A 65,819-nucleotide genomic window follows, 5' to 3' on the forward strand; every position below is an offset into this window, starting at 1 on the left:
CTTTTTATTTCAGTATAACGTGCGCGGGTTTCCTTCTCAATTGAAAAGGGTGCGCGTGCCATTCCTCCAGTCCGTTGAGGTGGCTGCCAACTACTACTTCAAACACAACAACAACAACAACAACAACAACAACTACTACTACTACTACTACTACTACTACTACTACTACTACTGCTACTACTACTACTACTACTACTTCTACTAGTACTACTACTACTACTACTACTACTACTACTACTACAAACATTGCGGACGCATGACCCACGGCAGAGGGAACTTCGCCCCCAAAAAGTGCTGTGATACGGCTATACGGCTAAATTGAACTCGCTCGATTTTCTGGCCAATTGCAAGTTAATGCACTTTGTCAGATTTGGTGAACAGATGGGACTGGTCTCGGTCACACACACACACACACACACACACACACACACACACACACACACATATATATATATATATATATATATATATATATATATATATATATATATATATATATATATATATATATATATATATATATATATATATATATATATATATATATATATATATATATATATATAAAGGAGATTTATTAAGCAGAAAGGTTGAGGCTTGGAAGGCTTGGAAGGCGATGCACCAGCCGCAATTTCCGAGCCCGAGCCGCTGCTGCACACTCGATGCTGCTGCCTCTGCGCCGGAGTACTTCCTCTTCTTTAAAATGGCCCCACGGAGAAAAAAGGAGCCATTCTGGCGGCTTAGTCCTGGGCAGGCGGCGTTGAACCGTGGTATTGCTTGAGCCTCTGGACGTGTACAACCTCGCGGTTGCGACGTCGCAAGTCTGATGGTGGCGTAAGAGGCTCAATGAGGTAGTTTACTGGCGAAGTTTGTTCGACAATACGATATGGCCCATCGTACTTTGGCAGAAGTTTAGAAGAGAGCCCAGGTGTGCGATGCGGCACTGACAGCCATACAAAAGAACCCGGAAGAAAAACGGGAGTTGAGGTCTGGGCATCATGAATTGCTTTTTGCCTGTTTTGGTCATCGCAGGTAAAGCTACGAGCTAACTGGCGGCATTCTTCTGCGTGTCTGGCGGCGTCCAAGATCGGTAGGCACTCGGACGCGTCTGGTCAATAGGGCAAAATGGTGTCAATTGTGTGAGAGGGGTGACGGCCGTAGAGGAGGTAAAAAGGGGAGAAGCCTGTTGTCGCTTGCGTTGCCGTATTATAGGCGTATGTAATGAATGGGAGAACTAAGTCCCAGTTAGAGTGGTCAGGCGTCACATACATAGATAGCATGTCACCAAGAGTACGATTAAAGCGCTCGGTAGCCCCATTGGTTTGTGGGTGGTAAGCGGTACATGTGCGATGTACAATAGCACACTCAGCGAGCAATTTTTGAATGACCTCGGACAAGAAGGCGCGGCCGCGGTCACTGAAAAGTTCTTGAGGGCCTCCATGACGCAACACAAAATGACGCAGTAGGAAAGTGGCAACCTCCTGTGCTGTAGCCGTTTTAAGAGCAGCGGTCTCAGCATAGCGCGTTAGGTGGTTGATAGCAACTATTATCCACCTGTTGCCAGTTGGAGTCAATGGAAGTGGCCCATAAATATCTATTCCAACCCATTCGAAGGGTCGGGAAGGGCATGGTAAAGGCTGCAGTTCACCGGCGGAGGCGTGTGGTGGAGATTTTCGGCGCTGACATTCGGCACAAGAGTGGACGAAGTTGCGGACGAATGTATACATGCCACGCCAGTAGTAGCGATGTCGAAGCCTTTCGTAGGTCTTGAAGACTCCTGCGTGGCCACATTGTGGGTCAGCGTGAAAAGAGGAACAAATCTGCGACCTCAGGGTTCGTGGAACGACGAGCAGCCACTTGCGTCCCTCTGGTGCGTAGTTACGTCGATAGAGAAGCGTGTCACGTATCGAGAAGTGTGGAACTTGGCGCCGAAGCGTTCGCGTCTTTGGGAGTTCAGAAGTGTCGGAGAGATGATTGAGGAGAGACGCAGTCCACGGGTCATTGCGTTGTTCGATAGCAATGGTGTCAAAGTCAAGCGATGACAATGTGGAATTGCAAGCGGAGTCAGCTGTGGCATTTTGGGACAGGGGGAAACGGGAAAGGGCGTCGGCGTCAGCATGCTTCCGTCCTGACCTATAAACCACGCGTATGTCGTAATCTCCAATTTTCAACGCCCAGCGAGCGAGGCGGCCAGATGGGTCTTTTAACGTCGAAAGCCAGCACAGCGCGTGGTGGTCGGTCACGACGTCAAAAGAACGACCATATAGATATGGGTGAAACTTTCCAAGGGCCCACAAAATGGCCAAGCACTCCTTTTCTGTGACGCTGTAGTTGCTCTCAGCCTTGGTAAGTGTGCGACTAGCGTATGCCACGACGTATTACTGATGTTCCGGTTTACGCTGTGCGAGCACAGCACCCAGGCCTACACCACTGGCGTCGGTGTGGATTTCAGTTGGAGCTTCAGGATCGAAATGGCGTAGAATGGGTGGCGTCGTAAGAAGCCGTCGCAGGGTGGTGAAAGCTTCGTCGCAGGCAGGGGACCACGATAAGAGGTCTTGACAGCTGCTGAGAAGTTGCGTGAGAGGTGATATAATAGACGCGAAGTTTCGGAAGAATCACCGGAAATACGAACACAAGCCGATGAAACTTCGAAGTTCTTTGATGGTGGCAGGTTTAAAACGCCGTAACAGCTCGCAATTTCTCGTGATCCGGGAGGATGCCTTCCTTGGAAACAACGTGGCCCAAAATGTTCAGTTGACGCATGACAAATCGACATTTTTTGAGGTTTAATTGTAAACCGGCGTTAGTTAAGCAAGGAAGGACGTGCTGAAGGCGACGTAAGTGTGTGTCAAAGTTAGGGGCGAAGACCACGATCTCATCGAGGTAACACAAGCATATCTTCCTTTTTAGTCCACGCAGGATGTTGTCCATTAATCGTTCGAACGTTGCAGGTGCATTGCAAAGTCCGAAGGGCATGACGGTGAATTCATATAAGCCGTCTGGCGTGACAAAAGCGGCTTTGGGGCGATCGGCCTCCGCCATAGGCACCTGCCAGTAGCCTGACCGCAAGTCTAACGAGGAAAAGAACTCGGCACCCTGCAAACTGTCCAAAGCATCGTCAATGCGCGGAAGTGGATAGACATCCTTCAGCGTGATCTTGTTCAATCGCCGGAAATCGACACAGAAACGAATAGAACCGTCTTTCTTTTTGACGAGAACCACCGGAGACGCCCACGGGCTCTGTGAAGGTCGAATGACGCCTCTGCGAAGCATGTCGTCTACTTGATCAGCAATGACGCGGCGTTCTGTAGCGGACACGCGATATGGTCGTTGTCGCAGCGGTGAGTGGGACCCAGTGTCGATGTGGTGTTCTACTGCTAAGGCACGGCCGAGAGATGTTTGTTCAACGTCGAAAGAGTGGCGGTAGCTCTCAAGAATGGTGAGGAGTTGTGAACGCTGCGAAGATGTCAAATCTGCAGCGATGAATGGTTGAAATATGTTTGCCGACGTTGAGTCAGGCGCTGAGACGACAGCCAGTTCACAGACGGAGGTAGAAGGCACCTCATCGGGGACGGATATAATTCTGGAAGAACTGATTGTCTCGACGTGGCCAAGGCACTCGTTACAAAGTAGGGATAAAAACGACGACTCATGATTATAAATTGGCATTGTGGTTGACCCTTCTACAAGATCGAGAGCAGCAAAAGGCAGGGGGAAGGCTCTTCGGGCGACGAATATTGGAGATGGTGTGAAGAAGACCGTGCCGTCGGATATGGCGCTGCATGAAACTGGCACGAACGCAAAAGAGCATGGAGGGATGTAGGTGTCATCGTTAACGACAAGTTTAGCGGCAAACTGGGTGTCGATGGACGCTTGGTCATCCAGTGAGCGAAATTCGACCTCAGCCCTAGCACAGTCGATTACGGCGTTATGACGCGACAAAAAGTCCCATCCCAAAATAATATTATGAGAGCATGATGAAAGAACCACGAACTCTATCGTATACAGAACGTCCTGAATTGTCACGCGGGCTGTACATACTGCGGTCGGTTGAACAGGTTGAGCACTGGCTGTGCGAAGCGATAATCCGGAGAAAGGCGTCGTAACCTTACGCATTGAGCGACAAAATCCAGCATCTATAACCGAAACAGCTGCACCGGTATCTACAAGAGCGACAGTAAGGATATTTTCGACGAACACATCAATAACATTGGTAGGTGACAAATGAGGACTTGGGCAAACCGAAACTTGCGCAGTTCTTGCCTCAGGAACTGCGTCGTCTAGTTTTCCTCCTCGTTAGGTGCGGGCCGTCGACGCATAGGAGAAGGCGAGCGGCGGCGTGGAGAGGGCGAGCGAAGACGTCCCGGCCGAGGGTGGTGGTCGTCCTGGTAGCGGGCTGGCATTGGAGTGGAGGAACCGTATCGCGCGTTGGAGTGAAGCGGGAAGAAAGGCTCACGGTGGTTTTCATTGGTGATATGCGTCCAGCGGCGGCAATACCTTGCGACGTGTCCGGGGTATCGACAAGCGTAACATATCGGGCGATTATCGAGGGTGCGCCACGGGTTGGCGGTGTTAGTGCTGGTCCAGTGAACTGGAGCTGGGGGATAGCTCGCGCGAGGCTGGAACGGAGGCGCAGGCGCCTTGCGAGTTGGCATGGCTGCAGCCGCGGCGTAGGTGAGAGGAGCAGCCACAAGATTAGGCTCGCGAGCAGCTGGTAAGGCCTCGGCGACCTCTCCTTGAATGACGTCACGTAGAGACAATGGGAAAGTTGTGGTAGCTTCTGGTGTGAAAGGCACCAAGGAAAGCTGTCGTGCAACTTCTTCGCGGACAAATGCTTTTATTTCGGCTATTAGTGACGCGTGGTCATGACCACTGATCACACCAGACAGCGATGCCAAATCGTGTGCTGGAGGACGTCTTGTCAGAGCTCGCTGCTTCCGCAATTCATCGTAGCTTTGGCAGAGGCTAATTACTTCGTTAACAGTGGTCGGGCTTTTCGCCAAGAGCCTTTGAAAAGCGTCGTCGTCAATCCCTTTGAGGATGTGCTTACATTTTTCAGCTTCCGTCATTTCGGCGTTCACGCGTCTGCACAAATCGACAACGTCCTCTATGTAACTTGGGAAGGTTTCACCCGTTTCTTGTGCGCGTGTGCGTAAACGTTGCTCGGCACGAAGTTTTCGGACGGCAGGTCGATCGAAGACTGCTACAATTGATGTTTTAAATTGCGGCCACGTTCGGACGTCTGCCTGGTGGTTTCTAAGCCAAAGGCTGGCTACACCCGCGAGATAGAACGAAACGCGTGTCAACTTGTCCGCGTCCGTTCATCTGTTTAAAGCGCTCACCCGTTCGAAAGTCGAGAGCCACTCTTCAACGTCGTTGTCATCTGTTCCACTGAAGATTGGAGGCTCCCGCTGAGGAACACTGCCTGGACAGGTGGCCGGAAGAGATGGAAGCGTCTGCTGATCGGCGTCCGGCATAGCAGAAAGTAGCCGTTGAGAACGGAGTTCCAGGATGGTAGCGGGAAGGTGTAAGGGACGGTACCCAGCACCTCCACCAATTATAAAGGAGATTTATTAAGCAGAAAGGTTGAGGCTTGGAAGGCTTGGAAGGCGATGCACCAGCCGCAATTTCCGAGCCCGAGCCGCTGCTGCACACTCGATGCTGCTGCCTCTGCGCCGGAGTACTTCCTCTTCTTTACAAGCCGATGAAACTTCGAAGTTCTTTGATGGTGGCAGGTTTAGGAAACGCCGTAACAGCTCGCAATTTCTCGGGATCCGGGAGGATGCCTTTCTTGGAAACAACGTGGCCCAAAATGTTCAGTTGACGCATGGCAAATCGACGTTTTTTGAGGTTTAATTGCAAACCGGCGTTAGTTAAGCAAGTAACGACGTGCTGAAGGCGACGTAAGCGTGTGTCAAAGTTAGGGGCGAAGACCACGATATCATCGAGGTAACACAAGCATATCTTTCATTTTAGTCCACGCAGGATGTTGTCCATCATTCGTTCGAACGTTGCAGGTGCATTGCAAAGTCCGAAGGGCTTGACGGTGAATTCATATAAGTCGTCTGGCGTGACAAAAGCGGCTTTGGGGCGATCGGCCTCCGCCATAGGCACCTGCGAGTAGCCTGACCGCAAGTCTAACGAGGAAAAGAACTCGACACCCAGCAAACTGTCCAAAGCATCGTCAATGCGCGGTAGTGGATAGACATCCTTCAGCGTGATCTTGTTCAATCGCTGGAAATTGACACAGAAACGAATAAAACCGTCTTTCTTTTTGACGAGACCCACCGGGGACGCCCATGGGCTCTGTGAAGGTCGAATGACGCCTCTGCGAAGCATGTCGTCTACTTGGTCAGCGATGACGCGGCGTTCTGTAGCGGACTCGCGATATGGTCGTTGTCGCAGCGGTGAGTGGGACCCAGTGTCGATGTGGTGTTCTACTGCTAAGGCACGGCCGAGAGATGTTTGTTCAACGTCGAAAGAGTGGCGGTAGCTCTCAAGAATGGTGAGGAGTTGTGAACGCTGCGAAGATGTCAAATCTGCAGCGATGAATGGTTGAAATATGTTTGCCGACGTTGAGTCAGGCGCTGAGACGACAGCCAGTTCACAGACGGAGGTAGAAGGCACCTCATCGGGGACGGATATAATTCTGGAAGAACTGATTGTCTCGACGTGGCCAAGGCACTCGTTACAAAGTAGGGATAAAGACGACGACTCATGATTATAAATTGGCATTGTGGTTGACCCTTCTACAAGATCGAGAGCAGCAAAAGGCAGGGGGAAGGCTCTTCGGGCGACGAATATTGGAGATGGTGTGAAGAAGACCGTGCCGTCGGATATGGCGCTGCGTGAAACTGGCACGAACGCAAAAGAGCATGGAGGGATGTAGGTGTCATCGTTAACGACAAGTTTAGCGGCAAACTGGGTGTCGATGGAAGCTTGGTCATCCAGTGAGCAAAATTCGACCTCAGCCCTAGCACAGTCGATTACGGCGTTATGACGCGACAAAAAGTCCCATCCCAAAATAATATTATGGGAACATGATGAAAGAACCACGAACTCTATCATATACAGAACGTCCTGAATTGTCACGCGGGCTGTACATACTGCGGTCGGTTGAACAGGTTGAGCACTGGCTGTGCGAAGCGATAATCCGGAGAAAGGCGTCGTAACCTTACGAATTGAGCGACAAAATCCAGCATCTATAACCGAAACAGCTGCACCGGTATCTACAAGAGCGACAGTAAGGATATTTTCGACGAACACATCAATAACATTGGTAGGTGACAAATGAGGACTTGGGCAAACCGAAACTTGCGATGTTCTTGCCTCCAGAACTGCGTCGTCTAGTTTTCCTCCTCGTTAGGTGCGGGCCGTCGACGCATAGGAGAAGGCGAGCGGCGGCGTGGAGAGGGTGAGCGAAGACGTCCCGGCCGAGGGCGGTGGTCGTCCTGGTAGCGGGCTGGCATTGGAGTGGAGGAACCGTATCGCGCGTTGGAGTGAAGCGGGAAGAAAGGCTCACGGTGGTTTTCATTGGTGATATGCGTCCAGCGGCGGCAATACCTTGCGACGTGTCCGGGGTATCGACAAGCGTAACATATCGGGCGATTATCGAGGGTGCGCCACGGGTTGGCGGTGTTAGTGCTGGTCCAGTGAACTGGAGCTGTGGGATAGCTCGCGCGAGGCTGGAACGGAGGCGCAGGCGCCTTGCGAGTTGGCATGGCTGCAGCCGCGGCGTAGGTGAGAGGAGCAGCCACAAGATTAGGCTCGCGAGCAGCTGGTAAGGCCTCGGCGACCTCTCCTTGAATAACGTCACGTAGAGACGATGGTAAAGTTGTGGTAGCTTCTGGTGTGAAAGGCACCAAGGAAAGCTGTCGTGCAACTTCTTCGCGGACAAATGCTTTTATTTCGGCTATTAGTGACGCGTGGTCATGACCACTGATCACACAAGACAGCGATGCCAAATCGTGTGCTGGAGGACGTCTTGTCAGAGCTCGCTGCTTCCGCAATTCATCGTAGCTTTGGCAGAGGCTAATTACGTCGTTACCAGTAGTCGGGCTTTTCGCCAAGAGCATTTGAAAAGCGTCGTCGTCAATCCCTTTGAGGATGTGCTTACATTTTTCAGCTTCCGTCATTTCGGCGTATCGACGACGTCCTCTATGTAACTTGTGAAGGTTTCACCCGTTTCTTGTGCGCGTGTGCGTAAACGTTGCTCGGCACGAAGTTTTCGGACGGCAGGTCGATCGAAGAATGCTACAATCGATGTTTTAAATCGCGGCCACGTTCGGACGTCTGCCTGGTGGTTTCTAAGCCAAAGGCTGGCTACACCCGCGAGATAGAATGAAACGCGTGTCAACTTGTCCGCGTCCGTTCATCTGTTTAAAGCGCTCACCCGTTCGAAAGTCGAGAGCCACTCTTCAACGTCATTGTCATCTGTTCCACTGAAGATTGGAGGCTCACGCTGAAGAACACTGCCTGGACAGGTGGCCGGAAGAGATGGAAGCGTCTGCTGATCGGCGTCCGGCATAGCAGAAGGTAGCCGTCGAGAACGGAGTTCCAGGATGGTAGCGGGAAGGTGTAAGGGACGGTACCCAGCACCTCCACCAATTATAAAGGAGATTTATTAAGCAGAAAGGTTGAGGCTTGGAAGGCTTGGAAGGCGATGCACCAGCCGCAATTTCCGAGCCCGAGCCGCTTCTGCACACTCGATGCTGCTGCCTCTGCGCCGGAGTACTTCCTCTTCTTTACAATATATATATATATATATATATATATATATATATATATATATATATATATATATATATATATATATATATATATATATATATATATATATATATATATATATATATATATATATATACATATATATGTATATATATATATTTATATATATATATATATATATATATATATATATATATATATATATATATGAATAAAAAAATATATATATATATATTTACCATAAGGCACTCCTTGCGGTATTATCTTGAGTTTGATGGTTCGACGTTCCACTCCTCCCTGTTCCTTCATAGTTAGTTCAGCCAAGCTGCTGCCATACAGCCACGTTTGCAGCAACAGCTAACGCATGTACGAATCAGCCACGACCGCGGTCAGGACACCATGACACCGTCGACGCAGTGAACTTGAATGAGACCAAACTCTCGGGCGTTCAAGCACTACAACGTATCCAGGACGCTTATTCACCTGCGCGTCTCGCTATCTCTTTTCCCTCCGTTGTCCATGATCTCACTCTGTGCAGTTAACAGTGACCTCGCTTTGAGTAGCTTCGCGTGTTCCTGACGTACACGATTGATTGATTTGTGGGGTTTAACGTCCCAAAACCACCATATGATTATGAGAGACGCCGTAGTGGAGGACTCCGGAAATTTTGACCACCAGGGGATCTTTAACGTGCACCCAAATCTGAGCACACGGGCCTACGACATTTCCGTCTCCATCGGAAATGCAGCCGCCGCAGCCGGGATTTGAACCCGAGACCTGCGGGTCAGCAGCCGAGTACCTTAGCCACTAGACCACCGCGGCGGGGCCTGACGTACACGAGCTTCTTCCTGAACCTCTTCTGCGTGTTATAACAGCGGCTGATAGGAGTGAGCATGCAAATGCGGTTGCGCTTCTGCTAATGACAATGACGCCCTTAGACTTTCACCATGACGTTGCATCGCTTGCACTCTGGGCGAGTGGAAACCACTCAAAATGCCGCAAGATTCTTTGCATTGTTGCTGTGCTGCAGCTTAGATGGTCAAACAGTGTCGAACGCCTGTTAATACAAGAGCTGTAATAGGAGACTTCGTTATGTATTGTATCGGATGACTACGCCGTATAAGACATCGCGTGTTCGAGCGAATACGTTCCTGAATATTAACACTTAATTATTTGATGCCCGAGTTGCCAGGGTAGTGGAGCGACAGTGGTTATCGGGTGCCGACCCAAATAGTTCAATTTCGAAACAACTCGTTGCGGGTTACTTGGATTCTGGTCATTTTAACGAATCCCGGGCGGGAAAATTTTCTGGAACACCGCATGGCGGTGCGCTTCGTTATAGTGTAATAGCGTTAGCTATAGAAAAATGCCGGATAGTATTAACGTTATTATTTATTTTCTAGGCTTGTGGCCGCTTCATAGTTTGCCGGGCTTTTTTGTGCTGACACTACTATTCTTAACGGAACACAACATCCCACACTGGGTGTTTTGCACGGCAGCAACAATTGAAAACGCGCAAGACTTTTTCGGGACTTGTGCAGCACGTAGTGGCTATGTTCCGAATGCTGAATGAATGGCATGCGTCAAAATTTCGAATGCATAGTGTGGTACGTTTCTCTAAACATTTAACTATTAAGATAGGTAAACCCTCCAAGGAAGTGCTGCATTGCGAGTGTATAACTTTATCTGCTGTAGAGCAAATACCTGTCTCAATGATTTCCCTTTTAGCCTACTCTATGCAGGCTGATTCATTTTTAAGGCTGCCAATATTTTAAAAATCATCCTTCATTCTTGATTTATACTGATGTTCAAGAAATTGACATAATACTTTGAATCATGTAGCCACCGCAGTTGTGGCTACGTGGTTAGAACACATGACACTTCAGCGAGCATGAGAATGATTGGTTGTACACATATTTGACTAGTCTTCGTACTTTCGATTTCGTTCGGCTTCGCTTGGCTAGGAGCAGCAAATGTTCAGCAGTTGCACATAAGCACCTGAACCTTTGAGCCTCACCAATTCAAATCTTTTCGCGAAGTCAAAAAATTAGCTAAAATTGACTACGTAAATGGCCTGGTACCGAAAGTATTCTATAAATAAGGCTTCGTGTTATCCCACGACGCAATGCATTATATTTGAGCCGTGAACGCGAATGAAGGCTGCGACACCGAATGCAAGAAGAAGATTTAGTCGCGGACAGGTGCCAGTACAGAAAAATAATAGTAAGATACAGCAGTAATTTTTTCCTTAAACATAGAAAATCACAATTCACGAAGCGCATAAGAAAGCACTGCGCTTTGAAAGCATAGCTCTGAACACCATTTCGCTGCGCAAGCTGACTCCTTGACGTAGATGTAAATAACTACCAGGTATGAAAGTGTACCGTGTATATTGTTCTGGAAATTTACTGCGTATAATACGTTCCAGGACCAGCGGTTGCGTAGAGCGAAGAAAAAATGTTTGCCTAACAAAGGTTACTGCAGCCTACTGTAGAAGGCAGCATCTATTAAGAATGGCTTCGTTTCTTCTAAAAAGATCGACATCTACGAGAAGAATGTACAGCCAAAGTGACGAGTAGACAGAGATCACCTTGGAATTCATATAAATTCAGGACATGTCACTTTCTCTGATCTTGTGTGGCTGGGTTCACATGACTCACAGCCAATCGGCATTAGCCCACTACATGAGATGCGCTAAGTGTGAAGCTGCGACGCAGTGCTGTTTCTTCTGTACTTCACTCTTAATCTTGGCGCATTTTCCATGTAATAAATAAACGAAGAAATGGAAAGAAAGCGGATAAAAAAAAACGAAGGTAGCATTTCTGAACCGTCCCCACCAGCTTTGGATGAACGGTCGGGATCACCGCCAACTGAGCCGTCACGGCTCTGCAGGCAGGTTGGTTCTGCACTGGCCTACTCTCACCAAATGGAGTTAGGATAGGACTCCATTTGGAAAGATGACAACCTGGCAATGCATACCACCGGTGGCTCTGCTCCCACAGCCACCTACCAAGCCGATGACAGGCACTATGGGCTCTTGATCACGGCTTTGGTGGTAATGGCGGTGCTTCGGGACCCTAAGTAGTTGTCAGTGTTGGACCATGACCTCTTCACGCAAAAGAAGACAATGAAGTGCGTGTTTGAAGCTGATTTTACTGAAAATTGTGTGTTGGTCTCGGCGCTTTTTTGATTATTAGTGAAAAAGCAGTATTTTTCTGAGCGAAAATTCGAGACAGAAGTAACTATAAAAATTGAAGCCGCAGGGCGACTGCACTTTCGCTTTTGTTGAAGTCCATTGTAGGTCTCCTTTGAGAAGTGAAGGTAGGCTAGCTATTGGAAAGGCCATAGTGTGAGTGTATGTGAATCCGCGCGTGTCATCTCTATCAATTTGATTTTTCCAAACTCGATGACGAATCGCATTCCGAATCTATACATCGGATATAGAAAGGGCGCTCTTTCATATGGTGAAGTGGCACGTAATGGAAGTTCTCTCATCTCCCCCCCCCCCCCTCACTCTGACTATCTGCCCTATCCCCACTGTTGTGAGACTAAATTTCGCGACTGAGACACGCTAGCTGACGTGAGTTTGAGATGCCTTTATGCTGGGTGAAGTCGTCCGCTTGAGCCGTTATGCTTTAACGAGGAGCTGCGTTGAAGCATTGCCGCCCTGCACGGCACACCGCAGAGGTGTAGTGTGCCTTTTCAAGGTTGAAATTTTGCGCAATAAGTACCTGCAAGGTAGAGGTGGCACCATATTATACACTTTCAGAATTAGAAGCTTATCTTCAAGTTGTGCAAACGATGGTTACTTCTAAGGGTACAAACAAGTGCCACTCATCAATTTCGGCGTGTTTTCATGAGGCGTTTGCTTCCCGTAAATATCGATAACGGTTGCGCTAGGAAAAGCGGTTTGATGGAAAGGTTCGACATCTGTGGCGCTTTACGTCACCACTTTCTGGATGTGGAAGTGAAGTAGCATTTTGAAGCATTTCTTAGGGAGCTAAAGACACTTTGGCCACGCGTTTCTATTTATCTATCCATCTATCCATCCATCCATCCATCTATCTATCTATCTATCTATCTATCTATCTATCTATCTATCTATCTATCTATCTATCTATCTATCTATCTATCTATCTATCTATCTATCTATCTATCTATCTATCTATCTATCTATCTATCTATCTATCTATCTATCTATCTATCTATCTATCTATCTATCTATCTATCTATCTATCTATCTATCTATCTATCTATCTATCTATCTATCTGTCTATCTGTCTGTCTGTCTGTCTGTCTGTCTGTCTGTCTGTCTGTCTGTCTGTCTGACCATCCGTCCATCTTTCCATGCGTCCGCCCACCCACCCGCCCATCCGTCCGTCCGTCCATGCGTCCGTCCGTCCGTCCGTCCGTCCGTCTGTCTGTCTGTCTGTCTGTCTGTCTGTCTGTCTGTCTGTCTGTCTGTCTGTCTGTCTGTCTGTCTGTCTGTCTGTCTGTTTGTCTGTCTGCCTGTCTGTCTGTCTGTCTGTCTGTCTGTGGGAGAGTTAAGTGGTTCGACAAATACCACGGTCTTGTCATGACTTCAATAACATGAAACTCTCGTCGCGTACATTGTAAAAGACTAACATACCCCTACCACGGGCCGTGGCATGCGCGTATGCGCCACAGGAGATTGAAAATCTCTGTATACCCAGAAGGATCGAAACAAGCATTGGTAATTTAAACGCCAGAGCGTTAAGAAGAAGAAAACTGGCATCGGGAGCGTTGACCTGAGAAATTTAATGTATAAATATCAAGCTCTCTGCAAGAATCCAACGCCTGAATTATGTGTGGCAAAGAAGTTTTCTATACCACGGAACCATGCCAGGTCTCGAAACTGCTTTGAAATATACAACCTATGCAGGAGTAATAATGGTGAAACGTCAATTGTAGTCGTTGTGCTGGTTGTGTAATTTTATAACCATTACGCATTTACCGTGACAAAACGGTTGTCACGTCGGCCAAACATCAATTGTGTGCTTATTCGGCATCCACCGAAGGTGCTGTACGTAGCACTAACCAGAGCGACAATCCTTGCAGGCGCAAACAATACATCGGCTTAACACTTCCGGTTTGGTAGCCATGAAACTGATGACATCGTGACTCAAGCACCAACAACTGGTTATACAAATAATATGAAACTGTTCAGCATATTTCGGTGCTTAAGCATTTTTAGATATATTAAGCGTCAATTCGCAACGTTTCGCTCAATAAAAAAAGTAAAACTTACACCACAGTAACCTTTGCTCTCATGCTTCGCATGATGTATATTCCCAGGGTACGTTGCACCTAGTGAAATTTTTCGAATACTTCCAGGATAAATAAAGTGTGTTTTTGATTGCTAACTTGAAGGAAGTTGAACGCAATTGATGCACAATGCGGCGAAGTTAACTTAGTACAATAGCAGGAGTGTCATTGGAAATGTCCCGCTTGCTCCACGCTTGCTCATACAAGCTGTGTAATTTATCTCCCATTCTTCACAGAAGACAAAGGAATCTTTGCCTCGGTAATACCTACGGAGCTATTGACCCAGATCCAGGTCGACAGCAGGTCAACATGGTTTGCTGCCTTCCTGCGTTTATTTTTCAGCCACATATAATATGACAAAACTACCGCAAGTTTCGGGGACGCGTACGCTGAAACGACTGGACTCCTCTTTTATGGTCGTTGCGTGCACTGCTGTGGTGATAGCCTTGTGTTGAATTACGCATGGGAGAAATATATGATTCCTGGAACTGCCATGAGCAGCCGATGAGAGAAGAGATCAATTATTGTCTGTCATATAGGAGGTCAGCGCAAGTTCTTCCGTGTGGACAGCCCAAATTGTGAACGCTGCCAAGTGCGCGAAACGATAGCTCACATATTTTGTGACTGTGCATTAATACGTGGCACAAAGAGAAATGCTAACTGCAACGTTGGCAAGCATTGGACGAACACCATTAAGTGAAAGCCACATATTGTCAGCAATGAGCGACCAAACAGTGTCAAAAACTGCTACAAAGGCTGTTCTAGACTTTATAAATAGCAATGGACTAGAAACTAGACTGTAGGGTACTATACTAAGTGGCTACTGTACATACGCACCACCTCTTCTTGTCCCCATCATCACCCTTCATCCCTCTTTCTTTCCCCTTTCCCTTATCCCCTGTGTAGAGTAGCAGGCTAGAGCGAACTAGCTCAGGCCGACTTCTCTGCCTTCTAATAAATTCTCACTCACTAAAACTCTTCAGCTCCCATAAAAAAAGAAGCAAAATCTAGCTTCATCACAAAACATTTTAAGAAGTTAATCAAATGATAGCTTAGTCTTTCTTGCTTTCGTGAAAAAATGTATCTGTTTCTTTGTCAAGATTTTACTGTATCTTTTGTATATGGTACATTGTATACTGTATATTATATGCCGTATACGGCATATTCTGATCTTGAGCCTCATGATTTGACGTCTAGTTCAGAGGTGCCTAGTGCCAAGTTCAGCCAAGCGGCTGCTATACAGCCACTTTTGCAGCAGATGCTACCAGAGTTATTCAATCATACTAGTTGAGAAACTTGACCCGGACACGCAATTGGCCGATTTCGCGGGAATTAGTAGACTGTCGGGCCATCTGGGAGCTGCGAGGCGAAACATAAAACCAGTGTTTATTAGCTGGTGTGCTGATAAACAGGTGGCGCGACAATCTGCACCCTCGCGACATCTAGGCCAAAGGCGTGTCCGGATTTCCACACGTGGAGCCTGAGGATGGTATCACAATTCTTATGATTCAATAACTCAGGCTGCTACAACATCTACAAATCAGTCACAAGAACACACACGCACCCTCCGCGGCGTCGTCGACGCAGTGAACTGGGATGCAGCAAGGACATCTGGTGGTGGAAGACTGGTAGACCCGCCTTGAACTCATTCTGAACAAACATGCCACGCTGGCGTGTCTTTGAGGCCCTTTGGCAGACGTTGCGACGACGCACGAAGTGCATAGAACGAAGGAATCAAAGCGCTCATACTCTTGAGAAACGACGTGGGGAAGTCTGTATGGAAGAATGCTATAAGCGTCCCCATACACGCGTGCCACCAAGCACGACAAAAGAAACAAAAACGTTTATTTTGCCTTTTTGTGGTGGCATACTGACTTGTCTACTTCGATTGAAGTCAATGTCAGTATAAAAACAACAACATGGAAAAACACGGCTGACCCTTCTGTCTAAGAATCGGTATAACACGAAAGAGAAATGTGTCTACACAGAGCCAGTTGAACGTTTATTGTGCTTTGTTTCGTCAAGAGGGCAAAAAAACTAATGTTACAGCAACAAACAATGACATCGCGCGAATAATGGCACTCAGCTTGAAACTTGCAGCGTGCTCATCAAGCGAAAAGCACGCACAAAATGAGTGTACACAAGGCGGCGAGCACGTACTAGCAACTGTCACAGCTGGACTCCTTACTTCTTCGTGCGAAAACAAAGCAACACTGCTTTTGTAATCACGGCCGTGGCCATGAAGACAGTGACGTTCGGTCTTTTTTAACCCTAGTAACTTCAAGCAAGCTGGCGGTGGAAGCGCAAGACGTACATGATTCTTGAATACCGAAACAACCATGTGCGCGCTAGCGACCACGCCTTGTGGTCGCGCGAGACACTAACCTTTAGAGCATGCCCAACGCGCGCCCTTTGCGCTGTCTCGCTACTGATGACCAAAACGCACTAAAATTGCTGAGCTCTGAGTACTGCCAATGGTACATTGTGGATCTAAATAGCTTGCCTGTTAAACAGCTGGACAACATACGTTTCCTGGCTCAGTGGTGTCGTGCCGCGCGCTGCGGAGCAGGAGGTCACACGTTCGACGCCCAGTTATAAACCGTCTTTTTTTTCAATTTTGTTTCTTTGCAAATTCTTAGTACACATTTTACGACATGATATCTGTAACGTAAATACGCCAGCGGATCCATGGTAGACTCTCTGCATAAGGCAATTGCATGTATAAAAAATTCGCAGCCCAACTCTCGGCTCCTCAACAGAATGTTCTTATTGTCCTAATTATTTTTATTTCTTCTTTCTAGTTTTGAGCCACCAGTACTCTATCTGTTTTTTATTGATATCGCGGGCATGATTCATTGTTTTTCCTAAAAGCAAAGGCTTCATGTAAGCTCTTTCTCAAATGTACACCAAGGTGGATGATCGGTTGTACATTCAGGTACCTTGGCTGAGCTACAGAGTCAGGTTTACGGAACGAGCTGTTTTCGCGGTTTGAAGCCTAAATGTAGAGCTATCATTCTAAAAAGAGCCCACGGAAGACTTGCGCCATATTTACATATTTAAAAATACTTTTGAAAGGTCACACGTTGACTCTAATGGAAACTCGCAGTGCATTTTTCAGCCTTGCGTTGTCTTTACTCTTACGTGATGTCGCTCAGCATTGAGGAGTAACTTAGTGGGTGCAAGAATACCTTGAGTGATAGTTTTTAGGTGAGAATCTCAACCACAGGACACTTACCGGTAGACTCAATACAAATGCGAGCTTTTCGCCTACTTGCTGAAGAGATTCAACGAAACGATGTTTCCTAAGTGATTTTTAAGACGTTTACGGGAACACCAGCCCATAAAGAAAATGGTGGAATGGTACCATCAACCCTAAAAATGATCTAACTTTCTAATAAGTTTTCGTTTTATTGAACACATGAGTCTACTATTTTGGCCGGTCATTAAGTTTGCATCTGTTGTAGCTTACAGCGGGAGCGCCCACTTCCCTTATGTAGTGCAAAGGTGAATTACGTGAATAATCGGCCGAACAAATCGACGTACGAAGTGGTCAGGTGTTGCAGTGACTCAAGTCAAACATGTAAGAGTAGTGGCAGAAAATGTGCAGGGTGGGTTTTTTTCTTTTTGTAATGCGCGAAATGCGTATTGAATGATCATAGGTTCGACAACTGCCCTTAAGTCTCGTTCAACAATAGCTTTTTCGTATTTTATTTCACTAATTTCTTTTCTTGTAACAATGAATGGCCGGTTAGAATGTTTGCTCAAGGGGACAACTCAGCTTTCCTGCTGCAACCAACATTTCTTTTTAGGTAGCGTTTAAGGGACAGATGCCATGTAGGAACGCTTATCGTCAAGCACTTAGTGACGCGTGAGCAATGTCTCTCAAGTGCTCGCCAATGTTGTTCTCCAACATTGTTATTGCAGCAGATTATCAATCTGAACTCAGACTCCCTTTAATGGCATGGTTGATTCACACCATCATTATTTCCAACCGATTTGCAGCTGTGCTTTTCTTTTCCCTGCCGGTTTCAGCGACGCACCCACGCCTCTCGTTCACCTACGCGTCCCGCTATCTCTCTTCCCTCTGTTTTCTGTGATCTCCCTCTGTGCAGTTAACAGTAACCTCCATTTGCGTAGCTGCAAGTGTTTGAGGCTTACGCACACAGTCCTCTTTATTATACTCTTCCGCACTTTCAACAGCGACTGATAAGAGTGAGCATACAAATGCGTTCACGCTTCTATTGTCAACGATAACGTCCCTGGACATTCGCCATGTCGTCGCAGCGCTCGTCCTCCGGATGGGCGGATACCACTCGAAATGTTGCGAGCTATCTTGTATTGGTGCAATGCCGTGACTGAGTTATCTCATTGACGCTAATCAAACGGTGTCGAAGGCATGTTTTCGCAAGGCCTGTGGCAGAGATCTCGGTTGCACATTTTATTGGTTGAATACGCTGTGCAGAGATCACGTGTTCACGCGAATACGTACTCAGGTACGTAGCCAGGACGTAGCACACCAGCCCCATGCTCCCCCCCCCCCACCTTGAAATTTTTTCGTTTTGGCATAAGGAGCGAAATGAGGACCATTTTAAGAGGCTGCCCTCCACCCGAAAAAATTTCTGGCTACGCACCTGTAAATCCTTCTATATTAGCGTGCGATTATCTAAGGCTCGCACCACCACGGTAGTACAGTTACTGCGAAGCTTCAGTGCTGTCTCAAACGGCTCGGACCAGGCCACTGCGGCCGCATTTACAAGGAGGCGAAAGGCTCTAGAGGCCTGTCTACTTAGATGGAGGTTACTCTAAAGAGCCCCGCGTAGGCTAACTTTCTGGAGCCATGAGCAACGGCGCGATTCATAATCCTATATAATAGTGTTAGCTAGTAAAACGCCGGGTAATAATAATAATAATAATAATAATAATAATAATAATAATAATAATAATAATAATAATAATAATAATTATTATTATTATTATTCTTTCTTCTTAAGGTCGGTGTTTCGCATGCCAGAAATATTTCAAAACGCACCAGACATTTTCACGACTTATGCAGCACCCAGTGGTTACGTTGCGAAGGCTGAATAAGTGGCACCGTCCGCGTGTCGAACGTTTATTGTACTAACGCGATAGCGCTAGACAGCTCGTGTCGCAGAAATTCCACCATCGGCGTCGGCACCGTTGGTTGTGAGCGGAAAATCGTCCGTGAGCGAAAAATAAAAAAAACAAATAAAATAAAGAATACAACTTTTGGTCCCACTGAGGATCAAAGCCGTGCCGTTCGCGTAGCAAGCGGGTGCCCTGCCACAGAGCCACGATGCTACTTGCAGCTGCTTCGGGGAAAAACACTACGTGAATGCCATGTTGTGGAAGAAGTCTCGTGGACGTATTTTGTTTAACAGGTGTCACGACGAAAACGAGTCCATTCGTGATTTGTAGACGCATTTTGGAGGCCATCAAACTACTTCAAAAAAAGGCCAGGATAGTGCAGCCATCGCCACTAAAACATTCAGGAACTTTCAAACAGCTCTAAAAAATGGACAACTATGTTCATCTAGCGGAAAACTTATCATGCCTTTCCAGATGCATGACGATAGTTATAGCGCGAGAACAAAAAGACGACACAGAGACAAGACAAGCGCTCGTGTCCTTCGTGTCCTTCTTGTCTCTGTGTCATCGTTTTGTTCTCGCGCTGTAACTACCGTCATGCCATACCAACTAGCCCAAGCTGCCACATTTCCTGAGGCGTTGATCAAGCAAACAGCAAATGCTAGATTATGTGCTGCCATCTGTGAGGTTATGAGACTCGTTATGACCTCCAAGATTGCAAGCGCATGGCGTGTATCTTGGAGGCCATGCGACTTGCTTTAGATAAAAACCTGTATGTACCATTCGCGTGCGCGCGCTCGTACAATCTGCTGTGCGTGTGTGCGTGTGCGTGTGTGTGTGTGTTTGTAACGAAACATATTATGAGGAAGAGCTTTATTCGAGACGATCTCGAGCTGGCACACAATAATGATGGTATCTACAGATGAGGAAACTACACAAATGGTGATGACATGTCCAATTGATAAAGAAGAGTCGGTGACTGCGCTCACACTAATGCCCCATCACTCTGGAAGCGGCCTCCTGGCCGCGCGAGAGACAATATTGAGAGTTGCGTCGGGTATACAGCTTCAGTCGAGAAACGTGCACAATTTCTGTCCCATGGCAACGACGGTCGGAGGGAGCGTTAAGTGGTGAGTTACGGTAATTAACGAGGGACGTTTGTTCAATGGTCATATAAGGTGCTATAAAACGATTGAGGAATTTTTCACATAAGCCGGGCACACGCACGGGAGTCCAGAGAAGAACTTCGTCTACTGGAGAAAACGTGACAGCATGGTGAGCTGCGTCGTAGTGAGACTTGCAAGCTTCCTGAGCGATGCCGGTGTTGATTCGGGCCAGATGACGACAGTGCTCGAGGCGAGACAAAAAATGTGCAGATAAAGGGCCGGTGGAGGTAGCAGAAGTCGAAAGGAAGGAGACGTCCAAAGTTATACTTGGAGAGCGGCCATGAACCAGAAAACAGGGAGAAAAGACGATGGTGCGTTGCGTAGCCGTATTGTGGGCGAACGTTACGAATGGCCAAATGGCATCCTAGTTCGTGTGGTCAGGGTTGACGTTCATGGCAATCATGTCCGAGAGGGTACGATGGAAGCGTTCCGTCAAGCCATTTGTTTGTGGATGATAAGTAGAAGTTGTCTTGTGGATGGTGTAGGCGGCGCGTAGAACCTGAGCTACAATAGAGGAAAGAAAGACCTTGCTGTGGTCGCTGAGCAGAACACGTGGAGCTCCATGGCGTAAAAGTACGTTACGCAAAGAAAAATCAGCTACTTCCGTGGCTGTACCAGCATGCTGCGAGGCTGTTTCTGTGTAAAGAGTGAGGTGGTCAACAAACATCACAATCCAACATTTTCCATTAAAGGTCACGGGAAGGGGCCGTACAAGCCTATCCCAACGACTTCGAATGGCAAAGCGGGACAAGGAAAAGGTTGGAGAAAGCCAGAAGGACCAGTAGTGGGTCGTTTCCGCCGTTGACATAAGGCGCACGAAGAAACATATTTGGCAATGGTGGATGAGAGGCCAGGCCAGGTGAACCAACTGCGTATTTTGTCATACGTTTTGTGATAACCGAGTTGCCCACCAGCAGGATCATCGTGCAATGTCTCAAGAACCGGACGTTGTAGACAACGTGGTATAACGGGGACCCATTTGTTTTCTTCAACGTGGTAAGTATACCGATGTAAAACACTATCGTGAAGCTTGAATTGTTTCAATTGTCGAAGAAGTCGTGTGTTCAGAGGAGCGGATGTGCCTTCTAAGCGTGCTGTTATGGAGCGGCAGTAAGAGTCAACGCGTTGATGCAACACAAGGGTAGATAGGTGGCCGGATCCTACAACTGAGACCCGTGGTGGGTAATCCCGTGGTGGAAATTGGTTACGGTGGGCTATCACGGTTGGGTAGAGGGCAGCGAGAGAGAGCATCAGCATCTTGGTGCTTCCTACTAGACCTGTAGACGATATCAAAGTTGTGCTTTTGTAAGCGAAGCACCCAGCAGCCAAGACGGCCCGATAAGTTCTTTAGCGACGAAAGCCAGCACAATGCGTTGTGGTCTGTGACGACTGTGAAATGATGGCCGGGAAGTTATGGACGAAATTTTTGTACCGCTCATACAACAGCGAGGCAGTCTTGTTCAGTTATAGTGGAATTTTTCTCGGCAGCAGTAAAAGCATGACTGGCTTAAGCAATGACACGTTCACGTGTGGTGTTGTCACGCTGCAGTAGAACGGCACCGAGACCACGACCACTGGCGTCAGTGTGAAGAATGGTGGGTGCACCTGGATCGAAGTGACAGAGTACCGGGTCGAATGTCAGGGCTTGCTTCAACGCCAGAAAAGCCTTTTCACAGTCTTCGAACCAGACGAATGCCGTGTTACTTGCGAGCAGTTGATGGAGTGGAGATGCAAGCCTTGCGAAATTGCGTATGAAGCGCCGAAAGTAGGATGCCAAGCCGAGAGAACTGTGCAGGTCTTTTTGACGCAACGGACGGGAAAATTCGAGGACGGTGGCAAGCTTTTCAGGATCCGGTAGAATACCGTCTTTGCTGACAAAGTGCCACAGAACCTTGATCATCTTGCTTGCGAAGGTGCATATTTTTCGTATTCAGATGTAAACCAGCTTTTGCAAGGCGACCTAGGACTTCTTCGAGACATTGCAGATGTTGCGAAAAGGTAGACGAAAACACTATAATGTCGTCGAGGTAGCATAAGCAGGTTTGCCACTTCAGGCCACGCAGTACGCTATCGATCATGCGTTCGAACGTAGTGGGCGCGTTACAAAGTCCGAAAGGCATTACGTTAAATTCATATAGCCCATCTGCGGTGGTAAAAGCAGTCTTCTTTTTTTCAGATTCGGACACTGGTATTTGCTGGTAGCCCGATCGAAGGCCGAGGCTGGAAAAATACTCTGCGCCATGCAACGAATCTAGTGCGTCGTCGATTCGTGGGAGAGGGTAAATATCTTTGCGGGTTATTTTGTTTAGTGTCCGGTAATCAACGCAAAAACGTACTGTTCCGTCGTTCTTTTGCTCCAAAACAACTGGCGAAGACCATGAACACGAAAAAGGACGTATGATATTCCGTCGAAGCATGTCTGAGACGTTTTCCTCTATTATCTTCCCTTCTGCAAGAGACACGCGGTAAGGGTGCCGGTGGATTACTCGGGAGCAGTCAGTATGAATTCGGTGAGTCGCGGAATTTGTCATACCAAGGACAGCAGAATGAACGTCAAACAAAGCGATATGTCCAATAAATTCAGCAATTCTTGACTCTGGGCTGCTGGCAAATCAGGGCTTATCATCACCAATAAAGGAAAGGGAGAGTTGAGTGACGGCGCGCTTGACTCAGGTAGATCTTCTTGACTTGGAAGGGCAACAATTGCCACGGGATGCAGGTCAATAACGCATGTGACTGTTGATCCACAGGGCAACAATAAGGGTTTGGGGGTCCGATTTAACGCAGAAATAAAAGCAGACGCTTTAAAAAATGAAAAAGACCTGGAATGATCAGAATGTTTTGATGTACCGTGTGGCCATAAGGTAGTAGAAGCACGTCGCCATCCACAATGTTGATGCAGTTAACGCTAATTATTTCTTCTCGGGATGGCCAAAGAACATAATCCGAAATAGTAACGAGGCGAATGCGCTCTTCTTGTTTCGATACAGAAGAGTCAGAGGGACTGAGGTGGATGAGGCGCTGACGACAAGATATAGAAGTGCATGCAGACGACAGCAAAATCCCACCCCAAAATGATTTCGTGGGTGCACTCATGGAGAACTGCAATGACAATATGATGACGAATACCGTCTATGAAAACACGAACTGTACACTGGGCGAGTGGGCGAGTAATGGCGTTAGTCGCAGCACTGAGGGACAGGCCAAAGTACGGTGTTGTGACTTTGCGGATACGGAAGCAAAGTTCAGAGAGGAATTGTTGAGAAGAATTACTGGCTGTCCGGTGAATGCAGTTTCCCTTCTTAAAACTGCATTAGGGAGTTTTACGAGTGGGCGTTCAGAATATTGGAGGCGGGTTGCAGAGGTGACACGGAACGGCGATTGGGAGATGGTGAGCGGCGGCGAGACTCACGGGAGTTCACAGGCATACCCATACTGTAAAGCGGAGAGGGCGAACACTGAAAGGAATACCGGTAAGGCGTGCGCTGGTAGTTCATGAGTAAACTGAAGTGTCTGCGTTCCTCTGGAGCGTAGCCACGTTGCTCGTCCTGTTGGCACCTTTGGCAAAGCGAGATATGTGAACCCTATAGCCGCAATAATAACAGATGGGGCGAGGAGGACGCGGCATGGTGTAATAAGGCTGTGGGCGCATCGGTGGTGGCACTGATGCCACAGGTACAGGGCCACCTGGCGTAGCCACTGGGATAGTGGTGGGTGCTGAGAGCGCCGCAACTTTGGCGTACGTTGGTACCTGACGAGGTCTGGATTCGGCGGAACAACGTGGATGTGACGGAGATGCAATCACTTGCCTAATGATGTCCCGCAAGTTGGTTGGAGCTGAGGCTAAAATAGATGATGGAGCGCAGGAAGAGCAGCGCCCATGAAGCTCCTCACGAACAATGTCGCGAACCAGGTCGCGGATGTCGTGGGCCGCAGGAAGACGAATGTCCGGGGCATCATGGCAGAGACGAAGAGACTGAAGTCGTCTAGTCTCTGGCAAATGGTGATAACATCTTGAGTCATGTACGAGTTTGCGACGCAATGGCGTTGAATGCGACGGTATTTATGCTTTTGATAATATGACATATTTGGTCGCTTTGAGGCATAGATAAGTTTACACGCTTGCACAAGGCAAGAACATCCTCAATGTACGAGGTGTATGATTCACCCATCAGTTGAATGAGTTCAGCAAGCTTCTTCGTTGCTGCTTCAGCGCGAACAATGGGAGAATCAAAATCTGACGGAGCTGCCGTGCGAACGTGTCCCAGTCCGGAAGATCTCGAGGTGGTTCCAAAACTAGGTTATGGCAACATCAGTTAGGTAGAAAGGGACCGTACGTAATTTGTTTAGACTATCCAACCTGTGAAACTCGCTGACGAGGTCGTAGGTGTGTAGCCATTCTTCAACGTCATCCCTTTGAGACCCGAGAGTACTGGCGGATCACGCTGGTGGCTGTGGATGGCCAGGTTTGATGGTGGAGGCGGCACTGGACCAGTGGTGTTGGATAAACGAGGATTGTCTTGAACTGTCAGGGCAGGTGGTAGGTAGCAGATGACGACCCGAGCGGAGCTCCAGTGGTAACGTGCACGCGAGAGGACTTGGGGATCGGGAAGCACCCGTCCACCACTTATGAAGAAGATCTTTATTCGAGACGAGCTCGAGCTGGCGCACACTGATGATGGTATCTACAGATGAGAAAACGATACAGATGATCAGGACACGTTCAATAGAGTCGGTGACTGCGCTCACAATATTCATATGTATGCACTTAGTGGTTGAAGGGTGCACTAGGGGCCGGATTTCGCTATCGCGTTCAACTCTTAAAGGCGAAGCTTAAGGGTCCCCAATTTTAAGCTTGTTTATACGTTAGCCGATAACATAAATGAAGCCTCCCAAGGAAGTACTGCAGGAAAAGAAAATCATCATAGTGATCCTCTTATTGGTCAACTGTGGAGCGAAGACATTTTACATTGACCTACAATTAAGTCATCTGTATGCGAACTATTCGCTTTTTAGGTGTGCAAGTTTTTAAAACTTTATCCCTCCTCCCAAATTCCTTCGTATTCCTTGGCGGCGTTTTCACTCTCTCAGGATTAATTCGTTCGGTATCTGACCATTCGTTATCTAGCCTTCAGATTATGTGGCTTGGAAATTTTCTTTTCTTTCTCACGTTCAACAAGGGTATCGACTTATTCTGTTGGCTTTCTTATCTGCTGTGCTCCTTCGGAAGCTTTTGAAGAACGATTAAAATAAAAAAACAAACACAGGAAGGACAAATTGTGAAATATTGGTCAGTGATGGTTGTAGAACACTCACAAAGGAAATCGCGAAGAAGAACTGGCTGATCCCATGCACAGTGGCAATCGACATGTGAAGCACGAATAAGGTAGGATGATATGTCACTTTGAAATCACAACGCTCGTGGTCGTTTATCTAGCTCCACATATACCAAATTTGGTATTACTGAACTTTAATGGGTGATGAGGGTACAGTTGACACTTGAAGGGCCATAGTATTGAAGAATGTTATCTGCTATAGCGGCTCGGAATACAGCGTTGGCCGTGCCACGTGTTATGCGATCCGAGCTTTCCCCTGAATGTGAAATAGACTGTACATGACTGATGCAAACATGATAATCACGAGATGCGTGTCATGTAAGAACATGACTACATGCCCCGCTGATGATGTGCTCACGGCCATTTAGCTAGCTTTACATATACCAGATTTGGTGTTCCGTGACGTCAATGCATACTGAAAGTACATCACTGGCGAAAACATGATAATCACGACAGGAGTGTTTTGTAAGAACATCACAACATACTACGCTCATGATGCGCCCGTGGCCCTTTCGCTAGCTTGACATACACGAAATTTGGTATTAGGAGACGCGAATGAACGAAAAAAGCGAATGACACGTCGAAACATAATATTCATGATATACATGTCACGTAAAACATGACTACATGCTGCGCTCATAGCGCGCTCGCAGCCGTTTCGACCTATGCCAAATTTGGTATCAGGTGACATGAATAGAATACGAAGGGTAATGACACGTCCAAGCATGATTGATGGTCATGGCATGGAAGTCATGTACGGCATAATTTAAGTCCGTTTCGTAACGTTATGCTGATATAAAGTTACATATCAGCTTTTCTCATTTGTGCTTCGCATATCATCGATTTCCACAGGACGTAAGATCTGCCAATTTTCTTTCTCTGCATGTTTTCTGACTAAAGGTATGTAATAATAATAATAATAATAATAATAATAATAATATTAATAATAATAATAATAATAATAATAATAATAATAATGTAAATACCAGTGATCTAGATTTGTGGCCTCACGTTACTGTTATGATGGTGTCTGTTAGCCCGAAGGAAAAACTATAATAGTAATAACGATAACAAACGAACCTCAGTTTTTAAGGGCACGAGGCAAAGAAATGGCCTCCAAAACGTAAAGAATAACAATGAAAAGGGGGATTGTGAAGGTACCTCTGTGACAAGCAGCAAACACGGTAACAAGTAGGAGACAATAATGCCGGGTACTTGAAAGAAACCGGACGGCCTTGCGCGAAACACACCGCTGATACAAAAGAGAAGTCATTAGGAGAATACTATCGATGCAGTTTCTTCCACCGCCAAGCTTGTCAATGACATAGCGCGTGCGGTCACGCGAGCTCTCTCGATAGGCATCCATGCAGGTAGTGTTTGCGCGGCTTTCAAACTCCTGTGGTCGGTGTGTTATGAAAGCTGGCCACAAGTATACCGCAATGGTGGAACACCCGTATGCGATACAGAGCCCACTGGCGCGGCCCATTTGTTCGTGACCTGTGCGTTGCCACTAGAGATTATCCTCGGCGTAGAGAGAAACGTCAGATAACATTGCGACATTGGTATCGAGGCCGATATGTGGGTCAAAGCTCACGCGGAAGCGAAAACGAATGATGAGCATAATGAAAACACGGATGCTTAGAGTCAGCATTTGCTTTACTTCAGGACAGTGTGTCAGTGCAATACAGGACGGTGTCCCAGCCAGCTTGAAGACTGCAGCCATGGGTCTGTGGTTCGCCGTAGTGTTCATCGCGTTTGCTTTGACACTTTTGATTCGGTAAGCGGCCTTGCTTAAGTAAAAGGGCTCGAGATAACTAAGAGTGTCTGTTTTTCTTTTAATATTCTTCCTGTCAACTACAATGGCCCATGCCACAGTGTGCTTAGTACAATGTTGTGTTGATACATAACACGAATGATTCAATTAAAAAAGAAAGTATAAGAGGGCTGCCCCACACGAATTTCATACCGCGAAAAAAAAAACTGCTATGGTACGATATCAAAGGCAAAGCAACAAGTAAGCAATGTGGATGGCGTAGTCTACCTGACAGTCTAACGCATAGGACCCCAAATAAATGCAAAATCTCGGCCCTTCAATACCGCAGGTATAACTTTTTGGTGCAAACGCAAGCAACGTGCGCAACAACATTATGATAACGTTCGAAGTGAGCGCTTCCACAAAACTTTCTTTTATCTATTTATCTCTTAAAAAGAAATCCCACGTCGAAACATCGCGGTATCAGCAAACTTAAACTGTAGTCGTAACTATTGCCATACCAAAAGCTACAGCCAACGCCCGCAGTTTTTTTCTAAACATTTCAAGGCTCCGAGATTAGGACCGTCTATTTAGGGAACAAAAACTGAACTGAGCCAAGTGCCCACTTACAATTCCTGAGACGCAGCATGCGATATTAGAAAATTTTGTGCCTTCATTTTTAAGATGACAGTAATATCGACAAAATGCGTACTACAAAGCTTAATTTTAGTACTGACTCATTGTTTTTGCCTAATTTAGAGCTGCATATCCAATCATCGTTCAGTTGTTTTAGGCACAGACGTAATTTGTGTACGTTTTCATGTAAATGTTTTCTGTAAAGAAGTTTCTTAGGTCTTAAGTTCAAATTGTTACTGGTAATAACTAATCAATTCATATTCAACCCTATTCGTCAGCAAGTGAATCAGTTTTCTTAAGCAAGCGATCGTCCGCTCGATTGCCATCTTCAAGAGTGGGTAGAGCTAAGATGTTGAGAAAACATAACCAACCAGCTAATGCGGAGTATATGCCCGCGTATGGCATAGGCTCAGTTCCGAAAGAATGCGATAACTCTGCGGCTACATATCTTGAAAAGTTTGTTCCTGTTATAGGCGTCTGGCTGTCATTTTATTCAGTATGTGACATTGAACTTCATTCTAGAGAAACACCTTAAAAATTACACATTCGTGGTTTGTCGCTATGAAGCGGATCAGGCCGGAACATGCACGCATACTTTTCTTTTGCCGAAAATTGATTTACGCCTTCGTTAACAAACTTCCCGGGTTCTTTTGTAATGCGTGAATTTCATTCGTATTTCCATTTCAGCTCCGAACTTTGTAGTGCAGTTTGAGCGAAGTGTAAGCAAACGTTGCCATCCGAAAAAAAAAAAACCCTTTCGCATATCTCATATGTTGGTCATTTATGAAAGAAATTTGATGTCGGATGCATATCGATACTCATGTCTAGAATAGCAATTGAAAATGACTATTCTAAAATGTAGAGTCTGACGGTAATGTTTCAGCATGTGGAGACCGAATCGAGTGCCTCCCGAGAAAATATGCCTGAGAGCAGCGACGACCAACGTCTGGGTAGCGTATGAAATAATTATTGAGAAAATAATAAAAAAACACTGCTGAAGAGGCATTCTTCTGAGGGCCGCGCCCTTATAGCGAGAAGGTGGTGGGCCTTGTGTTTGTGACACCTAATCTAAACAGTATGCATACGTTGTACCAGCGATGAAAAAGTAGAAAGAGAACGAATTATATGCAGGTTTTACTGAAATTTGTGGTATACGACTGTTAAGCTGGAGCGCAACATTGAACGATTGGACAACGCCATTTACGAAGAAGCAGCAACGCGATGGTGACGGGAAGCATCACGACGGATTTGTCGGTTGTGTACGGGGCGTCGTGTGTGTGATCCCTTTGAACTGTGGTGGTTGCTTGCGTGTGCCTAACCAAAAAATGTGTGACTGATCGCCTGCAATAGCAGTCAACCTGTTAGAAAGTAAAGGTTTGTTCTGGTCACGCATTTAGCGTGCATGTGAATGCACGAACGTGTTATAGGATTGTTTGATATGTAGGGTTTAACGTCTCAAAGCACCATATGATTATGAGATACGCCGTAGTGGAGGGCTCCGGAAATTTTGACCACCTGGGATTCTTTAACGTGCACCCAAATCTGAGCACACGGGCCTACAGCGTTTCCGCCTCTATCGGAAATGCTGCCGCCGCAGCCGGGATTCAATCCCGCGACCTGTGGGTCAGCAGCCGAGTACCTTAGCCACTAGACCACCGCGTCGGGGTACGTGTTATACGAAGCTCAAAGGATTTTTCTCGCACACGGTGCCCTCATTATTGTGAAATCAACTTTGAAGGCCCCTGATGAATGACACGTGAAGACGCCGCCGCCAATGGGGGTAGTTCGCATTTAGAGTTGAGCAACCCCCGTTTGGTTCCTTTTTTTTTGTCACATGATCTTAGAAAACGTCTGTAGCAAACAATAAATGTTAAATTTGCAGTAAGCGATCGCCTTCGCCATCCCTGTCCTTCATGTTGCTAGTTGACCTACTGCTTCAACACCCCAAACCAGCACTCCTCCTTGAAAAATATGCCTTGTCTCACGCCTTGACTCGTGTGTTGCTTTGACGAATATCGGTTATTACAACTTCTTGCCTCTCCTTGAGATGGCGTAAAGCAACATTCAAAGGCAGGCTTGTTGACGCTCAGGTTCAATACACGTTTCAGACGTTGCGCATGGTCAACTAATGCCGTAGGGCGCAGCCTTTAACGTATAGTGTACGCAGCACGTTGCGCACGTAAAGCCTTGCGTAGACTAAACTAAAACTCTCTAATAATGATGACCAACGAGCGGAAGCACTCACCAACACGCTACTTGGCGGACAGTGATGACCTGACTTGCTTTTTCGCTACACAGCTAGGATGGCTACTTCTTTATGAGAGTGTATCTTTGGATACGATTTCGTTGTACGTTGCTCCACTGCGATACGTGTGTAATTTTACACGTAAAGGCTGAGGGCTGGTAACTATACGGTTTCTTTTTAGCCTTTATGGGACGAACAGTATTCAAAGGGAAACGGCACTCAACAATTGCTAAAGAATGTCATGATGATTCGGGAAAACATTAGCTCTGAATATTCAGAGCAATGTCTCGGCACAATAACTAACTGGCATGCCTACGTATTGCACTGCACGCAATGGGGCTAGATAAAATCAACGGGAGAAGAAAGGGGGCTACTCTGTGTATCTTAGCTGAGCGATTGTTGTTCATATCCGACTATTCTTGGGCGCGAGCTCCCGAATTCTTGCTTTTGTCTTATTTTAAACACATAGCGAATAGTTAGAACGGTAATTTTTCAGCCTTACGAGTGGCGGCTTCTATACTACTTCTGTTTATAATGTAAAAATTGTGCACTTCTACAGATTACTATGTCAGACGAACAGATGCACTCTAAAGCAAAAATAGTCATAGATAACCATGACTCGTCATGCTTAAAAAATTTGTGAACTAATCCCACCATTTTCCCACCCTTTCATATTGATACTGGCGCAATGGGCCAACATGCAACAAATATCTTACGCACTGTGACCATTGACTTCCAATATTTTCGGCTACATAGAAAGAATTGCAGGAAGGTTTATTTTGTGAGTAATACATGTCACCCTCTTCCTAGTTTTTTGCAGCGAACGGGTTGAAGTCAGTCTTTTTACTTTTGTAATAGAATGTTTCATTATATATTGATCGTCTAAACAGGTGGCGTAAGAAGAAGTTCTCATATTTCAAGGAACTTGGAATTCCTGGACCAGAGCCCAATTTGATCTGGGGTAATCTATGGGAGTATCATTCCTTGGTAAGCATCTTACCCGCATGTCTTACTTACGATGTCTTTATTAAAAAAATAAAAGCCATTTAGAATTCGTTGTAATCGGCTATATTCATATTTTGTAGTGTGTATATAGGCTACAATATAGTTGGCTATCCCTAATAAACATTATTATTCATAAAAATATGGGCTCTCATTGAATCACCAGTTATATTGGCATTATTTCAAATGAAGTGTCATCCGCTATCACGTCCTTTGTTAAAAGAAATGACACTGTTTCTTTACATTTGGCCTAAATGGTGTCTACGTAATCGCAGCGGCAGCGCAAGAAATATGAACTTATGTTGCTGGCCGTTATACATATGTTTCATTGTCAGGATGGTGAAGCCGCATATAGCAGGCGTGAAACAAAGTACCACTGGTGCCAATCACTCGGTATGAGTTACACAGCCCACATGGGGTATGGTATACCAATGTTCTCAACTGCAGCATATCTCTTGTCAGGTTTGGTTTTTTTTTCTTAATTTTTAATTCCCGCAACTAAGACAGGCCACCTTTCGGCGGGGAATTCCACTTGCACCACGCAGAGTAGCAGCACCCGCTCAAAAATATTGGCCCCGTATCTGCATGTTTCACTGTAATTGTCGTCGAAAGACGATAGTCTTGCGTCTGGAGAAAGTGAACGAAACGTTCATTTGATGTTCTACGCGAGAAAATTGGTGAATTGTATTCTGAAGGCGCTGCGTTAGAGTGCCTCGATCCGTGCAGCGAAGCCAAACGGGCGCATCGAGGCACGTAAGACGCGAGCGCTATCTGGCAGTTATCTTCGCAAACGAAGGAAGGCGTGCACGCCTGTCTCGGAGGCAATAAGGTGTAAAACGCAAAGCGACGGGCAGGTGCCACCACCGTGTCGTCTCAGTAAAGCGCTGGAAACACTTGCCTTTATGAGCATCATGTTCTATTGTCAGCACAGCCTGATAAACGCTACGGTGCCTATAATTACTTATATGCCTTCCCCAGGATAAAAACACATATAAAAATGTTGACTTGTGTTTTAACGTGCTTCATATATGCGCAATAAATGCTGTTTATTTGAAAATCGCACAAGTATGAACGCTGAAGCTTGAGAAATATTGGTGGGTGCTGCGAATGGGGTTGGCCGTTTGAGGTATTGTGTAGCCATTTGGAGTATCGTTTTGTCGGGCAAACAGGCAATGGTAACAGACCAAAAATTTTGCGTCGAAGTACCTCAAGAAAGGCTGTCGTCTTTATTATGATGCACCAGTCTCGCGTGACGTTGTTCTAAACGGGCACCGACTATTCTTCGTATGTTCTGTTTGGATCTGTTGAGTATGGTTTGCTGTGTAAATGTTGAAGTTTAAATTACTTCGGCTACAGCGTTCAAAAAACCACTGAAGCAAAAGAAATGTGGTTACCAAAAATAAAAAATAAGTATATAAAAAAGAGCATAAAGCGAACGGAAACAACACAGAAGACGGCGACACTCGCAGAAGTTTACATTGGAACAAATCGTCTGGGAGCACGCATTTCTAGTTCTGCCCACAGTGTACAGACCTATGTATCACTGCGTTTGTAGCAACACGTATGCCACTCATGACAAGTGCTTAACCTAGTGCCATGTCGACTACAAAGTGTTTGAGGAAGATATTTCCCTTTTGCTGAACATCCTTCTCAGGCTACGGTTCAAAGTAATTTCTGTAATGTGAGAGGACTGGCAAGTACGAACTTGATAGTTTGTTTTCTAGTTGTTTTCAGTTTCATTTGTGTATTTACGCATTTAAAAACAATATACCCAACATGTTCAGACTCAACCGAGTTGAATGTACAAGGACAATCATAATAGGTTTGCCGCCTTTCTTACAAATTATGACCTATGTAAAAAGAATAAAGGGATAAAATGAGTGACAGAACATTGCAATTTCAGCTCATTGTTACTTTCTTACCTGGTTAATCAGTTGTGTGTTTAAAGAAGGCCGCTTTGGAGACTCGACTTAACATTTCCAAGAAGTTTGCGATTACGACACATTGCAACATAGCGAAGTGAATATTTTATGCCAGTGTTTCTAGTAATCAAAATGGTTTTGAACACAGAATAGGTACAGCACGCGTGTCACCTTTTTATTCTCAACAGGGGCTGCACAAAGCGCTGGATAAATGGTGCAAGGAATACGGGGACATTTGCGGGTAAGATATCATAGTACACCACGTTATTTTAATGTGCAAAAGAAACAACAGCAGGCGTACCAGAAGAGGCAAAGACGGTGAACACGAATAAACAAGTCAATGTAGTTGAGCGCCCGTTGTAGATATGCAGCGATCAGGTATACAGTACCTACTGTGCATTTGTGAGAGGACAAATTGATAAGGGGATAAGAGACACACTGGGAGTGTGACTTTCAATCGATGCATTTCTTTCTTACGCTGTTTGTGTTCTTGACATCATGTTTACTGTCAGAACTTCTAGCACTCGCAGATCCTACAAGCGGTATTATAAGATTTATACAACAATAAAACGCACGTATATTTCTTTTGCTGCAAAATTCATGACTTTCTAAAAATTCCCATTTTTTCTTTTTATTTACCAAACGATGACACGGAACCTGATGCAGCTATCTCGAATAATATCATGGAAGTTGCAAGTTTCACTGATAAATATTGGAAATACAAAAAACGTGTGAAGTGAAAAAGAACCTGTCGTCCTGCGGATATACTGTGGCCAGTATGTCACCATGCCCGTTAACCTCAAAGCGGCACTGGGATAGCGAATCGCTAATAGGCGTGGCTATGCATCATGATTTTGAAAGGATAGACCTTAAGTAACTGTGTAGCTATTTCACGTTAAAAGCATCAAAATATTCTGAACGTATTAGTTATCTTGTATATCAAGGAAGCCACTGCATACTTCCTTGACAACGAAGACATTTTAGTTAACATTAGCATAGCCTGATTGTTCTAATAGAAAAGTAGAGGCCACGAAAACTGGGAAACTGTTATGGAAAAAAAGAATGAAATTTCAGTGAAAAACTAAAGTACGAGAAGATATGTTCGTTGACCATACAAACGAACTGTAAGGGTATGATAAACGGAGCTCAGCCGCTTGTAAAAAAGTGTGCAGCTATACTTTTACTTGCTGTCGTAAAACTGCTGCATTGCCCTAAATGACTGAATTAAAGTTGCTATAATGTATTGAATTATGAATAGGCGAGCTGTAACATGAATGAATTAGTTGTGAATGTGCACGCACCACCTAATGATAGGAACATAGGAGTTTCTTCTGTGTGCAACGTTAATTTTTGCGTTAGGGTCATAAATTTTGTTTGAACTTTGCTACATCGTTCACTTTTGTTGTTACTAAAATAAATAGAACTTAAATAATAAATGACTATGACATCCTAGAAACTTCTTCTTGAACCATTTGAATAGTAACACGAATGTGGGAAGCACTCATGGGGCCTATATTGGATTTTATTTTAATCTCGTAGCATTCATCAGCACTTGCTGGTAACATGTAGCTAGTTCACCATACGTGCATCAGTTGAAATTTTACTGTACCTAACCTAAACAGGTTCTACAACGGCGACGTCCCATTTTTCCTGATCAAGGACCTGGATTTCCTGGAGTATGCTTACATCAAGAACTTCCAGAATTTCACAGCTCGTGGGGTAAGATACGCTTGGTGCGCACTTGCACACTCGGATCAATGACTAGGTCAGTATGAAAACGATGCGGTTGGCAACATTGCGTCCTCGTTTGTAATTTCTAGAGCACAGCTCTTAGACGCCCGTTTTGGCATTGGGCGGCATAGCCACCGCGGTAACCAGCAGAACGAACGAAGATCACAGAGGGCGAACGCAGTGCCTCTTGATATCATGGGTTGCTGAGCTCTAACCTCACTTTCTTCTTCCGTCTCGTATCCTCGCCCATCGGTCAGAGCTTGTGCGCATGAAATGCTTGCTAGTGCACAATGACTGGCTTCACTTGTCGTGACGGGGCTGCCAGCGTTTGGCTTGGTCCGCGCCGCCCGCAATACCGAGTGGTGTGCTGAGTTTCTTCCAGAAGCAATACGAAGATTACCAAGACTGATGGAATGTCGAATCACTCGTGCGTGAAAACAGGCGTGTTTCGCCGACCATCACATTAGGTACAACCTGCGGTGGCGCTCCAACTGCTACATTGATATAAGTTTGAGTTTTTGCTTAGGAAGCACAAATTCGCCCCAAGAAATCGAGAATTCTCAAACGGTTTGTCTTGTTCGTTTTTCGGAATCTTAAACATGATGCAATACTATATTGTGCCATGTCTCACTCGTCCCAATTTAAGGGACACCAAGAGGTCCGCATATTGTGCCACGTTACAATGGTCTATAATATATTCGATACCAGTCCATAGACGATAACGCATTGCGCGAACAATGTCGAAACGCTGCTACTATAGCAGGTGTGATGCAGCTACTGTAAAATAAGCATTTTTTTGTGACGGCAGCCATGGAATAATGAAACGTTAGTGAGCCCTTTTTTACTTTGTCTTACCTAGAACCACCTGTACATGCCAAACCGTTGGTGTTCTTTGTTATTGAATTTTGTTTCCCGAGATTTCATCTATATTTCGTTTGAAATGTTTCATGGACAGTGTGAGGTTGGCGTCTCAAGTGCTAGTTATTTATGCGTATTATCTCCAAGAAAGTTCAGCTAAGAGCCGTCGCTAGTCTTAGTCGCTTTTTTTCGTCCTTGTGTCTCCGTTCGGTGTTCAGTACTTACGGATAAAACGCGAAATGACAACATTCATGAGGTCAGTGATTGCTAATGATTGAAGAATAATGTTTCTGCAAGCAGTGACATAGGCAGAACATTTTGTTTTCTTGGGGTCAAGGAGGAGAGCACATTTTGATCTGAAGTGAGGTTGGGGAAGGAACATGTGTCGATTGTCATTTTTGTCTAGGCATGCCATCGCGAGAAACATTACAAAGGTGAGTTGGGGGGGGGGATTACGTGGGGGCTGGCTACGCCAAAGTCTGCAAGCATGACCACTAAAGAGACTCTGGTGTCTGACGTAAGTGTTGCAGTCGTGATTACGCCGGTATAACACACTAGAATAAGGTGTTTTTTTTTTGCGCTTAACGTCACAAAACTATCCTGTGATTATGAGGGACGCTGTAATAAAAGGTTACGAAAATTCGGATCACATGCTGTTCCTTAACGTGTACTTGTAAGTCTAAGCCTAACCTCACGAGTACCAAGCATTTTAAGCTCCATCGAAAACGCGGCCTCAGCGGCCGGCATTCGACCCCACGACCTGCAGATCATTACTCGAGCACAATAACCACAAGACCATTATGCGGGCTGATATGACACGAAATGTACACGCTGCAAATGAAGTTAATTTACCTAGTCCTAACTTTTCAAATTTTTATCAGTGACTACTGTACATAATGCAATGCAATGTACACTACTCTATTATTACGCTTTGGTAATACCAGGCTTCTTTGCAGCAGCAGCGTCAACGTTCAATGCGCATGTGAGTCTGCATGTGTGCGTGACGTGTTACTATATGGGGCATAAACACATACCGATTTTAGAAATACTACGGCATTTCCTTTTCTGATGCACCAACAGGTTACAATGCGGACTGACCAGATGCATCCGGTTGTCGGTCAGATGGTGATCCACGTGCGTGGCGACCAGTGGAGGAGAATGCGCAGCTGCGTCACATCCGGTTTCACGAGCAGCAAACTGAAACAGGTAAAATGCGAGAGGCCAAGCTGTGAGATACATCACCTTGTCACTGAGGCCACTCTTTTCTGCAGCGGTGGTGCGTTCATACATTTAGGCTGGCGCTTCGAAAGGTGTGGGATCTTCCGCAGTGCCCCCTTTTTTGTTTTTACAGTGACACGAGGGCTACGTAAAACCAATACGTCACGACTGGTGTCAATTTTTTAAACTGCGTGGCACTGTAAAGTTGACATTTTTTGCAGTTATTGTGAAGCTCTTTTTTTGGTGTACCATTTTTTTGCAAAAAAAATTATTCGATAGAATTCAGAAAATTGCTTTACTTCCTTGCTTCGGGAAAATCACACCCAAGTTACGTGCACATGGAACAAGTCTGCTTGTCAATATATCCCACATACAGAAAGAAAAATAAACAGTAAAGCTTCTTTCTTTCTCAAAGCATACTCAAAACATAATAATTGCATATAATAGTAAATGTATGGTTTGGTGTTCAATGACATAGGGCATCGGCGCACATTTTTTTTCCTCGGTGTCAATAAAAAGAGGTATATTCAACTACTGAAATAAACCTAGTGTTAAATATGGGTCTCAAGGTATGTTGTAACTTTTTATGTATTGTTATACAAGTTGTGCAACTGCGGCTGATTTGTTATTAAATTTTACACACACACATCACTGCTCCTTCTGCCCTTGAATGACTGGTACGGGTTATGACACTTAGGCACTAAAATGCTTTGTTGCCAACGCTGCCCCTTTATCTTAAATATTAGAGCAGTCTGCAGTATACACTGCACTATGTAACTTAACTTTATGACCAATTGATCGATTGATTGAAATACTTATGATTGGTTTAGAACTTTATGTGCGGCCCTGATTCGTTTTTCACACATTTGTTTATTTTGTTTTTGCAAACATTCTACTGCGGTGGAAAGAGCAAGCACGATTGCATAACAAGAGCTAAATAACGAAATCAATTCTATTAAAATTGAAAACAAAAATTGTGATTAAGCTGCAGAACAAAGTTTAAAATACAGCAAAGTGATAGCAAGGTAATACAAATCGTTACAATATAAGTATATATATCCCCCATGATGGATCAGTGATTACAGTGCTGGGACCGAAAGGCCATATGGGTACATGACACAGCGTCTGTGTAATGTCTCCCCTTGTATACGTCCCTTTTCAGCGTTGTTGTTCCTTCATAATGGATTACAATCGACTAGCTTAAGCTTCTTTTCAACTACCCCATACATTGAGTTAACAAAAATGGGGGCGCTGCAACAAACCTGTGCCCCTCTGCCCTTTCGAAATGAAACCCTGAGCATATTTATGCACCTAACGATTTCATGCATAGCTGGTTTTGCTTTCGGTTACTTTTCATTTTGGCTATAATTAAATATTGCCTCAAATGAACATGTAACTCACATTAAAACTGCGAGGGTGAACATTTCGATTGACAAACAGTGGCCGGTGCAGGAGCTGCATAAAATAATCGTGCAATAAATGTGCCAGCCTTTCGTAAAACGTCCAACTTCTCCGCACTGCACTTCGTGGACTTCATTTAAATCTAAAGAAGGACAGTCCACCAAAGAGTGTGCAGTGGTTACGCTACTCGCCTGCTGGCCCGAATATCACGAGTTTGATCATGGCCGCTGCGGTCCTCGTTCGAGGGACGCGACGCGCTAGAGGCCCGTGTGGTCTGCGATGTGAATGCGCCTTAAGTATAGAAATTTTCGAAGCCGTCCAGTACAGTATGCCGAATAGCCATGTGGTCATATCGTACGCAAAATCCGAGAAATTGTATTTAAAATGTTGCAACCTCATATAAATGTTCAGGTCTCTGTTAGCGCGCTGCTTATATGTCCTGTGAATCGTTGAAGGAACGTGAATGTGTTTACTCTATTGTCTGCACAACGCTCAGATGGTTCCGCACATCGCGGAGTCAGCCGAGGTTTTCATGGACATGCTGGAGCTTTACGCTGACTCGGAGAAGGAGGTCAATCTTCGCCTACAGTTTCAAGCGCTTTCTATGGACTACATCGGCCAGGGGGCCTTCGGCATCGAGACGTGCTTCCAGCGCGACGTGGAAAACATCTTTTTCACCACAGCTCGTCGGGTGCTGCCGGGAGTGATGACGGGGCCCGCCCACATGATTGCACGTGCGTTGGCTAGTTTATTCATCGACATAATCACGTTCCTCAGGACAGTTGTCTTGCCATATGCAATAATGAAAGGGAGACTGAATTAAGAAAACTGAGTGACAAAACTGCAAAACTATTGCTGGTTTATTGACAATTTATTTACCCAGTAAGAGTTTTTGGTTAGTATTTCAATGCATAAGGACATTTATTGCTTGAAAATAGAGCTTTCCTACGCGGGTATGCGTAGTTCGTGGCTACAGGGCAACTTCAATCGCAAGGAGTTTTTCGTTTTTTCATTTCAGCTTGCATTTTGAACTGCGCGTTACTAGAATTGCGAAAGAACCATTTTCTACAAAGTCGAACACCATATTGTCTCAGGATTTCACCGAAGAGTCCCATATTTTAGTGGGCAGTACTTGTAAACGTTAGTTTCAAAATCATTTAACAACGTCCTGAGAACTTGCCATAGAGGCATACGGTATGCTCGACTGCTGACCCGTAGGTCGCGAGACCTTATCGCAACAGTGATGGCCGCATCTTCGACAGAGGTGAAAATGCAACGTAAGACACGCTGACGAAATAGAGGTAGAGAACCACGTCCTTGATAATCACATCGGAAGTTGGGGACGTTAAACCGTGACAATTAGGTTATGATGATGTGTGGGGTTTAACATCCCAACGACCGTATGATTATGAGAGACGCCGTAGTTGAGAGCTCTAGAAATTTCGACCACCTGGGGTTCTTGAACGTTCACCCAAATCTGAGCACACGGGCCTACATTTCCGCCTCCATCGGAAATGCAGCCGCCGCAGCCGGTATTCGATCCAGCGACCTGCGGGTCAGCAGCCGAGTACCTTAGGCACTAGGCCACCACGGCAGGGCACCAATTATGGTATGTAGGATGTGTTCAAACATAAGAACCTTCCTTGACCCCCGCTTGGTAAAAATGCCATGTTGCAGAGCTGTCTAGGAGATTTCGAGCTGTTTTCTCGTTTTAAACTATCATCCCGGCTGCGGCGGCTGCATTTCCGATGGAGGCGGAAATGTCGAGGCCCGTGTGCTCAGATTTGGGTGCACGTTAAAGAACCACAGGTGGTCAAAATTTCCGGAGCCCTCCACTACGGCGTCTCTCATAATCTTATGGTGGTTTTGGGACGTTAAACCCCACAAACCAATCATCAATCATCGTTTTAAACTATCTCCGACGCGTGTACACGTCAGCTTTTCGTAAGCGTCAGCATAAGTATAAGTGACAATGCTTTTTTTATTTGGATATAATAAAGTTTGGCTGTTTATTATTGAGACCATGAGCTGCGCTGCTTATCACTTTAACGCAATCGTCCCTAAACCACTGATGCTGATCCTTTTGGTGCACGTAGATGACGTTTACTACTTGTGTTCGCAGTTTGCTTCCTCTAAAAATACGCTATGAAGATTTTTATCGTGTGTTACTGTTTAGAATACATCAATTAACAACAATCACAGGGCACTGCTGAAAAACGTAATGGTTGTAATACTTGTCGTTCAGGAACCGAAAAGTCTGCTCGATAGGTGTGGCACTGTTCACGAGGGACATATCTTAGCGCAAAAAGAGGAAGTCATACATAAACTTCGTTCGCAGCATTCACGGACCAAGCCCAAACAACTGACGTTCTCTCTCTCTCTTTGTCACACACACACACACACACACACACACACACACACACACACACACACACACACACACACACACACACACACACACACACACACACACACACACACACACACACACACACACACACACACACACACATACACGCACACGCACACACACACACACACACACACACACACACACACACACACATCAATATACGTAGCCGACTGAACAAATGAATATTTAGCTGCGCCAAAGCACTTTAAAATCTGCTGTTGAAAGGTTGTAACAGTGCTTGAGCTATTGCGCCACATATAAGCCGGCATAACCAATTATGGCTTTGGCATAAGGCGATTATATCTTATGTGACACCTAGACGGAGACACAGTTGCAAATGTAAGAATTACCTCTAGGGAACAATTTCGCGGCCACGTGCAAATAGAGTTTGGTTTTAATGCACCCGTGGGTCTTTAAAAAAAAGTGCTTTTCACCTTCAAAATTTTTTGAAGAGTAAAATACTTCAAGGAAATAATAACGCACCCTTTTCAGAAAACTACAAGCTAATGTCTAATGATGTGACCATGTGCTTGGTGTCATGTGTAATTATCTGTTTTAGTGTGTTTTCCTGCGCATGCTAAACAGCTATCTGAAGCTTGAACGTCTTCTTTTGAACTTATTTCACCTATTTCAACTTGGGCTCCAAGGCTTTCGCACATATGAACTTTTTTTTTTGACTTATTTGGTCTTTCGTGTGTCATTCGATTGTACTACTTTTGCACATTATTTGTTGTATTGTACAGAATTTTTTTATTTGGTTATTGTATTATTTACTACATATTTGTCTGCTAAGCGAGAAGGGCCACCTTAACGGCACTAACAACGCCTATTCATTAATTCAGCAAAAAAAAAGATGCGCAATATTTTCGATATAGCCAATACCTTTCGCTGCACATATAAATATTCTAACCTATAATATCATAGGCTACTTAGGAATAGAGTCGTTGACACATTTGTTGTATCCAAAAATAGAATGACAACAAAAACAGCAAGGCAACAGCGATAAGTTGAACTCAAGTAAAACTGCTGAAAAGGTTCACCATGACACGTATGCCATATTTGACAGGTCATTTCGTAATACTCTAGAGCGCTCTCCTGAGAGAGAGAGCTTGAGGAAACAAAAATACGCAACCTCCTTCTCTCTCAGTAAAGCGCTCTAGAGTGATTTGAAACGACCAGTCAAAGATGGAATTATGAACCAGTTTACTAGCATTTTACTCATTGGCAAGGCTTCTAGTACAAGAGTCGCTAACGACAACTACATGTCCCGGCACTGAATTAGCCTTTCTCCTTGTTCCCACTTTCCCTTTCCACAGAAAGCACCACCACACTCGGCAACGCAATGAAGCCTTTCTATTGGTTTCTTGGCCAATTCGGTTCCCTCACTTTCAAAGTTTTTTCAAAGGAGACTACGAAAATGATCGAAAAGCGCAAAAGACACCCAGAGGTGAGTTTAAAGTCCATTTAAAGTCAGTCGGTCAGTCAACAAACTTTATTTGGTTCCTAAGGAACTACACAGTCGTAGTTGCGGGACACGCCCACGTTGTGGCCGGAAGACTATGGTTCTTCACCCGTTCGCGGGCCCTTTGGAGTGAAACGAATAATGAGTATACACGAAAGAAGCAAAGCAGAAAAAAAGAAATTCTGGTAAGAAGCTTATCAAGACACATACCATGCACGTTTTTTGCGTTGAGAATAAAGAATGAATTGAACTTGATTGCATTACCCTGTCGAGTAGAATAGATTTAGCGACGCTTGATGCCTCTTCGGCTTTAGCCACGCCGTATCGCCGAAAACAACTAAAATATCCCCTTTGCAGAACAGTATTGAGCTGTAAGCTAACCACTAAGCAGAGCAAGAACAATACCATAGGTACTTCTACAAGTGCACGAGATCACTAAAAAACGGATTTATCTAGAACTTTCTTAAAGAATGACGAAGAATAAAAACAAATAGTAATTGCGACTCGATATGTATGTCACAATTTTTATTCATACAACTATTCATCATGGTTTCTTGTATCTTATAGAATGTTTTACGGCATCAACGCAAAATGAAGTATGCTGATCGAACATTATTACACTGCACGTATATAGCACAAGTGCTTCATGAGGTCATTGCTCGACAAGATGCAACTGAAAGTGAAGCTGCAACTGATGCAAGATGCAACTTGTGGAAGCTTCACACTAGTGGAGCCAAGCCTGATGGACGAAGTCAGTTAGGTGGCCCTGTATGATTATATTATGAGGGTGAAGTACCTTAGGGTCGCACAATGTCCGACCTTTATCGTCGAGACTCGCTGCCGTACCTTGTCGAAGCTCAGGGGTGAAACAACTGTGCGCAATACTGTCTCGGCGCGTACATAGCACGTATATGGTTTACAGACTGTGCTCTGTCCATGCATCTGTTTGTGCATCTGTCCATTCGTCCATTAATCGGTGTATCTTTCTGTCCATTCATTTATGCACGTGACGTCAATTCGTTCGTGCGTCCGTCGGTTCAACCTAGACATCACGGACCTTAAGACCTAGCCTCTCCCACTCGTCATCGTTGATCGTTATATTTTCCCGTTCTTTATCTTTCTCACTGTTTTTGTGGCTCGTTTTCGTACCTGGTGCTTTCGTTTTCTTTCTCTACTTCTTTTCTTTCTCCGTCTATTCCGTTTTTGTTCTCTCGATTAGGGGAAACGGCGCGATAGACAAAGACCGTAAAGCACGCGGGCAACTGAAGTTCATTGGGGCTAAAAGCGTTAATAATAAATATATACGTATCAGGATTCGTCCTTATAAAGAAGAGAATGAGAACTAATTAAATATATCGAATGGACACCGATGCGTGAAGATTTGAGCGCATGATATAATAATACAGACGTGCTATCACATCTATTTTCTGACCGTTGAGTCTTGTGAACCTCTATGATATCACACATTAGTTGCTTCCTGTAACACGGGTAACACGCCATGTTTACTGAACACGGGACGTGATCCGCACTGTTTGAAATGAATTCCAAAAGGGCCATGGATGGTTCCTGCTATGAATAAATTGGTGTTTGCGGAGCTTTTAATTCGAACAGCGGTGAGTCTGGTCCATGTACGTACCCTTTTTGCACTTGTAAATAATATCCTGTACACGACATTGGGGACACATTTAATACGCTGTCACTTATGTTTGCTACTGCATTGAAAGCCCTCATGCGGGAGGGGGGTGGTTATTAGGTTTACCACACAGTATGAACAGCTTGTTAGGCACGGTTAAAGCAACAGTTATATATGTACGCTATCGTATGCACTTGACGGCTGTTCGCTCTGCTCCGAACAATGCGGGTTATTAACATTAAGCAATATGCCTACGGATGATGCTTAACCAACAGGTCACTGCCACAGCATTTATGGCTGTTCAAATCTTGACCACTGTATCAAACTATAAAAATGTCACAGCATATCCACGCATAGAATGATGATGAGTGGGATGAAGCGTCCATCCGCGTGTGCATTCTTTTTTCAGTCCGTCCGTCCACCCGTCCGTCCATCCGTCCGTCTATCCCGTTCGTTCGTTCGTTTGTTCGTTCGTTCGCTCGTTCGCTCATTCATTCGTTCGTCTGTCTCTCTGTCTGTTCACTTCCTATCACATTAAAGCACGCATCGGAAGGACGGGCGTTTCGCCCTACTCATCATCATTTACTCACTGGTAATGCTGGTGACACAGAATGGAAGGACGACGACCAGGTGACGCTATAAAGAGCTTAGCCCATAATGTCAGTTCACCTGTACAGTTTCACGATGCAGATGCAGAATTTTATTCTAGCAATGCACTGAAGATTTTGCTTGCGTTATGCAAACAAGAAGAACCCTCAGAGCAGTCGCTACAGATGGGGCCACAATTTTTGCTTTGTTTTCCTTTCTTTTTGCTTAAACGGTCTTCAAATGTGTGTTCAAAGAGTTTTGATTCATTAATGTTATTTTCGCAGCTTCGCAAGCCCGATATCCTGCAAAACTTGTTGGACGCTGAAATCGAGGAAGAAGCCTTGAGTGAGGCCGTGAATGAAAGCGGAGTGAAACAAACAGGTATGACATAATTGCTGACTTTGGGCAACCTGCGACTCTGGGAAATCAGTACCTTCTTTTCGCAAAGGCCGTGCACGAAGTGCTGAAAAACAACAGGGCCTATCGCGGAGCTGGTTGATTCGTACTTAAAAAAACATACACGTGCAAGTTGCGCGTGGGCAAAGTGAAGGAACAAACTGACAGACAAGAACACCAACTTCCAACTGTGGAATCACAGAAACCATGCTGATTTAAGAGGACTGTCAAAGAATCAAAGAACTTAACATCATATCAGTTATAGTCACATGGCAACACAGATCTTCATAAGTGACTAAAAAACTGTCATTTTTTTTCTTGCAGTTTTGCATAGTGTGGTTTTCGGCACAACAGTTGGAAGTTGGTGCCCCTGTCTGTCAGTTCATTTATTCACTTTGTCCCCGTACTTTGTGTGCCGTGTTTGTGTTCTTCATAAGCATTGAAGAACAGTTGTTTAATTTGCTAAAAAATTCCACTTCCGCTTTTTTTTCTTCCTACAGCAGATGGTTTCAAGAAGAGGGTTCGAGCTCTTTCCCCGAGAGAAGTGATCATGAACGCCACTTTGCTCTTCATGGGAGGGTGAGATGGACACGTTTATCAGGCAGCTAACTAGGGTGTAACGTTACAGATCATACGAACTAAGCAATCGCTGAACATCTTGTTCGGCCTAAGATCAGATTTGTACTGTTCAGCGCAATAGCCAAATGTGGACCCAAATGGTCCGCCCTATAGAGTCAACGGTATACGGCGTATACATGAAATTCTAGATCGTCTCAACGAGATTTCTCGTGAACAAAACTGCCAGGTAAAAGTCAAATCCTAAATAAACAGTAAAAACGTCCCTCTGTGGCGGGCTCTGTCAATGTGGTTTTGAATATTGCTTTCAGCCCATTTGTCGCAACATTTATCCTCATACAAATGTGCATACTAGAAAAAAAAAAGCTACGTGCACCGAGAAATACAAGAAGTGCAATACAACTTGAAGTACCTGGTGAATCTCAAATGGCAGATAAAAAAAAAACACCTTTCGACGCTAAATTGTGCAGTGCCTTAGTCAGTAGATTCTGAAACTTGTTTTTTCAGTGATGTTATACTGGAAACTCTTCACAACCATTCATTAATTGGATATATAAGTTAACAGTTACACAACCCTTTAAGAGATCATGTAAAAGTAATTGACAGGGAGTCATCGCCGTGAGGTCCGCACATATTGTGCGGTTAAAACACACATATCTGAATTGCACTATTATAACTATCCGGCTACTGTGGAGATCTCTAACAGGTGGCCCACATTGTGCCCCCTCCCCCCACCCCCAACAGCAGCAGCCTGCTGATTTACATGAAACAAAGTTATGTAGCTCTGCTATATATCATTCGCCGTAGTTTCCTGCCTTCGCCTATCAGGTAGGCTGCGCATGCGGGATCAGCCTTGATAATTTTTTGTGAGGCGCCCCATGTGGCCATTATGCATTGAAAAATTGCCATGGAACAAAACTTAATATTCCTCAATCGGCTTTGAGATTTTAGCTAGTTTGAAAATCAGTATCCGAACCTTTTTCAACACTGATATAAAATTCACTCTTCATAAATTACCTATATGTGGGATCCCGGACCTAAAGAAATAAAGGCGGTTCAAGAGGCCACGTTTGGTGACATGTTGCATCAAACTCTCTATGAACCCGCCTCCTTTATACCTCTGCTCTTAGAATCTTCGCTGTCTTGGCCCTTGCTGGCATAAATTTCATGAATGCGGCCCTCTAGCTGAGGTTACTTATAGACCCCTGCACTGTAGAACACATTCAGAAAAATTATTTCATCAAGTAATCAAGGCTCTGTCCCAACTTCTGCTTATGCGAAGACTTCCTCCGTTTTTGGCCAACGGTAAGGTATCAGAAATTCGAATGTTAAAGCGATAAATTAGTGACCTTTGCGCCCCGCTCTTCGCAGTTTCGAGACGACGTCGATTGCCATGTGCTATCTCAGCTTCCTGCTCGCCAAGCACCAGGACGTCCAAGAGAAGCTCAGGGAGGAAGTCAAACAAGCTGTCAGCGAATCAGAATCGGTACTCTATAAAATCATGACAGTCTACTTACCTCTTCATTAATTGCAGGAAATAGTGTAGGGTCAAAGTGAAAAATGTGTGTGCGTGATTCAGAGATCTATAAAATAGATTTAAAGGAGGTAAGTATAAATGGGGTTAATTATTTGAATTCAGGTAATTTAAGCATTTTTCGCCGAAGTACACAAAAGGACCTATTGCGTAGAAGCATGGATGCCTTCTACAGAACGGCCGATGTTTCGATAGGTGTACCTATATTTGTCATATTTGGCCTGTTCACTTTACAAAGGATAGTCGCGAATGTCACGCTTTAAGCTGTTTCTGTCATTGCCTTTCACCTGCACAAAAGAGGTTGGCAGGACGTGAGTATGGTCATGTCGCGTTTGAGAGAATCACGAGTGGGTGCGGGATGTTGGACAAAGTTTATTGATACTATAAAGAGAGAGAGAGATAAAGATACAAGGAAAGGCAGGGAGGTTATTGATACTATAAAATGAAGACACAAAGGAAAGCCTCTAAAATCTGTATACTCTGTTGGAAACTCAAAAAATAAAGCTGAACAAAGAAAATAAATATGAAAGCAGGATGAAAATTGAAAAAAGTGGAAACAAGTAGGCAAATGTGCATAATGGGTCTCGGGGCGACTACCATGCTACATTTGTATAGGGGCAACCGAAGGAACCAGTCCCACGCGCATTTTGATAGTAAGGCGTGTACAGCGCCCGTTCCCGACATCATCAGCTTACCTTTGGTCTTCCTTGACTTTGTAATCGCTTTTTTTAACGCCTCGTTATACTTGATATTTGAGAGCATACGTCCAGTGGTCTGTGTTGCCAGAACTGCTTTTTATTTTACTAAATGCAGCGTTTCATTGCCACTGCCTCTTCAGTTTCGCCAATAGCATTTTTCTTTATGACAATTTTTGTTGTGCTTTATTTACACCAAGATAATACTTGACGGTAACTACACAAATTAATGTGACATTTGAAGAACTGTCCGTGCATACCCCTATAGGAATTGACACCGATTCTCGCCCACCTAACAATTTGCCATCGCATATCTCCGTTGATATTATACTTCTCTTTTGCGACAAACTATGCCCTTTAGAGATCATATGTACACTTGATTATGTGCCGCGCAACACTGACGCTTGAGGGTAAGGTGCAAGAAGGGTGACGCATGAAGGTTGTTTTATGTTTATCACGATCACTTTTTGCTGTATTGGCTTTTTATGAAAGTGTGTGCTATGAAAATTGCCTTCTTGTTGCTTTTTTTTCTTCAAAAGGGTATTTTGGACTACGATATGCTCACGAAGAAGTTGAAGTATCTCATCCAAGTTGTCGAGGAAGGACTAAGGCTGTACCCTCCGGCAGTCGTGTATGTGCAAGGCTCTTGCTTTTCTCACTGATTTATGCAAACTAACATTAATGCTGACTCTTGACTTGAGCAAATTTTCTTTGTGTAAGGCAGCCAGCCACACCTAAAGAAGTCCGTAGGACAATCACCCAAACATCTGGTGCTGTAGCATAACTAAGGAAATCTTTGTAGCCGATCAGTGCTAGTTTTCATGCCTCAAATTTTTTTCTGACATGATAACAATAATTTTGTCTCGGATAGTTGGCGCTGTTAATATGTGACGCTTACAACAATCGTTTTTGTTATCTCATCAACCACTTTTGTCACTCAACTTCTCGGCCAGTGTTTGTCCTTTAATAAGTGAAAATAATATCTTATACACATTGTTAGAAACTTCCGTCATTGTTGAGTGTTATTTTATACATACGAACTGCTACGAAAAAATGTGATTGACACAACAAATCATGATGGTTCTTATTTCTATTGTTTCACTTTTGGAACAGGGCGGCAAAACATACTTGCCTAGCTTCCTCCAGCTGAAGAAATGTGTGGTAGTGTACAACTTTTTCCAGTGACTTCGTGACTGTGACTTCGTGACTGTGACTATTTGTTTTTGCATGAAAGCATTCGGTTTATTGTACGCATTTTTTCGTACCCATTGAATGTTTGAATTCATGATATGCACTTCAAGTTTCTTTCATGAATAATATTATTGGCGTTTACGCATTTCAAATGTGGCCGGTTTCGTTTGCTCTGCATTGCGGTGCTTCTGCAACGCTGACGCGGTCTACGATTGCTCCATGACGAAGGTAGTCCACATATGAAACACAGGTGCTCGAACTCTTCAAGACATTAGCTGTTGGCGACACTTGTTCTGCCTCATTTCGAATGATGTGCTAACACCTATTTTTTGATCAGGCAGCCGTCTTAGGCATAGAATACATCAGACCACTAACCTTTTCATTATGTACGTTTTCCCTGCAGATATTTGTTGCTTTATTTGAATATCTTAATCGATATTTCGTTTCCTCCAGTCGCCACAAATTTACCATCTCTGCTTCTTTCAGGCTCTTTCAGACTCCTGACTATTTATTTAGGTTGCATTTGCTATGCATATTGCCCACTTTTCCCAGCGTCTCGTAATTGCACTGCAAAAGTTATCGTTGCCTAACTATTTGTGCACTTTAAAGGTCCATTCAAAATCAACCGAGTTGGAAGTTTTGTTCAAGAGTAATATTGACAGTCGTTTATTTGAATTGAACAAGCTCAACCAGTGTTGTATTTGACTGCCTCTTTGCGCTTACGCTATGGGCGCCAATTTCCCATCTCCGCCGTGAAGCTTTGGTCTTGGGAGGAGACGAGGAAACTGACAAGATAGAAATGTATGAGAGATAGACGCAGTCATGAATTTGGGAACATCATTGCTATTGCCATAGCATCTTTGTAGCCTCATTAACAATAAATCTATAATTTACACATACACATTATGTCCGGCTTAACTATAGCACTTCTTTTTTCCGAAACATATATTGCTATATCCAGCGCCACATCACGGCAAGCTGACGAAGACTTCGAGTGGAACGGCATGAAGTTCAAGGCCGGCACGTGCATTATGTCTCCGACGTATCAGCTGCACAGAGATCCTCGCTACTGGGTTGACCCAGACACTTTCGATCCTGAAAGGTAAGAATTTCTAAGACACGTTGCTTTAATATATTGTGCTCCTGAGCAGTAGCTATTTCGTGCAATACATGCAGTTGCATACTGTGCTGACAGAAGCGCCTTCGGTCGTTAGTCCAGGACTGTGGACTGTGCCGCGTATTTGTTTCTTCATACGTTGTGTTTTTGCGTTAAGGCATGTATGTACTCTCCCGCACACCTAGCCTCCACGCCACTATATATATATATATATATATATATATATATATATATATATATATATATATATATATATATATATATATATATATATATATATATATATATATATATATATATATATATATATATATATATATATATATATATATATATATATATATATATATATATATATATATATATATATATATATATATATATATAACGAAAAACGATGCTTTATTGCCAACGTTACGGCCGGTCCCCGTAACGTTGGCAATAAAGCATCGTTTTATCGTTTTTTCGTTTGCTCGTTCGCTTCTTCTGGTGACTTATAACTCGACCGGAATCCAGGAAGACTTTCTACAAATATATATATATATATATATATATATATATATATATATATATATTGCGCTTTGCAGACAAGAGCAACGTCTCCCATAACAGCCTGTTCACTTTGCGAAATTTCACATGATTCGGCCATCTGTTATGTTATTGCGCGGGTATATGTGGGATGATGCTGCGCCGCTGGGATGCCAGTGGTGTTGAAGCTACGAATGCAGGTTTTGTGGCTGCTTTAACGTGACTGCACGAATGTGGGATTTGTGACTTTAGCTGAGCACGAAACCTTAGACGACAATATAGGTTGACCTGTATGAGAGCAAAATAAACTGCCTGTGGTTTACCCTGTTCTACAGCCTCCACTCTGCCACTTCACCGAATATTTTATTCGTATGTGCACAAGTATATTTACTGGATTGGCATGCGTGTTCGTCTATTAAAATTTTCTGGAAAGGATGTTGAGTTACAGCGCGCCAGCTCAGATTTGCTTGTCTGCGCCAAATTCTACTCAGCTTGATTTTAAGGCCATGCTACATCAAGAACGTGCTATATAAAAGGCGATAATCAACCTGCGCTGACCCAACATTCTTATACAGCTGCATGGCACACGCCTTACGTGTTTCACAATGGCTTGAGACATAAACGAGCTATATGTATCGCCACGCACTTTGTGCATTAGGAACGTTTACCTATAAGTTTAGTCTGGTCAGCTTGCTATTACACCTAGAGAAATGGGGGTTAACTTTTATTTCATGTTTTTTTGTTACAAATGATATAATGCCTCGGTTTATAGAAGAATATTGCATTAAAAAAGGACAATATTTTTATTAGAAGAACAAAAAAATGTGATAAAATAGGTGTCACGGTGTGGTGAGAATGCGTGTCACACATGCACCAGCTTGCCGCTGTTTTTACACGCTATGAAGAAGGACGCAGAGTTTCAAAGTTCAAATTTATTTGTAGGTATTGCTGAGTTGACGTATTTTCGAGGTTTTGTGGTTCAAGTGTACACTTCTCTGTGCTTCCATGTTTCGCATTTGTAGGGCAATCCATCAAATGTATCACGAGAGATGGCCTGTCTTACGATATAGCTGTTGATTTTGCGAAACCTCGGGTGAATCTTGAATGAACGTGAGAGAGTGGCTTCGATGGCCAGACGAGTGCTTCACGATGAAAAATTACAGGTTCAGTCCAGAGAATGAGTCCTCCATCTACAAGATGGCGTTCCAACCATTCGGCGTGGGACCCCGTCACTGTGTGGGCTTCCAGATGGCCCGCCTGGAGCTTCGATACACCCTCGCCAGGCTTGTGCAACGATACCGAGTCGAGCTTGGCGAATCTCAGAAGGTACGAAATCCTCGACACTTCCAGATGTTGCACTCGTGTTCTGCATTCATTCTTGAATGCGCCTGAAAAGCTTGATGCACCTGCACACCACAAACTGAACATCCTGTGCGATCTGAACCATCAAAGAAGCTTTAAATACATGACCATGAGCCTCTCGCCAGATGTAGTCAGTGGAAACTTGAGAATTTAAGAAATAAAATGTACCTCTTGTCGTGTGTAAAATCGCAGCCATTTTTTTTCTATGACGAAAAGGTCAAAAAGCGCCAATAAAAAAATACACCATCAAGTAATATCCTGAGACCAGTGACAAGGCATCACTGCTCACGTGGTCGCCATCCATAATTTTGTCCCGTCTGCTTCCAGAAGATCTGCTGCACTGTAATCCCCACGTCCCTTAGCAACTGAGCAACAAACTCTTGATCAATTTTTTTTTGTTAAATTGAATGCCGTCCTCTTGATAGTGCCGCGCTGTTAAAATATTAGGATTGAGCGAGATGCTTTTAAGTATAGACGATTGATGACATTGAGGCAAAGGTACTGATTCGTTGAACATGTTTTAAACCATTCATCTATCACGTACTTAAGTAAAACAACGGTAAAAAATCAAGGTATGCTTTTGTACGCGAGTATGTTTGTTACGAAACCTAGCTAATATTTTGATCATTGTCGTCTTAGTTCTTGATGCTTTTTTATTTTGTCTAATATCATTGAACACTCTTTTATTACACACTAGCACTATTTTTACTCTCTGATCTCAATTCTTTGTGCAGGGTGAAATGAAAATGAGTGGTTATGCCATGATTTCTGCACCAGAAAATGGACCCTGGCTCAAGTTTTACAAGCTGTGATTACGAGAAGAAACAGCGCCTTAAAAAGGAGCATTATATTACTCATCACCATCATCCTCATACGGGTGACTACGCCATTTGCAGGGCAAAGCCCTCTCCCATGATCCGCCAATCAACCCTGTCTTGTGCTTCTTGCTACCACGTTGTACCTGCGAACTTTTAAATCTCATCGGCTGATCTAACATTTTGTCTCCCCTCGAGCGTTTGCGTTCTCTGAAAACCCAGTCAGTTATCCTTGATGACCAGCGGTTATCTTGCCTACGTGCTACGTGCCCCGCCAATGTCCATGTTCTTGTTCTTGATTTTAACTATGATATCCTTAACCCCACTGTATTTGCTCAACCAGTCTACTCTCTTCTTGTCTCTTAAGGGTACCCCTATCACTTTCCTTTCCACTACTCGCAGCATCGTCCTCAGTTTAAGCTGATCCCTCTTTGTAAACGTCCAGGTTTTTGCTTCGTATACCAGCAAGGTGCAGCTGTTATGTGCTTTTTTTAGGGTTAGTGGTAGATTACCAATCATGATTTGTGAACGCTTGCTAAATCTGATCCACGCCATGCTTATTCTTCTGATTATTTGACTTTCATGGTTCGGCTCAACGCTTACTACCTGCGCTTAGTAGACATATTCCTTTACAACTTCCTGCGTCTCTCTAACTATGGCACAGCGCTGTTTTCCACCGACATTGTTGCACATTACTTTAGCTCTATGTATAATATTTCAGGCCTGCTTTTCTGCTTTCCGTGTCCAGTTCAGTAGTTAAAAGCTGTATTTTGTCCCGTGAATTACTCATCAAGGCAACGTCATCAGCCAATCGCCGGTTTCTAAGATACTCTTCATTAACTCTTATCTCTAACTCTTCCCAATCTAGGACCATGAAAACGTCCTGTAGGCACGCGGTGAATAGCATTGAAAAGATCGGGTCTTCCTGACTTACACATTTCTTTATTGAGATTCTGTCGCTTTTTTTTATTCGAGAAATATGGTGGCTGTGGATCTGCTGTAGATTTTTTCCAGTATGTTTATGTAGAGTTTCTTGATGCCCGGATTCCGTAGTCCCTGCATTACTCCTGATTTCTCGACTAAGTCAAACGCCTTTTTATTATTTATGAAGACATTGCATTCGGGTTGCTTGTATTCCGTGAATTCTTCTACCACCTGATTGATAGTATGAATATGATCTATTGTGGAGCAGCCTGTACAAAATCCTGCTTGGTCCTTAGGTTGAGTGAACTCTAAGGTCACCAAAATTCTATTAGTTATTATTTTCGTAAAAAGTTTGTATATAACAGACAGTAAGCTGATCAACCTGCAATTTTTCAAAGCCTTGGCGCCTCTATTCTCATAAATTAGGATGATGTTGCCCTTCTTCCAAGCTTCTGGTATCCTTCGCGTCAAGCAACGCTTTGTATATAAGGTGGTTTGTTTTGTTACACAATTTGTCCGACATCTTTCAGCAGATTCATTGTTACGATATCCTCCCCAGCGGCTTTGCCTCTTTGCATTCCTTCTAGGGCTTTCACTAGTCCCCGTGTCATTACTAGTAGGATGTCGAACTCCTCTGGGCTTTTATTGCTTCTTACGATGTTATGCTGGTTGTTTCGGCGTTTTTACAGCTCTCTGTAGAAATCCTTCACCACCTCAAATATTCCATTCATATTGGTGATGAGACATTGCCTTCCTCGTTTCTTGATGCACACTTCCGATTTTTGCCTATTCACAAGTTTGTCTTCGCAGCTTTTAGGCTTCTGCTGCTTTATGGGGTCTGCTTGATTATCTCCATGTTATAGCTTCTAATCTATATCATCTTATACTTTTTTCTAAGTTACTAATGTGCCTTTCATTCGTAGCAGAAGGCAAATTTTGTGTTTATTCCAAACGGCATCACGCCTTTTTTTTTAAATATGTGTAATTACAAATTTGCTAAAGGATTGGTGGTGTTTGAAACATGACATTCCTGGTGTACTTCCAGTTTCTGAAATATTTTTTTTTTTGCTTCTGCACCCTTACAATTATCCGATACCATGAAGGAGCTATCGCTAATGTTTAGATTTCAGTAGTTTACTCATTTACTGAAACACGACTCCGATGTCTTCAATAAAAACAGACAAACGTACGTCTATAGTAGCACAGAGGCGAGATATAACCACAATAACACTTTTGGAAATTTACCGGACAATTAACTTTATCTTAGACTTGCTACGGTCCATCAAAAAGATGAGAAAATGAGAGAGTCGTTTAGTCTTCGCCTTAACAAATCGAGTGATATACGCCAGCAAACACGACAAGCAATCAGAGGTAATGCCACCGGGTTCATGGAATACAATAGCCTTGTATGAAACGCACGGCGGCTACAATTACACCGGCAGGAGTGATTAGTATAATAAAATAGATGAAATTTCTTGTACCGTCAAGCTGATCGACCACATCACGTGTGTGGTGTGCGTTCGATAAGCACCCGGAAAGTGTTTGTGCGGTTTTTAATCTCCCCCAATCGGCGTCCTCTGAAAGCTCGCCACAAGAACCACGACAGTGGAAAACACAGATGCCAAACAGAGCCCCCCGAAACGACCCATTTACTTGTGCTATTTATGTAGCCACTCGGGATTAACCAATGTGTAGAAGAACCTTAGACAACGTTACTATATTGACATCGAGGCCAAAGTGCATCTCCCAGCTCACGCGGAACACAAAACGAATAACGAAGGCAACGCAAACGCGGATACCTAGAGTTGGCGTTTGCACCACTGCAGGGCAGTATGTCAGTGAAACACTCGACCATTTAGCAGCCAGTTTGCTGTCGGTGGCCACAGGTATGTGGTTCGCCACAACGTTGATTATCCTTGCGTTGACACTTTGCATTCGGTAAGGTGCCCCGCTGATATGAAAACGCTCAAGAAAATTTTATTCACCCGTTTTTTTCTCAATATTATTCCCATCACCTACGATGACCCATCACACAATATAAATGACGTCAGCACAACGATCTGTTAAAACTTCCGATCAAGGCTTCTGCTAGAGAAGGCCGCAATACAACACACAATAACGGAAGTGACACAATAGCGAAAGCATTAGGAGCATCCACATTAGACCAATTTAAAAACTGTAAAGTTAGCTTTTCTGCTATGCAGTTTGAAGAGCCAGTGGTGGTTAGCCACTTCAAACAGCCTGTTCGAGCACGCTCTGCATACGCAATGAAGTGGTAAATGTAGAGGTGGCTCTTTCAATTTAAACGCTTGATGATAGACTAGCACCAACACGTTCAAATAGGACCACGTCTTCACTTTAGGCACGATTGGTGCCGCCATTATTTGGGCAAATATGGAGCGCAGGAAAGCGCACTTGCGCATTGTGAAAACGTTTTATCAAGCAGCATGGCTCGTACAATTTAGCTACTGTAACTATTTCAGATTTAGCATTGAAAAAACAACAAAAAAGTATTCCGGAAAAAAAACATACTGCAATACAGTTACTCGAACACTTCCTGTTATTTGGGAGATGCTCATACTTCGCAAATTCGCTGTGTCCAGTATAATGTTGCAAATAAAGTTACTGCGCGGGAGTCGCTTGCTGGATTCCGTGCCGACCGGTTGTGCGTGCGCGTGCTTGCGAGCTCCGGCGTCAGCGTAGCTCTGGCCGACTGGGCTCACCCTACGTCACCTCCTGACGGCGACGACCTTCGACGACAGTGTAGCTCTTACTTACTGGACTTGCTCTACGCCATCTACCGACGCCAACAAGAGCTCTCGCAAGTGTGCCCCGTTCTCGGACTCCAGTGACCGTGCTTCCATCCTTCCGGTCTCTTCTATCCCGTCAGTTTGTTGTCGCTCACTCTGGCTTACCACCTCACGTCTTTTCCTCTCTTCTTCTTCTTCCTTTTTTTCTACACCTTTACTCCTACCCCTTTTTATTCCTCCCCCCCCCATGTGAGCTACTGTTGAGGTGTCGCTCACTGAAGCAGACAGTTACGGGGCTCACTTTTCTCTTCCTTTCGCTCTTAAGAATCACCTCTCTCAAGTTACTGCGCATTCAGTGCTGCACTTTGTTCATATTTTTGTCTAGGCTCAGTACCACTTAGTTACCACGAAAGAGGGTGGTGGGTGTTACAAAGTACAACATTTGTTATATTGAGACATACGCAGGTTCCCATTGCAATAAAAAGTACGCTCTAAGACTGCAAAAGTACATGCAATACGCGAAATAGACATACTTGGCGACAACACAACGAGCTGTGCTAGAAATATCATAGTATAAGCAAATATTTTGAATCAGTAATGAACAGCATTACGTTGACCAAAAGCATACATCTATAAGATTGCTGTTATACCACATGATCTTTTTAAATAGGGTGTTTTTAGACAACGTTGTTACGACCTGAACATGACTCGTGAAAGATTATGTCTTTCTACCACCGCAGATAAGTGGAAATCCGTGTTATAGATAAAATATTCCTAGCTGTGTAGTGTGGCAGCATGGAAATATATTTTCTCGGGCCTCCTAGGTATGGAAACAATTTCACCCTCAAGTAGGTCTGTTCTGACTGTTCAGAAGTCGAAATCAGTTCAAGTCTTCAGAATTATTAGCAGTTCAACTCAGAGGGAACTGCGCTGGGCGGCTGTGTTTTGTCCTGCTAATGTGGGCTCGCCATATTTGTCTAGGTGCACTAGTTTGAGTTATATCGAAACTGCAATATTCAAAGATTGACTCTCTTAATTTCATTTTTTGGATGGACAGCGTTAAAACCCTCTCAAGTCGCTCGAGCCAGCTCTCTCAAACCAAATGTGACAACTGGGGCACCTGGTCAGTGCACCCGATCAATGGCAAGCACTCGTTGCCTAGGCCGAAATAGTTGTTTCTGAATAAAGCCGTCAACACCTACGTCGCTATAGCAAACGACAACAGGCGAAGTCGGCTTCGATGGTGGAGGAGCCTGCTACCACATAAGACCATTTCATGCTTGTGCTTCAATTAAACCGCTCTCTGGCGCGCTGGTGGGGTGGCTTTTGGCTAAAAAAAAAGAGCAGCCATTTTCTAACACTAATAAGGGAGCTGCTTTTTAAAGTGCCGCGTCTTTGAGAACTAAACGCGCATGAAGAATTGCAAAGCCTCTATTTCAAGGTGGTATCCACGCTGAGGGTCATGAGGTTATGGATTGCCGCCTTATCAATACTAGGTGGGCTCAACTGGCCCTGAGAGAAAACGACTTTTGTCGGCAGAGGCCGACAACGTTCCCTACAAAATTCGGTTGAGCGGTGTTGCGTGCATTGCCACGTTAGCCATTCGTGAATCAAGAAAACTTTCGCTGCCTATCTGTCGCTGATAGGGGGCGCAACATTATTTTGGCACGCCGAAAAACAAACCATAGTACTCCCTCTCCTCCCTGAAAGCACACATCAGCTCATTTCCGCCAAACAAAAGTAACGAAATCATAGGTCGGGGTAAAGTCACTCATGAAATGACTCGCACAGACTCACCCAAACTCAGATCGGGCCGTGACTGTAAGTGAGATTGAGTACGGGTGAGCTTCAGTCCGGTGGAAGAAAATTTTAGCGAGTGCGAGTCCCAGAGAGTCCAGTTCAGCAGAATATTGGTGAGTCCAAATCCAAGTGAGTCCTAAGCACAAAACACATTTGTTAAGTGATTGGAGTGAGCTCCAATTTTGTGGATGACGTATGGTCCTAATACGTACTCATCTTTGGCATCACTATCAGACATACATCGGTTTACAATTATGCTATATAGTCTTTTTACACATATCTCCGAGCAGGAACAAGATGACGTTATTCAATCTTCGAAGAGTGCTTGGTCATCTTCGGTCGTGCCCATGAAGAAAAAAGATGAATCACTGCGCTTCTGCGTGGAAAACAGAAAACTTAACAGAATAACTAAAAAGACGGCTATTCGCTGCCCCGCATAGACGATTCCCTCGACAGACTGCGGCAGGCCAAATATTTTTCATCGATAGACTTGAAAACTGGCTACTGGAAGATCGAAGTTGATGAACGAGACCATGAAAAAAACCGCCTTCGATACACCAGATGGCCTATATAAATTAAAAGTGCTTCCCTTCGGCCTATGTTCTGCACCTGCGACATTCCAGAGAATTATGGACTGTTCTTGCCGGTCTAAAGTGGCACACGGGCCTAGTTTATCTGGATGATGTTGTCGTGTTTTCTGCCACCTTTGAAGAGCACCTGAAGTGTCTTAAGATCGTGCTTGAAGCGCTCCGCTCGGCTAACGTGACACTAAAGCCAGAAAAATGCCACTTCGGTTACAAGGAACTTGAGTTTCGCGGCCATGTTGTCAGTGCGGATGGTATTCGACCAGACCCTGGCAAAAGTACTACCGTGATCTCGTTTTTTATGCCACGTGATGAAAAGGTAGTACGTCGCTTTCTAGGGCTTTGCGCGTACTATCGCCGCTTTATAGCCAAATTTTCTAGAATTGCTGAACCACTCACTCGACTCAGTCGTGAAGATGTTCCATTCGTGTGGGAGGAAGAACAAGACGCAGCTTTCTCTGAACTGCGGGAGCGTTCGCAGATACCACGAGTCCTCACTCACTTTGACCAAGATGCTGATACTGCAATTCATACTGACGCCAGCAACGTGGGTCTTGGTGCTGTCCTCGTACAACAACGAGAGGGCACAGAGCGAGCGATAGCGTACGCTAGCCGCACTCTTTCCCGCGCTGAGGTCAACTACTCCACGCCAGAGAAAGAGTGCCTTCCTGTTGTTTGGGTCACGATGAAATTTAGGTCCTACCTTGACGGACGCCACTTCAAGGTACTCACCGACCATGATTCGCTTTGCTGGTTAGCCAGCGTACGGGACCCGTGTGAGCGACTGGCGCGATGGAGTCTTCGTCTGCAGGAATACGATTTCACGATCGTTTACAAATCGGGCCACAAGCACAAAGATGCTGATTCATTATCCCGTGCACCTGTCGAAGTTTGTGGCCATGACACAGAGGATGGCGGTGGTTTCCTTTGGGCCCTTACTACAACAGATCTGATTACACGACAGCACGCGGACGATGAAATTTGCGCAGTTATCAAAAACCTTGAAGGACGCAACTCGTCCATACCTCGATGTATTTCTCGAAGTCTGTCGTCGTTCTGTCTGCGAGATTGGGTCCTGTATAAGAAAAACTTCAACGGCAATGAGAGAACCTATTTTTTAGTTTTGCCAACTGACATGCGTGACGACATTCTTCTTGCCTGCCACGATGAGCCCACATCTGGTCACTTAGGTTCCTCTCGAACTCTCGCTCGAGTTCGACAAGCATACTACTGGCCTAAGCTTTCTGCATTCGTTAAGTGATACGTGAAAATCTGCCAGAAATGTCAAAGCCGCAAATCCCCGCCACTGACGCCCGCGGGGCTTCAACCAATAGAAACACCCAGAGCACCATTGAATCAAATAGGAATGGATTTACTGGGGCCCTTTCCACTATAATCTGCCGGCAACGAGTGGATCGTAGTGGCCACTGATTATTTGACCAAATACGCCGAAACAAAGGCACTACAAAGCGCTACGGCTTTCGACGTCGCCCAAATCTTTATGGACCAGATCGTCCTTCGACATGGCACTCCGTCGTGCGTAATCACAGAGGAACAGCATTCACGGCTTAGCTCATTCATGGCGTATTCAAGCTCAGCTACACGTGCCATCGCAAGACCACGGCATTTCATCCGCAGAGCAATGGCTTGATAGAGCGACTTAACAAGATCATCGCTGACATGTTATCTGTGTACGTAGATGTCCAGCATAAGACCTGGGACCAGGTGCTACGGTACGTCACATTCGCGTACAATACTGCCGTCCAGGAAACTACGCGATTCACGCCTTACCATCTTGTCTATGGACGTGAGGTCCAGACTATGCTGGATGCGATGCTTCCACACAATTGCGATACTTTGATCACTCGTGATGCTGTCCAGCTTACCCAGTAGGCCGAGAAGCACGCCAGTTAGCACGCCTACACAATACGCACCAGCAGAGTACAGACGCATGCCGCTACAATGCTCGCCATCGACAAGTTGAATACCATCCAGGCGATTAAGTTTGGGTGTGGACTCCAGTACGATGCCTGGGATTGTCAGAAAAACTGCCCAGTCGCTACTCCGGACTGTACAAAGCGTTGCGACGCGTGAGCGATGTGAACTACGAGGTAGTCCCTGACGGCACTTTCTCCCCTTATGAAAAAATTTAATGTACTTTTATAAACAGGCTAATGTCATTCGACAACACAATCTTTAAACTGTCTAATGTCAGTCTAATGCGCTTTCCTTATGCGTGCCTAATGTGAGTCTACTAGTAATTGGCCACCGTTAGTCTATAGAGTTAGACATTAGAGTTTCTAATGACTATAGTCTAGCGTATGTCTATAGAGGCTCGACATGGGAGTTTCTGATGACCATCGGCTAGCGTTAGTCTATAGAGTCCTGACATCTGAGTTCCTGATGGCCGTTGTCTAGTGAAGTGCTATCGAGCATATGCATTAGGTTGACATCAAACGTCGCGTTGTAGACTAAGGTTCTATGCCATCAACAGAACATTTGCTGAAAAGCAGATCAATAAATCGCTTCATTATTAATATGAAAGTGTGCACAAATTACAGGATTGTAAAGGAAATACCATCAGACCACTTTCACCAACGAACAGATCATAATTTTTTACACGTCAGAATCTTTCGAAGCCGATAAATTATGCTGCAAGAATATAATGCCTGCATTTGGAAACACGCATCACATTTTCAAGCAATTCAATTCGGATAGGACCATAAATGGAGCTAGTTCGTCCTTGTTTACAATTCTTGCGAACGTCCTGTTTTATAAGTACAAACAAACAAAGAAACACCAAATGAGACATTTCCAGGAATAACTGCATTCGTATTTATTATTCGACTTTGCACTGATGATAGGGTCTTTTGTAGTACCATCGTGGTGGTAGCGCTGCTGTATTTAAAACCTGCAAGAGAGAACACAAAAATTTAGAAAGCACTGAAGCATAAATTTTAGCGCAGCACATGAATAGACATTACAATTGATGAGTTATGCCTTTTTTAAATAGTGATATACACTTATCAATTATATTAAATAGTCCCTCTGGATTTAATGTCGAACCACATAGCCTTGACTTCATGCTGCATTGAAAAAAAAAAAAACTAACCACTATACATCATTTCAGAGGGCTGCCGATTGATCAGTAATTGGAGAGAAGCCAGCTATCATGAACAGAGGAATCAGCTGAGTCAGCTTCTCTAAGGCAATATTGCAGAATAACCTCCTTTCACGATTCAAATGGCACCCAATGTATGACTACGGCATGCAACAGTGGGTCTATATTCCACAACTTTGTTTTACACAAAGCTTCCACATTAAAATCCCTCTTCTTTAACTGAGAACTATTGAGGGCTCATGCTCAGAGGTGCAAAGTCATAGGCGTGCGCAGGGTTTTCCTACACTTGGGTGGCAGGGAGGTTCACCACGGTACTCCCCCTTACTTAGTTAAGTAAGCTTCCAATTTTGTAGCCCCCGTCTTAGTTAAGAAGTTGGGAGAGAGGGGGGCTGCCCCCACTCTTATGCGCACGCCTATGCGCAAGATGAAATTGAGCAACAAACAGGCACATGAAATGTAGAGCTACGTCTAGATAATACAGCTACACAACTCTAGTGAAAACAATTAAAAACTTGTGCTTTTTGTAACCTACAGTATATTACACAGATATGCATGTTGTAACATGTTACAGGTCGTTTCTACACATCATTCTACAAGTAACAGATTGGAGGAAGCAAGCAAAACATTTTTGTACCCTTGATTATTTTTGCAAATTACTCAATAGCTAAAAATACATTATTTAGGTACCTTGAAGAGGTGACAAAAGCTTTATAAAAAAGGAAATATTTTTACCTAGCTCCATGCTTTAGAGTGCACAGTTGCCCATGTTTACTAGCCAGTATTGCAAATTATCAAATTGATCGCTGGTCATTAATAAGCACAAGAATCTACACTGGGGTGTGTTGGCATTTACTAAACGTCTTGATAGGACAAGGATAGGAACTCTTTCTAAAGAAAACTTTCAACAGCACAAAAAACATGCACAATCAAAAGGGCGACAACACGAGCTAGCACTACTTTGTGTCCTCTCGCTTTTCTTTGTTGATATTTTGCTGTACCTTGCAAAAGTTTCTAGGCGATGAATTACCAACCCGACAAAACACTTGCGTTACTCAAGTATTTAGGGAAATAGGATACCACAGTGTTGAACTCATGACTATTTTAGACCGTGCAGATGCCAAAAATATTGCCTGAACCCTTACGTCACAGAGATAATACAATTTAGAGTTTATGTAAGATCTCAGCGAGGAAATAAAATGTACATTCAGGAGTGAACAGCGTCATGAGCTAAGAGGCCGACACAGAAAGAATAATGGGTGCAACAGCCCATGTATTTGCTTGCACTCCTGTTTCCTTCCAAGTACGTACCAACATGCCCAGTATGGTCAACATATATGTACAGTACTCACGAATTGAAACAGGACATTCGTAGCGAGTGGCTGCCAATGCATGTGCCGCTGCTCATGGGGGCTCGCAGAACCAGGATTTTGCACTGTTGTATAGAGTGAGGGCAAAAACAGCTAAAGAGCAGGCTTACTCCTTCCGGTCGCTAAAGAGTTGGCATTTAGTTCACAAAGTGCACACTGCCAGCGTAACTCAGCAAGGCTCGCGCATTTTTGCATGCATGCAGCCCGAATTGGTGGGGACTGTGCGAACCATTTATATAGTTACGCTAACAGACAACGCTCTCGATCGGCGCCCTTCGACGATGGGGCACGTAGGCTGCGCAAGTAAGTAATTGGATACCGCTAAGATGTTGCGCCTGACATGCGCTCGTTGACATAAGCCCCACAAAAGCATAAAAAGTTTTTCAAGCTTTTTGTCACAACGAAAAAGAAAAGCACCAGCCACGGGCCTGTTTCCGTACAGAAATAAAACAATAACTGAGTACTTTCTTGTCTCGCCCGAAGCAGTGAATAGGGCGGCTATTTTGCGTGGCAAGCATTTGTAGAGCTGTCGGCCACAGAAGAACGAGTGAGCTTCTCACATATCTATTCAACAATAGGCCGCAGTTAGCCCTAACGACACTAATACATGATATTTCCATGTTGCATGAAGGAAAGCATGCCACACAATTTCTTTCTTTTCGAGACAGAAACCACGAAGTAAACTTTTCATGCTTTTGTGCAGATGTTTATCATGTCTGCAAACGCACACAAGGCGCAATCTACTAACTGAATCCTGCGTCTTACTTGCACAGCATGCGTACTGCATTGCCTAAGCACGCAGAACGAGAGGGTCGTCCGCTGGCGTGGCTATAAAAGTGGTGCGCAGCGGCGAGCCAGTTTGGCAGACATGCGAATGTGCGTAAGTCTTGCAGCGCTGCCCTGGTAGTGTACACGTGGTGAACTACAGACCGACGATTTGGCAATCGGAAGGAGTAGCCATGCTCCATAGGGCTTCCCCGTATCGTCCTATATCACAACGTAACACATTGGTTCTGCGCGCACCCATGAGCGGCGGCACATGTACCGTCGGCCACACGCTCCGAGTGTCCTGTTTCAATCCGTGAGTACTGTCCTTCCAAAAGAGCATGAATTCATTCAACAATTTAACTTTGCTGTCCAACAAGGCTATTCAAGGCACTATCACACGGATTACACTTCTCTGTATAATAGGTCTCTATGTCTTGTGAGCTGTGTTACATAAACACATTCATGGTATTGTCATAGATTGTAGTGGGAACATGTTCCGAACAATGTGATGTAACATGAGCATGTGCTGCCTCTCAAGAAAAGCTGCCCCTAATTCAGATGATCAAACTCTCAGACATAAGGATTATCTGAGAGGGCTTTGTTAGAAAGGAATAAGTACTTGCATGTTGCACGATGTTACTTAAAACAAGCTTGCACTACAACTTAAAAAAATACCACAAATCTGCTCATACACGTGAAAATTCGAAAACGAGCTGAAACAACAACCCCCGTGACTTCCTTGAACGCGAATTTGCCGAATTCTTGCGGCAGAATGTGCACATAGCAAAAGTGTGCTCATTTATATTCATTGAATTTTTAGACTTCAATGTTGTTTGCAGTTTCTTTAAAAAGCACAAAAAGTTATTGGCACTTGTACTTGTAAAAAAACTTAGTTAAAAAAATCTGTTATTTCTACTAAAAAAATTAGGGTAAAAGCAATCATCACGACAATAAGAGGAACATGATTATAAGTAAGATTTCACTGCACACAATTTCATGGCAGTCAAAACAAAATAGATGTTGATGGAAAAAACTTGAAAAGACCAACAAATCCTATAAGAGGTAATGTCGCTGCAGCCAACTTTCGTACCTATGTGATATTTAGCACAATGTAACACAAACACAATGAAAGAAGATGCGGCACGTGCCCCAACTTTATATAAAATGGTTAATTGCAATCGAAGCACTAAAAAATACAGGGTGAGCATAACGCCGTAAATTTTTGTGCTTCCGTTGCAATAACCCATTTTGTATAAAGTGCACTGGTCTCATCCTTGTGTTATAATTAGATAAATATTACGTAATGTTTAACAAACAATGCTGAATGTTTTTCTTTGATCAACACTTTAACAAGAACTCTTGCCTCGCTCAAGACAGCAGTGACAAAAAACAGCTGTTCCCATTATCAAGACGCCTCCAAGTGCCACAACGTTGGCTCCGGCAACATTCCATGTTCAAGGATTACAAACCAAATGATGCATGTACCATGTCCAAGGAATACTGCACTGAAGTGCAGGACATAGGCTTCCCACACCTAGGCTAAAAGACAGTGTATGCTATACCTCAATAGGTGCCATGTGTCCGAAATATCACTCTGTGATAACAAAAAGAAATGCGTACCACTTAATAAGGCTCGTTAGGGCTTGCAGGAAGACCACTCCAATCGCGCACTGCAACCTGTCCTCTGTGTTGGGACCATGAACAGCTGCCATTACTCATACATTCATAAAAGATACCACAAAGTATTACTTTCACACACAACAAACATTATAGCACACACAGATAGCGAGTACCAAACATGTCTT

The 65,819-nt window shown here is 44.5% G+C and overlaps 1 protein-coding gene across 2 annotated transcripts; it reads left to right on the forward strand.

The window, feature by feature from the left end:
• Positions 1–27,252: 27,252 nt before the first annotated feature.
• LOC119179163 (cytochrome P450 3A14) lies at positions 27,253–54,662 on the forward strand. Of its 2 annotated transcripts, none has more exons than XM_037430235.2 (14): positions 27,253–27,401; positions 31,149–31,245; positions 33,371–33,423; positions 34,805–34,901; positions 36,852–36,977; positions 38,887–39,124; positions 42,120–42,250; positions 44,771–44,867; positions 45,383–45,461; positions 46,830–46,944; positions 48,227–48,318; positions 49,840–49,980; positions 51,687–51,849; positions 52,620–54,662. In XM_037430235.2, the coding sequence occupies exons 1-14, from the start codon at positions 27,259–27,261 to the stop codon at positions 52,695–52,697; spliced, it is 1,650 nt and encodes a 549-aa protein (XP_037286132.2). In that variant the 5' UTR covers positions 27,253–27,258; the 3' UTR covers positions 52,698–54,662. The 2 variants fall into 2 exon arrangements, with proteins under 2 accessions (XP_037286132.2, XP_075725506.1); XM_075869391.1 differs by having other exon boundaries at positions 45,386–45,461.
• The last annotated feature ends 11,157 nt before the right edge of the window (positions 54,663–65,819 follow it).

Source organism: Rhipicephalus microplus, chromosome 7 (genome assembly GCF_043290135.1).
Source record: "Rhipicephalus microplus isolate Deutch F79 chromosome 7, USDA_Rmic, whole genome shotgun sequence".
NCBI classification, from domain to species: domain Eukaryota; kingdom Metazoa; phylum Arthropoda; class Arachnida; order Ixodida; family Ixodidae; genus Rhipicephalus; species Rhipicephalus microplus.

Coding starts and splice junctions, on each gene's coding strand:
- LOC119179163 (XM_037430235.2), top strand. CDS start 27,259: ATGCTTAGAGTCAGCATTTGCTTTACTTCAGGACAGTGTGTCAGTGCA. Junction 27,402..31,148: donor GCTTTGACACTTTTGATTCG/GTAAGCGGCCTT, acceptor TCGTCTAAACAG/GTGGCGTAAGAAGAAGTTCT. Junction 42,251..44,770: donor AGCGCAAAAGACACCCAGAG/GTGAGTTTAAAG, acceptor TTATTTTCGCAG/CTTCGCAAGCCCGATATCCT.